Source organism: Opisthocomus hoazin, chromosome 15, assembly GCF_030867145.1.
Source record: "Opisthocomus hoazin isolate bOpiHoa1 chromosome 15, bOpiHoa1.hap1, whole genome shotgun sequence".
Taxonomy (NCBI): domain Eukaryota; kingdom Metazoa; phylum Chordata; class Aves; order Opisthocomiformes; family Opisthocomidae; genus Opisthocomus; species Opisthocomus hoazin.
This window is the reverse complement of record NC_134428.1, coordinates 575,929-646,726: the sequence shown is the minus strand read 5'-3', so window position 1 is coordinate 646,726 and position 70,798 is coordinate 575,929. Positions and strand designations below refer to the sequence as shown.

Sequence of the window (70,798 nt, the reverse complement as noted above, 5' to 3'; positions counted from 1 at the left end):
GTCTGGATTAGTCCATGGCAAATGGTGGGACTGTGTTTCCACCCCTGGGGCAGTCGATTCCAGGTGTACTGGATGCCCCTCCAGGTGAAAGCAAACTGTGGCCTGCACTCTGCTGCCAAAGGGATGGAGAAGAATGCATTAGCGATGTCAATTGTCGCATACCACTTGGCTGCCTTTGACTCCAGCTGATATTGAAGTTCTAGCATGTCTGGCACAGCAGCACTCAGCGGTGGTGTGACTTCATTCAGGCCACGGTAGTCTATTGTCAGTCTCCACTCTCCAGTAGATTTTCTCACTGGCCATATGGGACTATTAAAGGGTGAGCGAGTTTTACTGATCACTCCTTGACTCTCCAGCTGGCGGATCAGCTGATGAATGGGGAGAAGGGAGTCTCGGTTGGTACGATACTGTCGCCGGTGCACCGTTGTGGTTGCGATGGGTACCTGTTGTTCTTCAACCCTCAGCAACCCCACAACGGAAGGATCCTCCGAGAGACCAGGCAAAATGGACAGCTGTTTAATTTCTTCCGTCTCCACAGCAGCTATGCCAAAAGCCCACCGATACCCCTTTGGGTCCTTGAAATAGCCTCTCCTAAGATAGTCTATCCCAAGGATGCACGGAGCCTCGGGGCCAGTTACAATGGGGTGCTTCTGCCAGTCCTGCCCAGTGAGGCTCACTTCAGCCTCCAGTAGACTCAGCTCTTGGGACCCCCCTGTCACTCCCGAAATGCAAATGGACTCTGACCCTTTGAACTCTGATGGCATTAAAGTACACTGTGCACCAGTGTCCACTAGAGCTTTATACTCTTGTGGATCTGACGTGCCAGGCCACCGAATCCACACCGTCCAATAGACACGGTTGTCCCTTTCCTCCACCTGGCTGGAGGCAGGGCCCCTCTAATCCTCGTCAGAGAAATTGCTGCTCACCTGCTGTAAAAATGACTTGGAGGTCCCCTCCAGAGGATCGGAATCAAGGTCGAACTGTCTACCTGGTCTGGAGAGCTGGCTTTTGGAAACTGGAGCGGCATTTTTCCTAACAGAGTCCCCTTTTGTGATTGTTTTACCTCGCAACTCACGTACTCGGGCCTCTAGACTTGAGGTGGGTTTTCCATCCCACTTCCTCATGTCCTCTCCGTGGTCACGCAGGTAAAACCACAGGGTGCCTCGGGGTGTATAGCCTCTGTATTCCCTCTCCTGAGCAGGGAAACGCTTGCCCCTAATAGCTGAGACACTGGCCCGTACAGGTGGCGAGTAGGACATGTTCTCTTTGATTTGCCGCACCTCCCGGGCCAGTTTCTCCACAGCTGAGACAAGGGAGGAAGAGAGACTTTCCTCATATTGGCGGAGTCTGACAGCCACCTCGTCCACTGTTGGTGTGTCTTTACCTTTCCAGTTTACAACTGCCAGTGAGTTGGCATGCGAGGAGGGTGCACTCCGCACAAACTTCCTCCACATGGATTGTGAGCACTGGAGTTCATCTGGGTCTGTAGGTACCTGCTCATCGTCTGTGTCACAGTAAACCAGCTCCCGCACAGCCAATTCCCTCAAGTACTGAATACCCCTTTCCATATTGGTCCACTTGCCAGGATAGCATACAAAATCGTCACTGAAGGGATACCTCTCCCTCACGCCTGAGAGAAGTCTCCTCCAGAGGCTGAGGACTTGTTCCTTTTTCCCAATGGCCTTGTCAATGCCCCCATCCCTGGCCAGGGATCCCAGCTGCTTGGCTTCCTTGCCCTCTAATTCCAAGCTGCTAGCCCCATTATCCCAGCACCGCAGCAGCCAGGTGGCAATGTGCTCGCCTGGGTGGCGGCTGAAATCTTTCCGCATGTCTCGCAGCTCGCCCAGGGACAGGGACCGGGTGATGATCTCTGTCTCTATCTCCCGTGATGACCCTGGCTCATCATCATCCCTCCCGGAGCGATCTGCTCTCTTTGCGTCTTTCTTTAGTTTTACGGGGGCGACTGCTACCTGCACAGGTTGGTCATTGGGCTCGGTCACTGTGCCTGTGGCTGGAGCTGGAGCAGCTGCTGTGTCCGCTGGGGAAACCGAGGCAGACCCTGCAGCTGTGGCTGCAGCAGCCGTGGTGCCGGTCGGGGGGGCTGGGACTGCCTGCTGGGCTGGAGGGGCTGCAGGGCCGACTGGGGGGGCAGCGCCAGCTGCAGTGCCTGCTGCTTCGTTTCCCCCCCTTTCCCCCTTAAGGCACTGAACAGTGTTGAACAGGGCTCGGTAGGCATGGGCCAGACCCCAGCACGTTGCGGTGATCTGTGTCTCTCTGGAGTTCCCAGGGTGGCAGCACACTTTTTGCAGATACTTTACTAGTTTGTCCGGATCCTGTACTTCCTCAGGGGTGAGTTTAAAAAACACCGGAGGTGCCCACTGCCCTAGGTACTTGCCCATGCTGTCCCACACACCCAGCCACTCACAGCTATCCAGCCCCGGGGCAGGTCTCTGCACGATGTTCTTAACGACTTGCTTAACCCTAAACAAAAGCTGAAACCCATTCAGGAGGCAGAACAAAAGGAGAGTGCTGGCCTGAGCATCCCACGGGTACTCGAAATTCTCAAAAGCAGTTAGGACCAGCCTGAGGGAGAGAGGGGGGGCGAAAGAGTGGGGGAAGGTATCCCCTTCGGTTTTCCCCACAGACTGGGTTTGATTATTAACAAAATCTAAGACATAGGATCCGAGGTACGGAAATGACCGCAGTGCCGCATGCAAATACAAGACTAATTTCATGCACAGTGATGTTATCATATCATAAGTCGATATCGTACAGTACAGCAAAATCATCATCCTGATCTTTTTTCCCGAGGTAACAAACAGCACGGCCACAAACACATACAGGAAGTAAGGATTTACGTAGCAGAGATATTTGATCAAAGTCAGAAACATTTTTGCCGGAAACTTTAACTAACACAGTAAATGCGTATAACAAAATTTAAGCAAATCTAAGAAAACAGTTTTAACACCCGCTGCTCAGCCCTGCCGTTATCCCTGCCCCACGCTTGGGCGCCAATTTAATGTTTTGGTTTCGGCTGCCGCCGGCAACAAAAGCGCCACGCGGCCGCCCCTCCCCCCGCCGGCGTGCGGAGGAGAATGGAAAGAAAGAGGCAGAAACTGGTGGGTCGGGATAAGGGCAGTTTAACAGAACAGCAAACAGAGGGAAAACAGGAACAACAACGATACAAATAAGGAGAAAACACAACCACGAACCGTACAACAGCCGCTCTCCCGAAACCGGACCGGCGCTGCGCCCGCCCAAACCGCGAGCGCCTTCCCGCCGCGCCGCTCCCCCCCCACCGGAACCCAGCGTGACGTCACGTGGTATGGAATACCCGGCTCTGTTTGGCCAGGTGGGGTCAGCCCCCACCCCCCGGCTGTGCCCCTTCCTGGAATCCGGTGAAAATTAACCCTGTTCTGGCCAAACCCAGGACAACATGGCAGGGATGGGGTCGGTCTCCCACAGACCACCAAGCCAGAGCCAGCTGTCCAGCCTGCTCCTCACCCTGCTGTCCGGAACTCACCGGCAGCAAAAAGACCTCAGGATGCAGAACTTCTGTGTCTCCTAACAAAGTACAGTTTCAGCTTCTACATACTAAAAATGGTGGGTTTCTAACTTCTGTGCCAACAGTTAAACCTCATTCCTAAGGAATAAAGGTAATTTGCTTTTAGCTTAACAACGTGGTTGGTTGGAAGCAGTCTCACTCTGGCTGCATTTTTTTTCTGTACAGAGAAAACAATATCTTACACTTCTCTGCAAATTTTTTGTGTCTATGTATTTCTCTCTTTATATGTAATAAAAACATAGGTATACACACAAAAGTGTATGTATACATAGCGACCGAAAGAAGCAGTGTGCTAAAGCAAATACAATGTTATCTGGAATTAAAAAAAAGTAAACTGAGCAGTACGAACTAAATTACGTAATGTTTTTGCAGACCCAGAAACAGACTGTCCTGCAAATACAAGCTTTGAGATTACAGACGCGCTTAGATGCTATGCTAAGGAAGAACCAGCAACTTCTTTCAGCGGAAGGAACAGAACTACATACTCAAATTTTTAAATTCTCAAATGTGAATAAATTATATTCAAGAAAGTAAGTTTTCAATATTATCATAAAGAGACGGGCATGGTACTGTCAGAGATACTTCTATTGATTTAAAAATACTCATTTTGATCCGAGAGACCAGCAAGACAGCTGCTGAGCTATCTGTGCTGGGGCAGCATACGTAATTATAGGCTGCCGGCAAGCAATTACAGGCTGCTGAAGGACTGATATAAAGAATTGGAGTTAAGAACAGACACCAAATCTGTGCCAAATGACACTTTTTAATGGGAAACAGACTGTTGTGTTCATTCACTGTTGGCAATCTTGGTAAGAAACTATCTGGTTGATAAAGACTACTGCATTTAGAGAATCCTAAATTCATTACGTCAAACATTAATGGTAATGACAGTCACTTAAGAAAGCCAACACAAAATGAAAAGGAATAAGTTTATCTGCTACTGAGCAAATCAATGCAGCCAAAATAAAAAGCCAAAGAGGTAGAGAAGTATCAAAACATAAGCATAAATTAAAAATTGTTTAAAAATGGCTAGGTATTGGGGTTTAGACTAACTTATTTGTTGTCTTTAATAACAGTCCCTAGGAAAAGTTAGGAATGTTGCGTACTCTGTTTGCTCGCTTAAATTGTACAGACGTTGGCCGGTAACAGCAAGCACCGAGCCGATACTGCTCGCGTCTTTCAGGACTCTGCTGCAAGCCCTAAAGCACATACGCAGTGTGAGCCCGTGCAGTCCCCTCCGTTTGGCGAGGCATCGAACCCTTCCTGCACCAGAGGATGCTCTGAGAGCCGCCTTTTTTCAGGGCTGCAGTAACAGCAGCTGCCTTAAAGCACTCTTTGGATAATTGTTCTGCCCATTTCCCAAAGTCTATTACTCCATGAGTCACACAGCGTCAGAACCGCAGCTCTGGAAAGAGTTGCTGCAGAAAAAGAGAGGGGAAATCAGAGCGGCGAGGCAGGTGAAGGAGCGAGGCGGAACGTCCAGAGCCAGCCCTGGGCTGTCGCCCACGCAGAGGCTTCTCGGTGCCGCAGGAGACCCGGCAGCGGGAGATGGGTACTCACCAAATCAAGGAATGCTTTCCTTTCCAAGTCAAGTGCTTGGACCCGTTCTCGCAGCGCCAGGATTTCCTTGTCCAGTCTGCTGTTGTGCTCCATGGTCTTCTGTAGCTCAGTTTTGTCTGTACAGAACAGGAAAAACACCTGGTCACCAGCCCTGGTCTGGACTTTGACCTCCACCAAGCTCAGAGAGGAATAAGGGTTCACAGGAATAAGGGTTCCAAAATTGCACTGCCCTTATGCACAGGTGTACGCGTGCGACAGCAGAGAGAGGAGTTCCCCAGACGTATGGGAACATCTTCTCTTATTCGAATGGTAGAGGTTTATGTTTCTGGAGATCCAGGCTCAATAGCAGTGCTCTGTTTATTACAGCGGTCCCTCCATAGTTATTCCAGAGACTCAGTTTACCTCTAGAATATGGAAAATGCCTCACCTCGGATATTTAGGTACGGGTTTCACAAACAGCTAGGGTAAGTTTTGAAAAGCCCAAACAGCCATATTTCTGATTTTCATCACAAATTTCATAATTTGCTGCAAGCCAAAACACAGTCACAGTTCATGTATCAGTGCTGTGCTAGCACCTATGTTTACGAAATGGCCAGTACAGTAAAAATTGTGGTTGTATACCAACCCTCCAAGCCTGAATCAACAAACATCTGCAACCATCACACCAGTTAATGCAGACTATCCCTTATTTCGAGTGCAAGAAATAGGAAAAGATGTATTAGGAGCAGACTGACAGAAATTTGTCCGCATATACACTGGTATCCTAATCCTAAGCAGAACTAGCAAGAAGACAGTTTTCCTTATAGAAAAGATGAACAAAGATTTTTCCCTTTTCAGCTTCATGCTGGGCACAGGAAATTTCAGCTTAAATTTGACTTTTATTCAGACAAAAATAACAACATACCTTCTTTCTTAGTCCCAATCTGGCAAAAAAAAACCAAAAACACAACCCCAAACCTCTGTTTCAAACAAGGATTTTGATATTGGATTTTCAGTTTTGTTATTTAAAATAAAAGGCCCTTGCCGAAGCGTTCATTTTGCTGAAGAGCCTGTTTACCGCTGCAGAAAGCCTTGCTAAAATTCTGGATCTTCTCTGCATGTTGACACCGTGACTTAGCGCTCGCTCTCCGCTCGCTCACCCCTTCCTCCCGGTGCTCGGGCGCTGAGCACGGGGCCGGTTCTACAAGGATAACAGAGTTTTGCTGTGTTCAGGTTTGGAAGGGACCTCTGTGGATCATCTAGTCCAACCCCCTTGCCAAAGCTGGGTGACCTACAGCAGTCTGCACAGGACCTCCTCCAGGTGTGTTTTGAATATCTCCAGAGAAGGAGACTCCACAGCCTCCCTGGGCAGCCTGTTCCAGGACTCCGTCACCCTCAGAGGGAAGAAGTTCTTCCTCAGGTTCAGCTGGAGCTTCCTCTGCTTCAGTTTGTGCCCATTGTCCCTTGTCCTGTCGCTCGGCACCACTGGAAAGAGTCTGGCCACGTCCTCCTGACACCCACCCTGCAGATACTTAGAGGCATTTCTAAGGTCCCCTCGCAGCCTTCTCTTCTTCAGGCTGAACAAGCCCAGCTCTCTCAGCCTCTCCTCGTAGGAGAGAAGCTCCAGTCCCCTCATCATCCTCGTAGCCCTCCGCTGGACTCTCTCCAGTAGCTCTTCATCTCTCTTGAACTGGACACAGCACTGCAGATGGGGCCTCACTAGGGCAGTGTACATGGGAAGGAGAACCTCCCTGGACCTGCTGGCCACACTCCTCCTAATACACCCCAGGAGACCATTGGCCTTCTTGGCAGCCAGGGCACACTGCTGGCTCATGGTCAACCTGTCGTCCACCAGGCCACCTAGGTCCCTCTCCACAGAGATGCTCTCCAGCAGATCCACTCCAAGCCTGTACTGGTGCCTGGGGTTGTTCCTCCCCAGGTGCAGGACCCTGCATTTGCCCTTGTTGAACCTTATCAGGTTCCTCTCTGCCCAGCTTTCCAGCCTGTCCAGGTCACGCTTAATGGCAGCACAGCCTGACGGTGTATCCATCACTCCTCCCAGTTTGGTGTCATTAGCAAACTTGCTGAGCGTACACTCTAACTCTTCATCCAGGTCATTGATGAAGAAGTTAAACAAGACTGGGCCCAGTACTGACCCCTGGGGGACACCACTAGTGACCGGCCTCCAACTAGACTCAGCACCGCTGATGACAACCCTCTGAGTTCTGCCATTCAGCCAGTTCCTAATCCACCTCACCGAACACTCATCCAGCCCACACTTCCTGAGCTACCCTAGGAGGATGTTCTGGGAGACTGTGTCGAAAGTCTTGCTGAAGTCTAGGTAGACAACATCCACGGCTCTCTCCTCATCTACCCAGCCAGTCATGCCATCGTAAAAAGCTATCAGATTGGTCAGGCATGATTTCCCCTTGGTGAATCCATGCTGACTACTCCTGATAACCTTCTTTTCCTCCACTGAATCAGTGTCCCCGAGTGGAGGCTCTCTTCCCAGCCAAGGTCAGCCCAGCGCAGTGTCCCTGGGGGCAGGGACAGAGGACAGGCCATCCCCCGGCGTCATGACGGGGCGCTCAGTGCCCAGGGAGGGACTGCAGCTCCCAGCATGCCCCGGCGTGGGGGAGAGGCACTGCAGCTCCCAGCATGCCCCGGGGTGGGGGAGAGGGACTGCAGCTCCCAGCATGCCCCGGGGCCGGGGACTACAGCTCCCAGCATCCCCCGTGCCCTGCCCAGGCCACTGCCGCCCCGCCCACTCCCAGCCCAGGCCCCGGGCCCTCTTCCAGGCCGCTCTCCATGGAGCCCCCGCCCTGCCCGAGCCCCAGGCCCCCGGCCCCGCAGCATGGAGCAGCTCCGTGCAGGGCTCGGCTGCCCCGGCCCCAGGGAGAGCCCCCGGGGACGCCCGCCCTGCCCGGGACTGGCACCGGGCCTCCCCCAGACCCCCCTAGCCGGCCCCCGGCCTGACCCCCGGCCCCCACACCCACGCTGAGGAGAGTCCCGCAGGCCGAGCCGGCCTCCCCCGAGCCGGGATGGTGACCGTGGCCCCTCCAGCAGTGCGGAGACCCCCTCGCTGGGGAGGCAGGCAGGGGACAGCTGCCAGGGCTCTGCTGTCCCCAGCCGTAGAGCCTTGCTGAGCCCCATGCTGTGGGGGCTCACGCAGGGACGCCATGGGAAAGCACGGGAGGATCGGGGCAGACAAACCATTCTGACAAGCTTCCAGGAGTATTGAGTTCCCCTCTAATAGCTGCTGTTGCAAGCGCCACAGTCAGGCGGTGTTGGCCTGCAAGGGCACGTCCTGGGCTTTATTCTGCTTTTGCCAAGGAGCAGGAGATGTATGTGCAGGGAGGATCCCCAGCAGATGCAGTTTCATCTTCACGACCGCGCACAACAGATGAACCCACCCAAATGGCATCTGCTTACACTTCAGAGCCCTGAGGCCCCTTTGCCCTCAAGTGCCCCGTTTTCCCAGGAAGCTCAGCAGAGGGCTTTTCTGGAGCACAAGGTTTTGCACCAGCTTCTGCCTTCCTCCCCACCAAAGCACAGGATCGTCTGTCTTTGAGCAGACAAAGCTCCGCTATCGAAGCCAGGCCAAGAAATTCTCTCAGCACAGCACGGGTCCATCCTTCCCAGGTGGACATAGGTAGAATTTGTCCTGCCAGAACACCTTCTGTGCCCACCCACCTTATGCAGACAAAGCCTCAAAAGCAAATCAGCGCTTTGGGAGCTCAAGACTCCAGAGGAGCAAGGGTCCTGAAATCGGTTCAATTCTTCAAGCCCACCTGACCACTGAAGAGCCACATCTGGAGCTGCTTACCTGAGCCCGATGGGTTTCCGCTCTGTGCCCTGGTCTGGCCCAGACTCTCTGCATTGCCACTGAAGCATCCGCACCGCGGGTCCTGAGGGCTCTTAGCAACGGCTTCTGCTAACATCTCATTAGACCTGTGAAAAAGGCAGGAGCATGCAAGAACGGCTGTTACTCATCGTGGCACAAAGGTGTTCCCCAAGGGTGATGCTACGCTGTTGGACTCATGCACACAAACTTCCCAGCCACCCAAAGGTACTGCTTCTCGGGCTCTTCTGAGCAACCTGTCTTATATCTTCCCTTGTAGGACCTTTCCTAGAAGGTGGTAGGGACTGCAGGCTCCCTCCCTCCCCCTGCTGTAAACTCCCACCGATGATGCACCGCCATAACGGCAGCTGAACAAAGTCCTGTTGCCTCACAGGCTCCTCTTGTGTCCCCTCTGCCTTTCCAAGTGCGTCTATCCTAAGGTGGAGCAGAAGAGCAGCAGAAATGAAGCTCCTCTTTTCCACCACCCTGCAGCAAGGAGAGACGGCTACAGAAAACTGTTTGAAGAAAAAGAACCAAAATGTCCTGCAGACAGGCCTGATTCGTTGTGTTACTTCAGGGTCAGTAAAGAGAAAGGCAAAAGGGCCTCCATAATGGGAGAGCCCAAGGCGTGCTCTTCTGAGAAGTACGCCGTCTTGAGCGTACGCATCCTGCTGACCAGATCCAAGAAAGGGAAGTGGGGTGGAAAAGCCATGAAGAAGAGGGTCGTATTCCCATAACGTGGGGGAAAAACAGAAGACATTTGGACTTACATTTTTAATGTCTTCGTAAAGCATCTTCTAATTTCCTGGTCCACCAGATAACATTTCACCCAACTTTTTAGTTCAGCCTGCGCACGTGCCACTTGCAGTGCGCTCTTCTCCTGCAAGCTCTGTGCTCTCTCCAGCTCCGACTCCAGAGCGCTCACTCTCTGCTCCAGCAGTTTTCTCCAGGAGGCGTCAGTGGTGCAGATCTCCTCTCTTCTGGCTTGAGTGGCTGCCTGTGTCTAAAGCAGAAGGCGCAACTTCAAGAAACAGGAAGAAAAAGACAACCCCCCCGGCTCTCAAAAAGCCTGCTCTTCCTGCCATTTGTACACAAAAGCTAGTATTAAACAGCCTACAGCGCTGCATGGACAGGGAGAAGGAAAAGGCGGCATCTTTCTCATGCACACAGGTCCCACCACACGCACAGAGGCACTTTGACGCAGCCTTTTGCAGCTCCCCAGCTTCCCTACAGGAAAGGCAAACCCACAGCACCAACAAGGAGAGCCGGATGCCCAAGACCAAACACCTAAAACGCCATCGCCACCACCACGAATGAACGCAATGCAGACTACAGATGCAAATGGTACATAAACTGACCTGCAAAAGTGGGCTGAGATGCTGCTTCTGTCCCGTTTCTGCCTGTGCTCGCTGTTCATGCTGTTCTCCAGAAAGCGCTGCTGTCGTACGAGCCACGCCAGCAGTCGCCAAGCTGTGCAGCACAAGAGTAGCCACGAGCCCTCGCAGCTGCTGGTTTGCAGGTGCGAGCTGCAGAGATGTTTCACGCTCCAACTCCAGCTGTGCGGAGAGTTCACACATCTGGATGCAGGGAATAAACAATCTGTCTTAGGCAAAGGGCTCTCAAATCTCCGCCAAACTCATTCACATGGCCACAACCTCTGCACGGTGTCGGAACAGAAGCCCGTCTCCAAAGAGCACGGCCGCTTCGTTCTTCCCCACCCAGGTGCTGTCCCAAGCTCACTGCCTTCCCACAGCCTCGGAACGAGCTCCCTGAAGAGCCAGCTGACTTTTTCAAGGTGAGAGGGGAGAAGGCAGCGAGGAGAAAGGAGCTAAAAGCACCCTCGAGCCTGGACAACTGTTGTTAGTGATGCAGAAGCTCATAACGTCCTCAGAGAAGTCTCTCCTGTATTTGTTCCCAAATTATTTTCTTGTCTGGCACTCTTTGAAGCAACGGAACAGCTTCCTCCATACTGACAGGTTTACAGACTTTGCATACCTTGGCCTTAGCCTTGTCCAAGTCCTCTTGCAAGCGGGAGTTTTCCTCCTTCAGGTAATCGCTTTGGAGTGTGGAAGCTTTCAGTAACGTTTCTGCTATCCTCTGCTTTCTTGAAGCATCAGTGAGCTCTTCTTGCAGCCGTCCCACTGTTCTCTAGTGAAACAATGTCACGGGAGGACAGAGAAAAAGGTAAGAAGCCAAAATCTGTCTTTTGACTTGCAGTTACTAGATAATATACCGAGATCGGTTCTCTAAGTGCATCGCAAAGCAGAGCAGCCTCATCCCCTGGAAGAAGGTGACATCTGCACAGCTGACGGTCTCTAGCCATCCTTGGCAAGTGAAGACAACTACAGAAATGCCATCTCTGAAGGAAGATTTCTGTTTCCAGCACATTCTGCTGGGAAGATGCGGAGACTGTATCTACGTATGTGTCTATAAGCACGTCTCAAGGCTTGCCGGCACCTTCCGCAATTCCAACAAAACCAGAACCAGCTCGAGTGATGGACTCCCACGCAGGTAGCTTACACCTGCTGACTTTCCGGAGCACCAGACAGCCTTGGGAACTGCTCTGCTTTCAGTCATTCCTGCTCAGTGATCATCTCACCTCTTTTTCTACTTTGTCCGCCTCGCATATAAAGGCATCGCTCACCTTATGTTCTTGGGCGGCCTTGTTCCGCACCTCTCCCAGCTGCTGACGGAGGAAAACATTTTCACTCTGGAGCTGGGACAGTTGTTCCTGCAGCCCTTCTGCCTGCTTGATGGCATCTTTTCTCTCTTGAGCGTTCTTCGGGGGTAGAGCGTGCTGCTCCTTTGACTTCCTCCGGGCCTGATGTAATTCTCTTTCTGCTCTATCTAAAGCCAGTGTCTTCTCCCGAAGAGTTTCTTTCAGTTACTCCACTTCCTGCTCCAGCCTGCCAGCTTTTCTTTTGGCTTTGTTCAGCTGCTGACACAAGCTCTTGTTGGTTTCCAGCACCTCAGAGGTGTGCGCGGGCACAGTGAGCCGGACATCACATGCTCTCAGAATCTCTTGCACATCGGCACTTTCTGGTGTCCCAGGACTTCTGAGGCTCCGGTGGCAAAGGGACGAGTCCAACCCTGGGGTCGGTATTTGGGCTGTGATGTTTCCTGTCTGCTCAAAGGGAAAGAATAAAAATGGACGGAACTTAGGAAATCAGCTCAAAACAGGAGACAGCGGCAGCATGTCAGAGACCCAGAAGAGGACTGTCACTAACTTGACGTCGGATGAGAAAAGAGTTTCCAAGAACCCTGCCTTTGGCATTACTCATGGAAAAGTCTTCTTCTGCATTAGGGTGTGATAGAAGCCTAAAAGGAAGTCTCCAATGTAAAGCCTTGGGGTTTACATACCTCCCCCTCAGAGCTTTTGCCCTCCTCGATGGCTTCTTCATCAGCTGGCGACTCACGGCCGGCAGACTCCCAGTATACGGCAGGCTCATCTACATTAAAACCACACATTTTTGGAACCACAGTGATCTAATACAGCTCCTTGGTGCCTAGAGCGCTTCCCGAATCATCGTGCTTCCCGAGACAATCTTAGCACAAACACACACCCCAAACCCATGAAATCCTAGCGAGAGACCTGTCACAACGCGGATGCGAAATGCATCTCTTCTCCTGCTTGGGAGTTCGTTTCCTCGAGAGCACACGCCTGCGCCATGTGCCAGGGACATCACTCGAAGTGACGAGAAAGGAGCCAAAAAGGAAGCAGTGTCTCGAGAATTCTGCTTCCCAGGGACAACACCTGGCAGAGCATTTGTTCCCGGATGACAAGGAACCCCTCCACGCCGTTTCCAAACACCTTGTCTCCCTGGCAGCCCACCAAAAGGGCAGGCGACAGCCCTTTTCCCCATCGCCTCCTCCTCGCTGGAGAGTCCTACCTGCTCTCCCCAGAGCGGGTGCACACCGCCTATCTCCAGCAGCTCCTGCCCTGCGGCGAGCGCTGGGTGCTGACACCCGTTTTGCATGGCCTGGAGCAGCTCCTCCCTCGTTTTCCTGCTCCCTGGGGACCGCAGGGCACACGCTGGGTCTGGGCCTGGAAAGACAGACAGCACAACCTCTTGGACTCACCGCAAGAACAACGGCCCTTTTCATCTTTCCCTCCCTTGGGAACCAACATGCCCAGGCACGAAGTGAAGCCCCAGGGCAGGAGAACAGCCCAGGAGTTTCCCAAAGAGCTCCTGCCTGCCTGCGCCTGTTACCTCTCGTCCTTCTCCCGGCAGTTGTTGTCACCAACAGCCGCCTGCTTCTTCACTGGCAGCGGCGCTGGGGCCAAGCCCCCAGTGGTGGACATGCAGTGTGGCTTGTTCCAGACGTCCTGCAAGATCTTGTTGTCAGCGATGCTTCCGAAGGACACATGCTGCTTCTGTGCCCTCCTCCTGCACAGGAACCGCCAGATGCTCTTCATGGCCCAGCAGGAATAGGCACCGCACTGCCTTGCCTCTCACCGACGAGCGGTGGCAGGCAGGATTGGGTGGGCGCTGCCGGGTGCCAGCTGCCAGCAGAGGAGCCGAGCCCTGAGGAGCGGCAGGGCACGGGCAACTGCCTCTGGGCTGAGCACACCACCAGCAGCAACGGCAGCACCAGCACAACACCACTGGCACAGCACCAGAAGCACCAGTACAGCAGCACCAGCACCAGCACAGCACCACTACCACCAGCACGGCACCAGTACCACCAGCACAGCACCAGCACAGCACCAGCAGCACCAGCACAGCACCAGCAGCACCGCCAGGTACTGTGTGTGCAGGGTCTGTGCCAGTGCCCCAGGTCTAGCGAACGCGTGTGCTGACGTCATGAACGGCTCAGTGACATCATAAGGTGCTGGGAACTGGGCGGTGCTGGTGGCAGAGGCCTGCAGGGCGGACGTGCGCGTGTGCTCAGCACCTTTCTGCGCACACCCAGGCCACGTGCTCAAGCAAAACGGCCCCTGGCGCACGGTGTCCAGGTCCACCAGCTTGCCCAAGGCCACCTCTCCAAGGCTCCCAGCACCCTGCATGCTCAGGGCACCCACCGTCCTCCTCTCCTCTCCAACACATGGGGTCGGCAGGGCGGGCTCTGGCCGCCAAGGCTCCCTGCAAGCACGAGAGGCAGTGGCTGGACACCCCGTGTGCCATTTTGGGCTTCCTGGGCTCTGGCTGTGTGTTCTGGGGCACCCTGGACCCCTCGGGGCACCCCTCTCTGCAGCCCTGGGTGTGTCCCTTGGAGGGCACCCTGTGGGGGGATGGCAAGGCTCGACCGAATTGCTTGTTGTAGAAAATCCATTTTAAGCTTAGCACACGGTGTCCTTGACAGAACAAGGAATTTAACAAATCAACTCTGCGGTTAGCAAGAATGTGAAAAACAGGATGCAGCTGGAGAAGAATGAAGAAGTATGGGCGGAGTTGACATTTAGCTGGCTAGCCAATAATGAGCTCTAACTTTGCAATATGTAGTAGCTAATTAACCACTCTATAAATTGTGTAACCAAACTGTAATAAACGAAGCTTGCTTATCACTCACATTGAGTTGGCTGCATTCTTCCGCCGTCTCTCCAGGACAGCAACCCTCGGGGTAGAACTTCGCCCCGACATTTGGCGCCCGAACAGGGACCTGGAGCAGCGGCAAGGAGCAGGGCACTGGGAGCAGCGACCAGGGGGCAGGAGCGACCGAACACTGCGCTGTGGTGTGTCGACTCAGGAGCCTGACTACGCGATCTTGCGTACGCTCGCCACTGCAAGGGCTACAGGTCAAGGGCTGCAAGGATATCGCTTCGGCAGGTATATGTTATGAATTTTTAATTACAGGATAAAGGATTAACGATAGAGGTATGGATAAGGAAGTAGCCCTAGAGTTATTACAGCGCTTTTTAGAAAAGCGCGGAGTAGAGCTTGGTTGTATTAAACAGCTAGCGGGTCTAGTGGCAACCGGTAAGCTCAAAGGGTTTTTTAAGAGTCCAGATTCGGTGTTTGAGGAGAAGGAGTGGAGAGATTTTGGAGACGTATTATGGGACATGGTTATTGATGACGATAAGCTAGCCAAGAAATTAATGAAGCCGTGGCGGGAAGTTATCAATTGCATTAAGAGGTATAAGGTTGAGAAAAATCTTGCGGCCGTCGCTACTCAGAAGTTAGAAAAGATAGAGCCGTCTGCCCCCCCGCCGGAAACGGGATTTTCCTCATTCTCCAGTGGGGCCACGGCACCCGCTGGCGACAATGCCTTGCTGTTTAGTACAAGCAAGGTCCCCGAACCACCGTGCTGGGAGCCCGTGGCGGTGACGATAAAGGAAAATTCCGGTGACTCCAGATCGGAGAGTGTTCGAAAGCCTGAAGGAGAGGGTGTGTCAGTAGATGAGCAAAGATTAGCAGAGGAGGACAAAGGAACGGAAAGGGGTGTACCAGGCTGTAGACGTCCGATAGGGGTTAATTGGAAAAAGATAATGAGTGAGGCTGCTGAGGCAGGAGATTTTCTCCCACTAGCCTTTCCAGTAGCATTTGAGGAAGATGGATATGGAGATCTGCAAGGCAGGCATACTCCCATGAATTGGAAGTTGTTGTCCCAGTTGCGAAGTACTGTGACCGAGTCAGGGTTGCACGGCGAGCCATCTAAGCAGATGCTGAACTATATATGGGGAGGTGCTGTGCTTTGTCCTGAGGATATTAAGGTTATCATGCGAATGATTATGACCCAGTCGCAGTTATTGCTGTGGCAGGCTCATTGGCAACGATATTGTGAAGCGTCCGCTCAGGTGCCGCGGGAGCAGGGTGATCCGTTGCGAGGCGTAACAGTGGAACAACTGATGGGGGCAGGTCCTTTTGTCACTATCAGGGCACAACTGCAGATGGGGCCGCAGCGATGCTTGGAGGCTATGCGTACGGCTAGGGCTGCTCTTGAACACGTCAAAACTGCGCAGCCCTCGCCGTCCTATATGGGCATTAAGCAAGGAAGGGAGGAAACTTTTGCTCGCTTTATTGATCGCCTCACTAGTGCCATAGAACAGTCAGATGTACCGGAATGGATGAGGGCAGCTTTGCTGAGGCAGTGTGTTATTCAGAATTCGAATACTCAAACTAGAAACATCATAAGTTCTTTACCCGCTGATGCCACAGTAGAACTGATGTTGGATAGAATGAGTAGGGTACCGGTAGGACCACAAGCTATGTTGGTCGAGGCTATGAAACAGTTAGGAAGCGATATCCTTCAAGCCCAACAACAGGCCTTCACAGCCCAACAGCAAATCCAACAGCAAGTGTTCGCCGCTCTGCAACCCCTTCGAGTTAATGCTGCGGAGGCACGACCGAAGCCGCCACGAAACTTTAAGTGTTACCGATGTGGGCGAGAAGGACATATGAGACGTAATTGTCAAGCCACGAGGGTGTGGTGTGAGAACTGTCGTACGAATAATCACAATACCGAGATATGCCTCAAGTCGGGAAACGGTCGGATGAGCTCGTCGAGTCGCCGCGCCCCGACACAAGTAGCAGCTCCAGCAGTGCAACAAGAAGCTCCCAGCTTACCAACGCCCACCACGACATCAGCGACAAGTTACAACCAGCAACAGCCGGCAGCCTCGGGATGGATGTGGCAACGGCAATAACTGTCACCCTATTGGATCAGAAACCCCAGAGAGTACCAAGCAATGTGAAAGGACCACTGATCATCAATAAGCAAGCATGTGGAGCATTAATAATCGGCCGTTCATCGACAAGCTTAAAAGGCTTGACGGTCATTCCACGACTCATTGATGCCGATTTTACCGGGACTATTAGCATTATTGTCCAGACATCATTTCCGCCAATACACATTCCAACAGGCAGTAGAATTGCTCAATTGATACCGTTACCGCACCCGACCGCTGGTATTCCCCCGAAAATCACCGGGCCCCGAGAGGACCGAGGATTTGGCTCAACGGGAGCAGGAGTATTCTTGACCATGTCTATGAATCGCCGACCGACCACGATGGTTTCTCTAGAAGCCCGGGGCCAACAGATTCAGCTCTCGCTGTTGCTAGACACAGGTGCCGACTTAACCATCGTAGACGAAAAGGTCTGGCCTAGAACGTGGCCTACCCGACCAATGGAGCGAGGAGTGGAAGGAGTAGGAGGATATACTCCGGTACAGCGGAGCGTGGACCGTATCATGGTAACGATAGATAACAGGCATGCGACGGTGCCAATCACTATTATGCCTCTCCCGACTGGAGTTAATGGTTTGATTGGAAGGGACATTCTCGACCAATTGGGGGTGGTGCTAACCACCGAAAAGGTTTTTCAGTAACGGTCACTGCAACCTGGGCTTTCCCGATCCCATTGCGGTGGATAACGGACAAACCCGTGTGGGTCGAGCAGTGGCCGTTAAAGCAGGAGAGCCTTGCCGCCGCACATCAAATAGTGCAAGAACAATTAGACCAGAAACACCTGCGCTTATCTACAAGCCCTTGGAATACTCCAATTTTTGTAATTAAGAAAAAATCTGGGAAATTTAGGCTAGTACATGACTTAAGGGCAGTTAACACTCAAATGCAAGCAATGGGGGCACTACAGCCAGGACTACCTAACACAGAATCACAGAATCACAGAATCACAGAATAGTAGGGGTTGGAAGGGACCTCTGTGGGTCATCTAGTCCAACCCCCCCGCCGAAGCAGGGTCACCTACAGCAGGCTGCACAGGACCTTGTCCAGGCGGGTCTTGAATATCTCCAGAGAAGGAGACTCCACAACCTCCCTGGGCAGCCTGTTCCAGTGCTCCGTCACCCTCAGAGGGAAGAAGTTCCTCCTCATGTTCAGACGGAACTTCCTGTGCCTCAGTTTGTGCCCATTGCCCCTTGTCCTGTCACTGGGCACCACTGAAAAGAGCTTGGCCCCATCCTCCTGACACCCACCCTTCAGATATTTGTAGGCATTTATAAGGTCCCCTCGCAGCCTTCTCTTAACCCTGCTATGTTACCAGAACATTGGAGACTGTTGATAGTAGACTTAAAAGATTGCTTTTTTACTATTGCATTACACGAGCAAGATATGCAACGCTTCGCGTTTACTTTGCCCTCTGTTAACAAAGAGGCGCCAGCACAGCGTTTTGAATGGACAGTATTACCACAAGGAATGAAAAATAGTCCCACGCTGTGCCAGTTGTATGTGGACAATGCACTACAACCCTTAAGGAAATTATGGCCACACACGTTAGTTTACCATTATATGGATGACATCCTACTTGCGCAAGAATCGGAGTTCAGTCCAGAACAAGTTCGGATATTACATACAAAGCTGAGAGAGAATGGTTTAGTAATAGCCGCGGAAAAAAATCAAACGAAAGCGCCATGGCTATATCTAGGCTGGAAGATTTCTGACTCTCAGATCCACCCACAAAAACTGCAACTCAACACGTCAATCAAGACACTGTATGACGCCCAAAGGCTGATGCGAGACATCCAATGGATCCGTCCTGTCGTCGGAATATCCAACGCACAGCTGGACAGCCTTCGACCGTTACTACGTGGGACAGACCCAACCACACCGGTGCAACTTACGTCGGAACAGCAGCGTATCCTCTCTCAAATTGCTGACCAGATTGCCTCACGTTTCGTTCACCGTCGTGACCCCGACCTCCCTATTGACCTTTGTGTATTTTTAACAAATTCTCATCTATTAGGAGCCCTATCGCAATTTAAAAAGAAAAAGGGGGAAGTGTGGGGGGATGGCAAGGCTCGACCGAATTGCTTGTTGTAGAAAATCCATTTTAAGCTTAGCACACGGTGTCCTTGACAGAACAAGGAATTTAACAAATCAACTCTGCAGTTAGCAAGAATGTGAAAAACAGGATGCAGCTGGAGAAGAATGAAGAAGTATGGGCGGAGTTGACATTTAGCTGGCTAGCCAATAATGAGCTCTAACTTTGCAATATATAGTAGCTAATTAACCACTCTATAAATTGTGTAACCAAACTGTAATAAACGAAGCTTGCTTATCACTCACATTGAGTTGGCTGCATTCTTCCGCCGTCTCTCCAGGACAGCAACCCTCGGGGTAGAACTTCGCCCCGACAGCACCCCAAGCCCCCGCTGTCCACTGTGGGATGCCCCTGTGCCTCACTTTTGCTTGCTGGTCTGCCCGGTCCCCCTCAGCGTGCCGTTTGGGGTGCTCCGAGACCCTCGTTCAGCCCTCTGGGCTTCCCCTGCACGTGCCTCTCTGGCTTTGGATGCTGCCTCAGGCCGTGGCTCTGCCTTTCAGGGTGCCCCAGGCCCCTGTTGTGTGAATTGCAGTGCTCTCTTGGGCAACGGGTGTGCCATTCCCCCAGCCGAGCACCCCAAACGATGCCGTTCTGAGCACCCCAAGGCCCCTCGGAGTGCATTTTCGGCTCCCCCAGCTCCTTGGCGTGCCTTTGGGTGCCTCTGCAGGCCCCGCAGTGTGCTTTCTGCTGCACCCCATCTTCCCTGGTGTGCCTTTCACTACGCCCCAGGGCAATCAGTGTGCCTTTTGGGGCGTCCCTGGGCTCGGTGCGTCCCTGGACGCAGGACTCCCCGGGGGTCTCACCAGAGCGGGGCAGAGGGGCACAGTCACCTCCCTTGCCCTGCTGCCCACGCTGCTGGGGATGCAGCCCGGGATGCGGTTGCCTTCTGGGCTGCGAGCGCACATCACCGGCTCGTGTCCAGCTTTTCATCCCCCAGCACCCCCAAGTCCTTCTCGGCAGGGCTGCTCTCCACCCCTTCATGCCCAGCCTGGATTTATGCGTGTGATTGCACCCACACCTTGCACTTGGCCTTTTTCAACTTTTGGCAGCTTGTTGCTTTACTAAGCTTTCTGCTGCTTTACGAAGCTTGCATTTGTTGACTGGACAAGTAATTAGGGTTCCGGGGAAGATATGCTTCACCCCACCCCTCTTCCATTTGACTGAGTTTGTCTACAAATTCCAGCCTCCACGTGGCTCTGGGATCACACACACATACACACACACACTTGCCGTTGGGTAAGTTGAAAAAAAACTGTTGAATAATTTAGGTGAAATATATCACAGAAATCACCAGGTCAGTCCATTTGGCAATTCTTCCCCTGCAGTCCTTCTCAACCCATGGCAACAGGAACCCAAAACCTTGCAGTCCAGCTAATATTTTACAAACATTTCTCCCGGTTTAGAAGTTCTCAGAGCTGACACTCTGCCTCTCCTCCTGCAGCTGGGAGGCTGTGGTGTCTCCAGTTGAAGCAACATTTAAGTACCCAATCTCAGAAGGTTGAGAGGGGGATAAGGAAAAGGGTGAGTCTTGGCTTTCAGATTCTCCTTCAGGCTTCATGTCTGGCGTGGCCTTCAGGGTGCTGAGAAAGTCTGGCGGTTCTCTTGACGGGAAACTGAAAACAAATCTCCTCTCTTAAGTCATTCTGCAAACTTCATGTGACCCTCCATCACCTGCCACAGTCCCAACACTCCTCCCAACGTCTCTGCGAGGCAGTGCAGGGCGATGCTCAATGCCTTTCGCTTGGACTGAGTCTCCGCTACTCCTCCTCTCTAGCTGCTCACCGTAGACTGAGGGACTCATGCAGAGAAACCGTCCATCCTCTGCTATCAAATTTTGGCGTGGGTTACGGATACGTTGCAACGATGTGACCCCAATATGAGTATGATCGTTCACCCTTTATTAGTCAGCAAAACAAGGTTTATATAGCAAAACAATTACAGCATCTGAATGGTTAAACCCCCAACACATATATAGGCAAAATTACTGCAACTCGTTGTGATTGGTGCAGAGCTGCATCTCGAAGTGAAAACAGTACTGTGGCAGGAAACAACAACGTGGCAGGAAGGAAGTGAGAGTGTGGCAGGAAATGGTGACGTTTCCCCTGCTCCAGAGTCCTGAGCTTGTCGCTCTGCCTTCCCAGCAGGGTTCCGTGTCAGCCGCTCCCAAGGCTCACTTCCGGATCGGAACCTGGGTTGCTCAACACACCAAACTATGTTCCCTCTCTTCCAGCCAGGACTCCACACAGACCCAGTCTCTGTGCCTCTGTGCGAGCAGTGAAATGAGCAGATGAGGCTGAGCAACAGATTTACAGGTTAGCCCCTTCTGGCTGCGAGCTATCTGCAGCCGTTCGAATTTTCGGAGCAGGGCTGATGGAGGCGCAGAGCAAGCACCTCCTAAGCAGCGTTTGAGGTTTGAGGTGGCAACACAAGCAAGCAGTACCAGTCTCCGTGCCTCTGTGCGATCAGTGCCATGGGCAGATGAGGCTGAGCAACAGCTTTCCAGCCTAGCACCTTCTGGGTGCAAGCTACAGGAAGATGTTCGCATTTCTGGAGCAAGACTGTGAAATGAACCTGCAAGTGATCCCCAAAGACACGTTTGAGGTTTGCGGTGGCAAGACAAGCAAGCAGCCCCAGTCTCTGTGCCTCTGTGCGAGCAGAGCCATGGGCAGATGAGGCTGAGCAACAGCTTTACAGGCAAGCTCTTTCTGGATGCAAGCTATCTGCAGACGTCCGCATTTTCTGAACAGGGCTGCCAGAGGAACCCGGCATGGACCACAAAGATACCTTTGAAGTCTGAGGGGGCAAGACAAGCAAGCAGCCAAAGTCTCTGTGCCTCTGTGCGAGCAGTGCCATGGGCAGATGAGGCTGAGCAACAGCTTTCCAGGCTAGCTCTTTCCGGCTGCGAGCTATCTGCAGACGTTCGCATATTCAGAGCAGGCCTGCCGGAGGCCTCCTGCACGGAACACCTAATACACGTTTGAAGTTTGAGGTTGCAAGACAAGCAAGCAGCCCCAGTCTCTGTGCCTCTGTGCGAGCAGTGCCATGGGCAGATGAGGCTGAACAACAGCTTTCCAGGCTAGCTCTTTCTGGCTGCAAGCTATCTGCAGACGTTCACTTTTTTAGAGCAAGGCTGCCGGAGGCACCGTGCTTGGAACCCCAAAGCTACTTTTGAAGTTTGAGGGGGCAAGACAAGCAAGCAGCCCCAGTCTCTGTGCCTCTGTGCGAGCAGTGCCATGGGCAGATGAGGCTGAGCAACAGCTTTCCAGGCTAACGCTTTCTGCCTGCGAGCTATCTGCAGACGTTCACATTTTCTGAACAGGGCTGCCGGAGGCCCAAGGCACGGACACCAGAATTTACTTTTCAAGTTTGAGATGGCAAGACAAGCAAGCAGCCCCAGTCTCTGTGCCTCTGTGCAAGCAGTGCCATGGGCAGATGAGGCTGAGCAACAGCTTTCCAGGCTAGATCTTTCCGGCTGCGAGCTATCTGCAGACGTTCGCATATTCAGAGCAGGCCTGCCGGAGGCCCCCTGCACGGAACACCTAATACACGTTTGAAGTTTGAGGTTGCAAGACAAGCAAGCAGCCCCAGTCTCTGTGCCTCTGTGCGAGCAGTGCCATGGGCAGATGAGGCTGAGCAACAGCTTTCCAGGCTAGCTCTTTCTGGCTGCAAGCTATCTGCAGACGTTCGCATCTTGAAAGAAGGGTTGCCGGATGCAATGGGCAAGGACCACCTAAGATATGTTTGAAGTTTGAGGGGGCAAGACAAGCAAGCAGCCCCAGTCTCTGTGCTTCTGTCCGAGCAGTGCCATGGGCAGATGAGGCTGAGCAACAGCGTTCCAGGCTAGCTCTTTCTGGCTGCAAGCTATCTGCAGACGTTCGCATTTTTAGAGCAAGGCTGCCGAAGGCACCGTGCTTGTAACCCCAAAGATACGTTTGAAGTTTGAGGGGGCAAGACAAGCAAGCAGCCCCAGTCTCTGTGCCTCTGTGCGAGCAGTGCCATGGGCAGATGAGGCTGAGCAACAGCTTTCCAGGCTAACGCTTTCTGCCTGCGAGCTATCTGCAGACGTTCGCATTTTCTGAACAGGGCTGCCGGAGGCCCAAGGCACGGACACCAGAATTTACTTTTGAAGTTTGAGATGGCAAGACAAGCAAGCAGCCCCAGTCTCTGTGCCTCTGTGCGAGCAGTGCCATGGGCAGATGAGGCTGAGCAACATCTTTGCAGGCCAGCTATTTCTGCCTGTGAGCTATCTGCAGACGTTCGTATTTTCGAAACAGCACTGCCCTAAGCCCCCGGCACGGACCACCTAATTTACATTTGAAGTTTGAGGGGGGAAGACAAGCAAGCAGCCCCAGTCTCTGTGCCTCTGTGCGATCAGTGCCATGGGCAGATGAGTCTGAGCAACAGCTTTCCAGGCTAGCTATTTCTGCCTGCGAGCTATCTGCAGACGTTCGCACTTTCAGAGCAGGTCTGCCGGAGGCGATCGGCAAGGACCACCTAAGATACGTTTGAACTTTGAGGTATCAAAAAAAGCAAGCAGCCCCAGTCTCTGTGCCTCTGTGCGAGCAGTGCCTTGGGCAGATGAGGCTGAGCAACAGCTTTCCAGGCTAGCTCTTTCTGGCTGCAAGCTATCTGCAGACGTTCGCATCTTGAAAGAAGGGTTGCCGGATGCAATGGGCAAGGACCACCTAAGATATGTTTGAAGTTTGAGGGGGCAAGACAAGCAAGCAGCCCCAGTGTCTGTGCCTCTGTGCGAGCAGTGCCATGGGCAGATGAGGCTGAGCAACAGCGTTCCAGGCTAGCTCTTTCTGCCTGCGAGCTATCTGCAGACGTTTGCATTTTCAGAGTAGCGCTTCCGGAGGCCCCCTGCATGGACCACCTAGGCAACGTGTGAAGTTTCAGGGGGCAAGACAAGCAAGCAGTCCCAGTCTCTGTGCCTCTGTGCGAGCAGTGCCATAGGCAGACGAGGCTGATCAACAGCTTTCCACGCTAGCCTCTTCTGGCTGTGATCTACATGAAGATGTTCGTATTTTTGTAGCAGGTCTGCTGGAAGTGCCCAGCAGAGACCCCCTAACATACCTTTGAATTTTGAGGTGGCAAGACAAGCAAGCAGCCCCAGTCTCTGTGCCTCTGTGCGAGCAGTGCCATGGGCAGATGAGGCTGAGCAACAGCTTTCCGAGCTCGCGTCTTGTGGCTGTGATCTACATGAAGATGTTTGCATTTTTGGAGCAGGTCTGCGAAATGCTCCTGGCAGAGACCCCGTAATGTATGTTTGAAGTTTGAGGTGGCAAGACAGGCAAGCTGCCCCAGTCTCTGTGCTCCTATGTGAGCAGTGCCATAGCCAGATGAGGCTGAGCAACAGCTTTCCAGGCTAGCCTCTTCTGGCTGCGAGCTACATGCTCTAATACTAGAAGCATATGTGGTTAGCACAGAATACAGTTTGTTTAGAGATAACTACTGAAGAAGGAAACATCAGATATACAGTTTCTTTAATGACATGTAACACTATTTGAATTAATTATTTGTTTGAACATACTCATTTTTCGTGTTCTGTTGTTTTTTGTTGTGTTCTGTTGTGTTCTGCTGTGTTCTGATGTGTTCTTTTGTGTTCTGATGTATTGTGTTCTTTTTTGTTCTGTGTTCTGTTTTTTTCTGTTTTGTTCTGATGTGTTCTATTGTGTTCTGATGTGTAGTGTTCTATTGTGTTCTGATATGTTTTCTTGTGTTCTCATTTATAGTATTCTGCTGTGTTCTGATGTGTTCTGCTGTGTTATGTTGTGTTCTGTTGTGTTCTCTGATGTTCTGATGTATTCTCATGTGTACTGTTCTGTTGTGTTCTTTTGTGTTCTGTTGTGTTCTGTTGTGTTCTCATGTGTAGTGTTCTGTTCTGTTCTCTTCTGTTTTGTTCTGTTGTGTTCTATTGTGTTCAATTCTGTTCACATGTGTAGTGTTCTCATGTTCTGTTGTGTTCTTGTGTGTTCTGTTGTGTTCTGATGTGTTCTCATGTGTAGTATTGTGTTGTGTTCTATTGTGTTCTTTTGTGTTCTGTTGTGTCTTCATGTGTAGTGTTGTGTTGTGTTCTGTTTTGTTCAGATGTGTTCTCATGTGTAGTGTTCTTTTGTGTTCTGTTGTGTTCTGTTGTGTTCTATTGTGTTCTCATGTGTAGTGTTCTGCTGTGTTCTGTTGTGTTCTGATGTGTAGTGATCTTTTGTGTTCTGTTGTGATGTGTTCTCATCTTTACTGTTCTGTGGTGTTCTGTTGTGTTCGGTTGTGTTCTGTTGTGTTCTCATGTGTAGTGTTCTGTTCTGTTGTGTATTTTTGTGTTCTGTTGTGGTCTTTTGTGTTCTGTTGTGTTCTGATGTGTTCTCATGTGTAGTATTCTGCTGTGTTCTGTTGTGTTCTGTTCTGTTGTGACGTGTTCTGATATTTTCTCATGTGTTGTTTTTTGTTGTGTTCTATTGTGTTCTGATGTGTTCTCACGTGTTGTGTTCTGTTGTGTTGACTTGACTTCAGCAAGGCTTTCGACGCTGTCTCCCATAATATCCTCCTAGGGATGCTCAGGAAGTGTGGGCTGGATGAGTGGTCGGTGAAGTGGATTGAGAACTGACTGAATGGCAGAACTCAGAGGGTTGTCATCAGTGGTGCTGAGTCTAGTTGGAGACTGGTAACTAGTGGTGTCCCTCAGGGGTCAGTGCTGGGCCCAGTCTTGTTTAGCTTCTTCATCCACAACCTGGATGAAGAGTTAGAATGTACCCTCAGCAAGTTTGCTGATGACACCAAACTGGGAGGTGTGGTGGACACAGCGGAAGGCTGTGCTGCCATTCAGCGTGACCTGGATAGGCTGGAAATTTGGGCAGAGAGGAACCTGATGAGGTTTAACAAAGGCAAATGCAGGGTCCTGCACCTGGGGAGGAACATCAGTACAAGCTTGGGGTGCACCTGCTGGAGAGTAGCTCTGCAGAGAGGGACCTGGGTGTCCTGGTGGACGACAGGTTAACCATGAGGCAGCAGTGTGCCCTGGCTGCCAAGAAAGCCAATGGGATCCTAGGGTGCATCAAGAAGAGTGTGGGCAGCAGGACGAGGGAGGTTCTGCTTCCCCTTCACACTGCCCTGGTGAGGTCTCATCTGGAGTACGCTGTCCAGTTCTGGGCTCCCCAGTTCAAGAAAGATGAGAAGCTACTGGAAAGAGTCCAGCGGAGGGCTACGAGGATGGTGAGGGGACTGGAACATGTTCCTTACGAGGAGAGGCTGAGGGAGCTGGGCTTGTTCAGCCTGAAGAAGAGAAGGCTGGGAGGGGACCTAATAAATGCTGATAAATATCTGAAGGGTGGGTGTCAGGAGGATGGGGGCAAGCTCTTTTCAGTGGTGCCCAGTGACAGGACAAGGGGCAATGGGCACAAACTGAGGCACAGGAAGTTCCACCTGAACATGAGGAAGAAGTTCGTCCCTCTGAGGGTGACGGAACCCTGGAACAGGCTGCCCAGGGAGGTTGTGGAGTCTTCTTCTCTGGAGATGTTCAAGACCCACCTGGACAAGGTCCTGTGCAGCCTGCTCTAGGTTTCCCGGTGTCCTGGGTTTGGCCAGGACAGGGTTAATTTTCACCGGACTCCAGGAAGGGGCACAGCCGGGGGGTGGGGGCTGACCCCACCTGGCCGAACAGAGCCCGGTGTTCCATACCCTGTGACGTCACGCTGGGTTCCGGTGGGGAGGGCGGGGCGGCGGGAAGGCACTCGAGGCTTGGGGGGACGCAGCGCCGGTCCTGTTTCGGGAGAGCGGCTGTCTGGGTTATACGGTTCGTTGTTGTGTTTTCTCCTTATTTGTATCGTTGTTGTTCCTGTTTTCCCTCTTTTTGCTGTTCTGTTAAACTGCCCTTATCCCGACCCACCTGTTTCTACCTCTTTTCATTCTCCTCCGCACGCCGGCGGGGGGAGGGGCGAATGCGTGGCGCTTTTGTTGCCGGTGGCAGCCGAAACCGAAACAGTTTTTCAGCAATTTAAGTCACAGATACGATCTGTAATGGGACAGATGACACTAACTGCATCTGACCATCCTAATATACTCCAGATGTTTATCTTTGCAAATATTGTTAGCTTGCAGTAGACTTTGTGCAAAGGTAGCAAGAGGAAGAGAAGTCTGTCTTTGAATTTTAAAGCTTTCTTTGCATGTGTCATTTTGTGTCCTGTCTACGTGACTCGCAGCACTACACTGCACGTTCTGCGGAGCCCCTGATCTGCTAGTGACATTAAGGGCTAGCTGGGTGGTGGTGGAAGGGTGCCAGTTCTCGCAGTGCGATTTCAGTAAGGAATTTCAAACTAGTTAGACTTCCCTAAAATCCGGAAACTCATTTACCAGTTCAGGAAGAGGTGGTGGTGTTGCCTTGTCCTGCCAGTGCTGAGTGCTGTATGTCCTGGGTTCGGTCAGAACAGGGTTAATTTTCACCGGACTCCAGGAAGGGGCACAGCCGGGGGGTGAGGGCTGACCCCACCTGGCCGAACAGAGCCCGGTGTTCCATACCCTGTGACGTCACGCTGGGTTCCGGTGGGGGAGGCGGGGCGGCGGGAAGGCACTCGCGGCTTGAGGGGACGCAGCGCCGGTCCTGTTTCAGGAGAGCGGCTGTCTGGGTTGTACGGTTCGTTGTTGTGTTTTCTCCTTATTTGTATCGTTGTTGTTCCTGTTTTCCCTCTGTTTGCTGTTCTGTTAAACTGCCCTTATCCCGACCCACCTGTTTCTGCCTCTTTCTTTTCATTCTCCTCCGCACGCCGACATGGAGAGGGGAGGCCGCGTGGCGCTTTTGTTGCAGGCGGCAGCCGAAACCGAAACAGTTTTTCAGCAATTTAAGTCACAGATATGATCTGTAATGGGACAGATGACACTAACTGCATCTGACCATCCTAATATACTCCAGATGTTTATCTTTGCAAATATTGTTAGCTTGCAGTAGACTTTGTGCAAAGGTAGCAAGAGGAAGAGAAGTCTGTCTTTGAATTTTAAAGCTTTCTTTGCATGTGTCATTTTGTGTCCTTCTGTCTACGTGACTCGCAGCACTACACTGCACGTTCTGCGGAGCCCCTGATCTGCTAGTGACATTAACGGCTAGCTGGGTGGTGGTGGAAGGGTGCCAGTTCTCGCAGTGCGATTTCAGTAAGGAATTTCAAACTAGTTAGACTTCCCTAAAATCCAGAAACTCATTTACCGGTTCAGGAAGAGGTGGTGGTGTTGCCTTGTCCTGCCAGTGCTGAGTGCTGTATGTCCTGGGTTCGGCCAGGACAGGGTTAATTTTCACCGGACTCCAGGAAGGGGCACAGCCGGGGGGTGGGGGCTGACCCCACCTGGCCGAACAGAGCCCGGTGTTCCATACCCTGTGACGTCACGCTGGGTTCCGGTGGGGGGGGGGGGGGGTAGGCAAGAACCCTCTCGCGGCTTGGGAGCGTGCGGCGCCGGTGCGGTCCGAGAGAGCGGGTCTGTTTTTTGTCGTGTTTTCTCCTTATCTGTATCGTTGTTGTTCCTGTTCCATCTGCTTACTGTTCTGTTAAACTGCCCTTATCCCCACCCACCAGTTTTCTGTCTGTTTTCTTTCCATTCTCCTCCACACCGCGGCGGGGGGAGTGGGGGTCGCGTGGCGCTTTTGTTGCCGGCGGCAGCTGAAACCAAAACACTGTAGCTTGCACAAGAAGATGTGCAGATGTTGCAAACCTGCCTGACAATAAGAAAAGCAACTGTTTTGCTACCGTTTTCCTTTAGAACAACGTCTTTCCCAGGCAGCCGTTTGACCTGTTCGTGGAATAACAACTGCCATTAGAAGTGGGCCGCATGGGAAGAGCATGCTGTTCTCCTGGAAGTCAGAAGACTGGCTTCCGTTCCTGCGTGTTGCTGATTCGCTTTATGACTTGCGAGTCCTCTCCCGCTATGTTTGCTTTACTTGTTTTCTCGATCGCGATCTGTTCAGCAGAAGAAATGCCTTTTACTTCTGTGCAAGATCTGGGCTCAAGTTGCTTGGGGGGGAAATTGCAGCTGGTTGAGAAGTCAGTCACTAATTTTTGCTAACCAAATTGTAGCTGAGATAAATTTGCCTGAAAAGTACTTTCCTTTATTGGAAAGGACTCTATAGCTTTACACGCAATGAATTTAAAACCATGTAGAAACTTCAAAGTGCTTATGCCAGCTGAGCTTTTTGTATTTTAAATGTGTTTGAAGCTGCTTCAGAGCAGAAGCTTTTGCTGCTCTAGGGAAAAAGCTTTAATTCTAGATACTGCATCAATTTACCAGCGACTGTCAGACTTTCCTTGACCTGTCTCTGTAACGTAGTTTGTAATGGAGAGATCCTTCAGTTAATTGATGGAATAACCTTGTACCTCCAGCTTGAGGCTATTGCTAAGGACGGTTTGCTTGCTTGGATGCGCTGTTTGCCGTAGCCCCTGGCTGGAGTTGATACAGCATTTGAATTCGGGCTGGTAAGGTTTTGTTTCTACTGGTAGTGGAATTGAGACTGAAATAAAGCAGGTGAAATTACGACCTTACTGAAGTCATTAGCAAAGCTGCCATTGACTGAAGTAAGGCTAGGATCTCAGCCAAGGGTTTTGGTTGTTTAATTTATGGTAACATATTAATTGAGTTATATTAAAACAAGGTTTTGAAAAAGTTAATCTTTAGCTTCGTGATACAATCTCCATTCCATAAATATTGTACATAGTGTTACTAAAAGTTTACCTTTTTTGGGCAGGTTGATAGAGGTAGATTTTAATTTATTTTTATAATCTGTGTGTTTGCACTCCTAGGAAAGAACTAAAGTACGCAGATGTCATTATTTCTGTAAATGAAAAGGACTTAATCCTAAATCTTCTAATTCTTTTATAGTATATGGCAGCAGAGCTACCTAACACTCTGTCCTGCAGGAAATATTTGGCATACTTGTAAGCTCCAGGGAGAGGAGAACTAGGATGATAACATCCATTAGCGTTGCTTTTGAATGAGAACTTGCATAAAGACTTTCTCGAGGAAAAAAAAAAAATCACTATTAGATTTAAAGGCTTTTTAGCAAAAGGAATGTATTGCAAGCTTTCGACCTTCCTGTGCTGTATGAAGCTTTACTGGTGCGTATGCCAGAAAATCCTGTTGATTACTGGACTCTTCCAATGTGTGCTGCCTCTCTAGAAAGTCGACATCTGGACTGTATTTATTCTACTATTTTCTCGTCACTGGATGTGTCAGAGTAGATTTTCCTCCTTTAAATTTTGATAAACTTTGTTTCTATGATTTGGCAGAAAAGATTTTGTGCAATTTTAAAGGCACAACTAATAATGCGTTCCCAAGCTCTGATGACAGTTAGAACAAACGGTATTGTTTTAAAACGTAAATGTATATTTTTCTGTACTACTCTTCTTGCTTCTCTTATCTGCTAGAATAGTTTTAGCATTAAGCATATTTTAATACACATCTAGAAACAAGCAAGACTGCTTTTATTATATTATTATATTGCTTGAAGTCATGAATTATGTTAATGTAAACACTGTAGTAAAAGGGAGACTGTATTGGCACCAGAGGTCTTTTATTCCTGCTTGTCAGTCTTCACATTTGTCTTGTATGTGGAGACTCTGGCCTGGGTAGAAATGGGATTGTTCATTAAGAGTCAAAGTGTGTTCTTCCACTTGTAGCGGTCCCAAAGTACACCCAGTTTGTGTTGCACATCGATGGTATCTTGGCAAAAAGGAAACCGAGTTATCCATTAGCTAATTCTCAGAGTAATCTTCTTTGTAACCAGCTCTTCAAGTAATACCTTCCAAGTTTTCCCATGCAATGAGTAAAGCTAGCATAGTCAACAAGTTTCAAGGAACTACTCTCTCAATCACTGGAAAGTTTTGACTAATTGAGCACAGTGATTTTTAATCTCTGGTATTCTGTATTATTTTTCAGTGATGTTTGTCTTATGAGGAACAATGGAACAAAATGGTTTTGGACAGGTTGATGTAGTTGCTTCTGAGAATTCGGGAGCGTGCGGCGCCGGTGCGGTCCGAGAAAGCGGGTCTGTTTTATTGATGTATGCCATCAATAAAATCAGGTGCCTTGATTAACCCTCTAGTATTGCAGGCCACAACTTGGTAACTGAGGCTGTGATAAATATCCCATAGCTTGTCTGCAGAATCAACTTTTTTTTGTAGTGTTTTCAGTTAAAAGTTTTCTCCTGCAAAACCTAGGGACTGATACTGTTCTGTCAGGTCAAACAGATAAGCTGTTTCACCTGAAGTTTGTACCTAGCTCTTGTAGGCTACTTTTCCGTGATGGGTTTGCTAAGCTGCTGTGAGTGCACTTCCTCAGTCTCCATTGCTGCTTGCTCATGGGTGGAGGAGTGCACATATGGCCACCTCATAGCGAGAGGTCACCTCTGCTAGCGCAGCTGTCCCGTGGGCTTTCCGTCATTTGAGAGGGTTGGAAGGTAAGAAGAAATGAGATGGTTTTAGAGTCCATTCTCTTTGAACATCTGGGGTGATATCCTTTCTGGGGTGATATCCTTTCTGTATATGCAAAGTTAAAATTTCAAGTGCTATATTGTCTCATTTTTGCAGAGGTTAAGTGTAATGTGAGGATAGGGATGCTTCTAAGCTGCCTATCTGATGAAGAAGTGCAGGTCTGAAGGTACTAAATACCCAAGTGAATGCAGACTAGCTGCAAAACTGACGTATGCAGCATGGTAGAGGAAGGTGAAGACTGTAAGAATGTGCTTAAACTCCCCCTGCTAAATTAACATTGCTGTTCTGAGTATCTTAGCTGAGAAATACGCAAGCATGCAAAATGTACACTTGTCATTCTTGAAGTAGTTGGTTTCCAACCTTTAATTTCTGAAGGACTGTTGAATGACAGAACTACTTTGACTTTTTCCACACAAATCCCTCTAATGAAATGCGTTTCTGCTTCACACCCGTCAGAGTTGCTAGTGGCAGTCACTGTCTCGCTTGAAATGGGATCTTTCTCCAGTAATCTACTGCCAGTTAATCATGGCTAAGTGAGACCTGGTAATCCCATTGATGTGCCTGGACTTATCTGAAGACAAGACCTAATTTTTATTTTTTTAAAAAGAGCTGTAGTAACATCATTCGTAATTATAGTGATATGAACTTGGTCACGCTTCCTGCCTACCATATCATGTATGTAAACACTACAATAAATTCTGTCTAAACACGTTCTGCTTTAACTCTACCTCTGTCTTAAGAAGTAAATGTGCATTTGCTGTCTTTATTTATCTCTGTACTGTACCACTCTGCACTAATAAATTCATTTCTTAATGAATTCATGTAGCCGTATGGCCAGAAATATATTTTTTAACTAGTTAAGAGTCTGTGATAAGCAGTGCAAAGAATCTGTTACTTTAAAATATGCTTTACTGTACTTTGAAACTGGCTTCTAAAGATACTGAATGTTTCCATCAACTTGGTAATACTCATAACCAGCTCCTGGTATATACAATATATTAAAATGATGCTAAATATAAAAGTGTGTGTGTATAATGATTTTAAGAAAACTAATATATATGTCTCTGCACTCTGAATAAATCTGTCTCTGGACTTGTGATCAAGGCAGAGGACAGGGCTGTTTCTTGTTACTTAAGGTAACACAGGAATTCAGGCACATAGCAAAAAGCTTTTAATCACACTAATGTGATGCATTGTATCAACATCTTAATGCTAAGATGATCTTTAGGATGAAGAAAGTATTTTAAACAAACACCATGTAGTTCCGTGCAACATCAGTGCTTTTTGTTCTAGACAGTGAAGGTCTGTTGTGTAGTCAAAGCCGTAAATGGAATGAAATGAGGTTGCTTTAAACAAAGGTTTCATAAGTTGTTGAAAATCAGTTTTGAGGAAAATGTCTGAAATGTTTTGCAGAGGTGAATCGGGTGCTGGGAAGACTGAAAACACAAAGAAGGTTATTCAATACCTTGCTCCTGTTGTTTCCTCCCATAAAGGAAGAAAGGACCATAATATTCCCATAAGTTGGGATATTTTATCATTTGTTTATTGTTCTTTTTGAAAACCACCATCTTTGCATTTAAAAAAACCATAACTTTTTTATTAAAGATAAGCTGTAATGTAATCCACATAATTTTCTCAACCGTTATTTTCTCTTTAGTAGGGGCTGAAATGAGCAGTTACATTAAAATTTCCAGTTGATGTTAGCTGTTTAACTTCTCTTCTGAAATTAAAGGCTTTATGCAACCATTGTAACTAGGAACGGTATCAAAGCTTTCTGATGCAGTGTATGCCAGTTTTCCAAAAATTTAATTAACTTGGGCAAGTCTTAGTGAATTTAGTTCCCTCAGATGCATTTTTCAGTACTATATTCGTGAACAAGCTTTCTGTTCTTTCAAAAATTATCTTCTAGATAAGAAAAATCATCAAGCTTCAAAACTGCTGTAGACTTGATATGTCTACAAGCGAGCAGCTAATAAAAAGCTCTAGTTTTAGTACATTACAGACAAAATCATATGCACTTATGTCAGAATCTTGGGTTTTTTGGTAACTTGTCACTAACTGATTTATGTAGAACTTTCTTCAGATTTACTGCTAGACTTCAAAATTCACAATGAGTTTTTATCAATATTTTGCTTTACGAGATATGGATGGGTTTGAATATCTGTTGCTATGAGCACTTGGATCTCTTTGCAGTGGAATATTAATTCAACTTGCTAGAAGCAAGTGGCTTGCTATATTCGATACTGGCGTATGTGGTTGGAAGTTTTCAAACTATATCAGACTCAGAAGCATCAGCTTCTGTAATTTCTAGTGTATAACACTTAATATTAAGATATTCTGGAATGTGTCAAGACTCAAACTCCTAGAAAACCAGGAGAGGACTTTTGACCAGTCTGTGAAGGAAAAAAAGCAAGAATTTGAAGTTGGAGAGAGGGAAAGATTGCTCTGCAGATAGATTTGGAGGCCTTAGGAGGATGCTGTGACTGGAGTGTCGGCAGCATTAGCATTGTCATGTGCTAGGGGAATACATGGCTCTGCAGAATGTTATTTAGAAAGTCGTCCTTCAGAACTTGTTTTCTGTGTGGGTTTTGATTTATAAATATTCTTGGATTTATGGCTGTGCAGCCTTGAACAAAACTAGTGTTTTTAAAATTTCTACAGGAGTATAATTGCCTACAACTTTTTTGGGGGGAAGGGAATTATGCAGAGAATGGAACTGCACAGAGTTTGTATACCAAGTACTTCTAAACACACTATTGACAGCTTGGAATGCACCAGGTTGAAGAGACTTCTGTGAGCCTCTTGTCGAGCCTCCTTTCAAAATATGCTTCCCTTTAAAGCTGAGTTTTGAAAACCTTGTGTGATGAAGATTATACAACCTTTCTGCAAAACTTTTCCTGTGCTTAACCACTGCAACAGCCAAAAATAGGGGTTTAAAAAGTACTCCTTGTTTGTTTGGCTGTGTTTCCATAAGCACTTTGTGCCAGTACCTGTGCTAAAAGTAGTCCCCTTTTTGAGTTTTGTCATCGTAACAATTCCTGTGGCCACTCACTGGGCTTGGAGACTGCAGGCTCAAACTACTGTTCTGAAAGTCATAGAATCATAGAATGGTTTGGGTTGGAAAGGACCTTCAAGATCATCTGGTTCCAACCCCCCTGCCATCAGCAGGGACATCTTCCACCAGACCAGGTTGCTCACAGCTCCATCCAACCTGGCCTTGAACCCTGCCAGGGAGGGGGCAGCCACAGCTTCTCTGGGCAACCTGGACCAGTGTTTCATCACGCTCATGGGGAAGAAATGAAGTCCATCTGGCTTTAGATGAAACAAGTTTCCTCTGTTTGTTGCGTGGCTGCATAACTGATATGAAGTGAAGGCACAGAAAAAAGCTGGGGTGGAAGATGTTGGTGAAGGGAAGGATGAGTTGCTCAGTCTAATGCAGTGCTGGCTAATTCTGTTTAAGTTGCTGGTTGAACTGGAATCTAATTCTCTACTTAGCAGCGTGATCAAATGGGACAGGAGTTTAAGGTGGTGGGTGTAATCAGCTGCTTCGTGAGCCATCGAAGACTGTCACGATGAAGACTGGAAAAGTTTTTATTCTTTGTAAAACATAGTTCAGACACAGTAAAAAGAATAGGGTAGTGTCCTGAATAGAAGTTTGATACTTTGATTGTGCACTTCATTCAATGCACTGCTATAGTAAGCACTGAATTAAGTATATGTTTATGAAAAATGCAAAATGTTCACGTAACCTAAACCGTTTTGAAAATACAAATGAGTCTCGCTTCTGTAACAATTAATTTTTATTTATATACTGCAGATGAAGAATGTCTAATGTACACACCTAACACTCAAAAGTTAGGAAGTGTCAGAATTGGTTATATTTAAGCAGCCCTAACTTGTTCCTGTTCACATATACATTAGAAAACTGTAGAGGGCTGGTGGTGATCCGTAGTATCCATCTGTACAGCCTTTGCACTGACCTGTGCACAAAGATGATGCTAAACAGGCTTGTTAAATAGACAGCAAGTCATGGATTTACTTTTATCCATCCTGTAACGAATAATTATCAGTGCTATGCATATTACTGAGACTTCTGAAAGTTGCATGGATTTTTTTTTATGAACAATTTGTATGCTGATGAACGACACCATTCTGAAGTGTAGGGTTAACTTTGTCTCTTTTGCCTGACAGGCAAACCTTTACAGGGTGCTGTAGAAGTATTACAAACAAACGCAGCCCCCAGTTTGACACCTCAGGCCATGGCCAGAGTAACAGTAATGGTCTGCCATGCCACAAATGCTCACCATGTACGTTCTCCAGTGGCACTGGCTGTGAAATGTTTGGCTTACGCAAGGAGCATCACATAGGAGCTCTACTCATCCCTTCAACAGCCTTCTTGTGTCTGGCATTCAGCTGTTTGTCTGTGACACTTTTCTTTCCCAGCCGCCCTGTTTCATCACAGCTGGTGGCTGTGTGCCTGCAGAGGAGTCCTGCGTAGCCCTTGGCACGTCATCCCCAGGCAGGGGTCCTGTGGGGAACGGAGCCAGTAACACAGTGTAACCACGGAGGGTGGAATTACAGCGCCCAACAGCCTGAATACTAATGTTTCCTAGTTTTTGAGTGTTTGAATCTGTAGCCACACTGTCTCTTTTCTGTTTAATCACAAAGAATGTTAAAGGTATTGTCTTGGGCACAGTGCTAGGAAGCGTGGGTGGGTGGTGGTGGTAAAAAGGTAGAAGAGAAGCTTTAGTGCTTGTGGGACTTGGCAGAGCTAGGTGAGACTAGGGTAGTCCCTTCAATTAGGAATTGAGTCTGGGCTTTCTAGAGCCAGGTGATGGAGAGCAGGGAGAAGCGCATGGCAGTGAGTTATGAACAGGCTCATCTATAGATTGAAGGTGGAATGAAACTGAGCCTGAATCCTTGTTTGCAGTGTGCTTGGTTGAGCATCAGAACTAACACGTGTACAGTTCTAGTTGGTGCGTAGCAAGGGAGAAAAGATGGAAGATATCTGTTGTAAATAACTGGAAGCTTTAGCTTCACATCCAACACATCTGCGCTCTAATGAATTTGGGGGGAGTGAGGTGGTAGTGTTAAGAACTTTACCAGTAAATCTGAATATTTTATCTGCACCAGGCATATTGTGGTTTATTCGGTTGTTAACCAGGTCATAGATGGACCAGCTTTCTAAAGGCAACCATTGTGCTTTAGCCTGGGCATCTCAGACCAAAGGTGACCCACACTGGTGTCTGTTGGTCTGGTCAGCTATCCCATGCTCCTAGGCCAGCATAGGAGCCTCTCTTGCCTTTGCTCTCAATTATTCCTCTGTAGACTCAGGTGGTGTGGAGAAAAGGTTATTTAGAATGAAAGGGTGAGGAAGAGAACAAGGACAGGTAACTGGTGAGTGGAGGGGGGGGCTCATGTGTCCAGAGAGGGGTTTTGACAGATTAAGCAAGGAGGGTAGGGAGTAAACAGAGTCTTCTAAACTACTTGGCTTTGTGGCTCATCAATCCTGTGTGCACTAAGTGGCATGGGAAAGAGAGAAAAGAATGAAATCGTGTTAATGCATGTGTTAGAGCTGCTTTAATATGGTTAAGTAATGAGTCCTAATTCTGACTCTTGGGCTCTGCTTTAGTTTAGAAACTTTGTGTTTTTGAATGGGGAGGGAAGTCAGTGCAAAATGTAGAAATAACTAAAAAAAAGTTTGCATACACAGCTTTCCAAAAGAAGGAAAAGTGCTGGTTGTCACTCACTGCCTGGGGGCTGCCATGAACTTGCAGGTTCTCCAGGCTGCGTGAGGTTAAGGGGGTACTCTAAGCTGGACTGTGGACATACCTGGACCCTATTCATGGTCAGATACCTGAAATGGGCAGGTGTGTTCCATCGTGGTAGTGTGTGAAGTAAAGTTCTATAAATAACTGCATCCATCTACCACCGCTGTATCCACTTCTAGGCATTCTGGTACTGTGTACCTCTGGTTCAGGTGAATGGAATTAGACTTTTGTTCACTTCCCTGCTCCTCAAAGCCTTCACATCCCAAACCCACTCTTATTGTCACTAAAATTCAGGTTTCTAGGTGGTGCCGTTTTAAGCTTCAGAAATAGAAGCATAGAATCACTTAAGCTGGAAAAGACCTTTAAGGTCATCGAGTTCAACCGTAACATAATTACTGGTACTTGCAGGTTAATGATGGCTTTCAGTGACTGCATTTGCCTTTGTAGCTGAAATACTAAATTGTTTAATCTGTTTTATGAATTTCAGAAGAAATATAATTGGCTTTGAAGTACAGGATCATGGGTAGGCTCATTCAGACTGAAGCTCCCCTTGGTGAGGATTTCCCAGATGAGCTTTAACTGCCCTAATTGAAACACAGAAGTTAAGTGTGTGTCTGATTATGTTCCGTTCTGTTTCTAAGTGAGGACAGAAATGGACACCCTGAGGAAGCAGTCTATCCTGTCTGAAGATAAGCAAAAGAAATGCCTCTTAAGTTCCCAGGTGTACCTATCCTTCTCCAGTGATTTCGGAAGGAGCGGTAGCTTCATACTGAAACATCTAACCTTATTTTTAGATCCTGAGTTGTTTTCTGAGCAGGTATGATGCAGCTTTGCAAAATTCACATCACTTAGCTGAGTAAACTAAACCTTTGCTAGCTGCTTTACAGAACTCTGTCAAAACCTGTTATTCTTCACTAAAACAGTGCTAGTTGCTAGTTATTTAAATTAGTAGACATAAACGGAAGAAGTGTGCGTCTCTCTTGGTGTGAAAATTTCTTGTGGTCTGAGTTTCACCACCGCGTTTTCTCCCTAGGCTCTCCGGTGTGAAGCTCAAGATTGTTAAATTTGCTGACTGAGACGAGGGAATAGGGGAATTGAAAATTTCTGCGTTTCTGCAGAAACTGCAAATTTGGATTTGGGGGATTTTTTTGTTTGGCTTTATTACACTCATGTTCCATTTACCCTTTTTTCTGGCAAAAGTTAAAGGTATTCCAGTTTTTTAAGACTTTGCTTCTCATGTGGACGGTAATTCTTGAAAGAAAGCTTCTGTCTCGATTGTAGGATTGCCTTTCTTAAGTACTTGAAGTACAGGGCAAAAACAAAGCCACAGGCTCTGTAAGTATTGCTTTCCTCTTGGTTCTTTCATAACCTTTTTGATTTTTGAAAAATAGTGATGATCTTATCCGTAGAAAAACACCTTGCAGTGACTAAGGCTGTCGAGACAGTTACTTGGTGTTGTGGGTTTATTTTTGTTGTTGTTTGTCAAAACTGTGGAAAGCAGGGCTGCCGGAGGCCCGGCCAGTCTGACTAATTGAAGTCTTGCTTGTCTTGCAAGCCCCCCTTTCTGTTTGTTGGAGGACCAAAATTCCAAATTTCTGAAGGTGAGACCAGTATGCGTGGTGGAGATTCTGCTCTTAAGTGATGGTAGTACCAAGTGATAGCTCTCAAAGCATTTCAGGCTGCTGTTGCGTTATCTATAGAGTTTGCGCCTGAAGACTTGTGGGGTTTGACCAAGTGGAAGCTGAGACACTGAGAGCTTTAAAAGGGAGATATTTGCCATGCATTCTTTCCAATTCCATGGGTCTTCCAAACCTAAGAGCTGGAAACAGTGTTTATCATAGCTACTGTTGTTCATTGCAAACAGACTTCCAAAAGTGTAAAACAAAGGCTGTGCTAAAACCAGACCTTCTGTGTGTTCAATTCCAAGTCTCGCTTTCTTGGAAAACAAGTGTTCATGTATCTGTACGGTTCCAGTTGATCCGTAGTATTGACAGGTCAGTCACTTGAAATGAAATCTGTATTATATCTGGTGTATGAGAACCTCTGTATGGATTTTGTATATTCAGTTATTTGTGTTGCTTAGAGACTATTGTTGTGGAGTCTCCTTCTCTGGAGATATTCAAGACCTGCCTAGACTTGGTCCTGTGCAGCCTGGTCTGGGTGACCCTGCTTCGGCAGGGTTGTTGGACTGGGTGACCCACAGAGGACCCTTCTAACCCCTACAATTCTGTGATTCTGTGGTTCAAATTCTATTGTAGAAGTTATTCTTTCTCCCCTTTCTCATGGCTAGAAAAAGAAGCTGATGGAGGATCCAATTGCTGAATGTACTTCTCAGCTGGCTGAAGAAGAAGAAAAGGCCAAAAACTTGGCCAAATTCAAGAACAAACAGGAAATGATGATCACTGATTTGGAAGGTTTGTTCTTGCTACTTTTGCCTGTTAACAGGTTGTACATCATGCGAGAAAGGAGTGGATCACTTATTACAGTGTATGCAGTATCTGGTCCAGTCTGCTAAGTGTAACCTTATATGTAGATACCTTAATAGCTTTTATCTAAATCTTGAAAGAATAATTTATTGCTTGCAAGCCTTGTTGCATTTGGCTGCTCAGTCTTTCTCGTGTTTAATTTGTTAGCTTTTCATTTTTGAGAATCCATTTTATTTAATGATACACTCCAGAAATTCATGTTGTTGCATGCATCCCTTAGTAACAAGGTAAAACATCTGTCTCTTGGGAAGGCTCTACACTTTTCTATAGTAACACATTAGAACAACACATTTCTGGAAAAACGTTAGTAGGCATTCATTAGTCTTCTAATATTTTTTGAATAAGCAAATCTGAATTGTTCTGCCTTTCTTGATGCTTTGTTTATCTAAAATGGTTCAGTTTCTTTGGCCATTTATTTCTGATTGTTTTGCCTGTGTTGTCACGACTGGATTAGCCCTATATGTAACCTTTCATGATGTTATGGTGGCTTTTTTAATTACTTATGGTTGTAAATAGGTATTGTGCAACATTAATATACTGCCAAGCCAAAGTTGCAAAATATAAGGCAATGTTGCTATCTGCCCTAATTTGGAAATATTTTTTTCACTTACTGTTATGGGTTGTCTTACTACATATTTTAATACTGATGCGCTTATGGAAAAATACCAAAGTTTAGTCTTATCTGTGTAGGAAGGTATTGAAGTAATACGAATAATAGATGATTGATGTACCTTTTATTTAAAAAGCCTATTCAGGGACTTTAAGATGGGCATAAGTAAGCTGTACTCATTGGAAAATAATGCTTGAGTAGTTGTGTACTTAAATTGGGACTAGTGTTTCTGAAGATACTTGACAGATGTGGTTGGTTATGGTGCTGTTCCCAGAGTGATGACCTTAGAAATGGAAATTAAAGCTTTAATATAAGGCATGCAACTGCTTGGCTAGTAAAGCACAGTAAAATGATACTCTCTGAGACAATTCAAGAAGCCATGAAGGTCACTCTGCTAGGGTCTTGACACTGGTAAGTACTGAAATTTGGGGGGGGGGGGCAACAAAAACCCACAAAACACCAGAAAAACCCCACTAATTCAGTTTACTGTGAGTTTTCCCCATTGCGAAATTGTGTCTTATGCCACTCTTCTGTCACCTGCCAGAAATACAATGTAAAAACAGAGAAAAGTGCTATTTTTTTTTTTTGAATGAGGAGCTGTTTAGAGAAAAACAATGTTACTTTAGATTGTCTGGAAAATCCCAAATACCCCTCGGTAGCTCTAAGATATGATTCTTGAACATGGCTCCGTTTCCATGTAGAAGATGTCCTGATCTTGTAGCAGGCTTAGGAGGGGTGTGAGAAACCCCTGCACTGAGAACCCACAAAGTATTGAACAAGTCTAATAACTTACATTTATTCTAATAGATGTTGAATTGTGCTAATGCTATGCTAAGCAAAACCTTCCTGTGACTTCAATATATTACATACCTGGTCATTAGCTAACTGTAGACAATGCAGCCAATAACTATCTTAATCAGACCACAGGCAGATCATCTAAATGTATTTTATTGCTAGGGCACTGATAACTGGATGATTTTCACAAAGAAATACCTTAGGGCAGGAGTATCTTGGCTACACAAGGAAATTACTGGAGGCTATCAGGGTTGCAAAGTCTTGCTAAATATCAATGGGATGTGAGTTAGTGGTACAGATACTTGCAAAAATTGTTTATCCAAGTTTTCTTTAAGTTACACTATTTTCCAGTAGACCTTTTGGAGTCTAGCCTAGCCCTTCCACAACTATGCAAGCCATAATTTTTTCCAGTCTGTAGTTCTTCATTTTTGAATCCTGATGTCTGCGATCACCTGGCCGAGCAGCTCAAACTGCTCTTCTGTTAGATTCTATTCCTTATTTTTCTGTCAACATGTGATTATGTTTGTTACCTTACTTCAAACTTTTTTCTCCAGTCATTGACTTTTTCTTGACTTTCTATCTGAATCATGCAGTTCTACTTTGCTATTTCATCTTTCCCAGTCACCCTTCCAGCTGCAGTCTGGAGAAAGAATTGACACAGTGTATATTAAACTTCCCACCCTTCTTGCTGTCCCATTGCCCTGCCCCTGAACCTTCTGAGGATAACAACAGGAAAAAATTGCTTACAAATATAATCCTTTACTTCCATAGAGGGCTTAAAAAAGGAGGAGAAGACCCGTCAAGAATTAGAAAAAGCTAAAAGAAAACTTGATGGTGAAACAACAGACCTACAGGACCAAATAGCTGAGCTGCAAGCCCAGATTGAAGAACTGAAGATCCAGCTGGCCAAGAAAGAGGAAGAACTGCAGGCTGCTCTTGCTAGGTCGGATCATGATGGAGCTTTATGACTACAGAAGTGTGGTAGAAACCTACTTTCCCAGACAGAATGTCAGCTGACTGCAAACTGATGAGTTAAAACTGGGAGTGTTCAAGCAGAAGCCAGTTCATGTTTGTACTACAGCATCTCCAGACACCTGTGTGTTTTGCGTAGACAGGGCAAAAAAGGAACTCAATCTTTCATCACCATCCTTGCTCTATAAAGCTCCAAAACCAATGTTTCATCAGGGCTTAATAGCACTTTGGCTCTGGAAGCTTTTTAGTCTCCCAGAGTTCAGCCTCAGGAGGGGGAAAAAACATGTAATCGTCGAGAGTGTTCTTAGTTCGTCCAAATACTGGATAATGTCTGTCCAACTCAATCAAAGATCTGTGTGGTAGTCTCGCAGCCACATGTTATAAACTAAACACCACCTGAGTTTTCTGAGTAATGATCTCTAACTTTGCAGGAAGAGACAGTCCTACAGACAAGGGTGCATTTTTGGGAGTGTTGAGGTCTACAAAACTGGAATACCTGAATGCAAACTGGAAAGCTTGATCATTCCAGTAGTGCATCTGTAGTACCTGGGGCACTGCGCTCATTAGGATCTTGAGAATAACAGTGCAGTAGTGGCTTTGTCTGTGAAATTTTAGGAGGTGGATTTTGTTCAAGTGGGAAAGATGAGTTATTTTTTGAGTACATAACTTATACTAGACTTATGAGAAGAGATCTGAAGCTATGAAATATCATTAACTGTTGTGGTTCTGTTTAACAGAGGTGATGAAGAAGCAGTTCAGAAAAACAACGCACTGCAAGTGATAAGAGAGTTGCAGGCTCAAATTGCAGAACTGCAGGAGGATCTTGAATCTGAGAAGGCATCTCGCAACAAGGCGGAAAAGCAGAAAAGAGATTTAAGTGAAGAGCTGGAGGCTTTAAAAATTGAACTAGAAGATACCTTGGATACCTCTGCAGCACAGCAAGAGCTGAGGTAGGATCATGTGTCTGTATAAGCAGGCACCATTAAAATTCACCTTGAATTTACAAAAGACTAAAATGTTGATTTTTGATAACTATTGATGCTTCCTCTAGGACAAACCGAGAGCAGGAGGTGGCTGAATTGAGGAAAGCAATTGAAGAGGAAACCGAAAACCATGAAGCACAGATCCAGGAAATCAGGCAGAGGCATGCTACTGCCCTGGAAGAGCTCTCTAAACAACTGGAACAGGCCGAAAGGGTGAGCAGAAAATTAATTACAGAAATACATTTTTCAGCTTCAGGACTTTTATAAGTAACATCAGTGGCGTGGTCACTTCCAGTGATATCTGCAGATCTAAATTGTCCTCTGTACATACTTAACTACTGCAGTTGAATCAAATATATCCTGCTGTTTGAACATATAGCAACTTTTCAGATAGATGCCAAGACTATCTAAAAGTGTTTGTTAGACCTGGAAACAGTGCACCTAGAGATAAGTTGATGTAGTACTTTTGTGGGAATTCTCGAGCAGCCTATGTGTTTATTTGGTGAAAAGCAGTTCTCTGCCTAAGCGAACTGCGGAATGGTTCCAAATAAAGTAATTGTCATGTCGACACTCACAAATAACAAACTGTGAGTACGGGTAGCGTAAAAGTTCTTCCAGCCACTCTTCACTTTATGCTTGTACCGTGACCTCCAGTGCTAGATATCTGTGGAGTATCTTGCTGATTTGCAGAGTTCTATTGTGTCTCTGGTAACCCCTGCCAGAGCAGAGGAAGCGGCACACCTGGACAACGTGGTTCCTACTAGTGCAGCTTCAGTGTCTTTGTTCAGAAGTAGAATTAATCCAACACTGCCAAAGAAAAAAAAAGTATCTCTAGCTTGTAAAATTTTATTTCTAGTCATTCACAGATATATGGGTGGACAGTTCATATACTGTAGTAATATTTTTGTGTAGGAATATTTCAGAAGCCTCCTTAGTTTAAAATACTACGTGAGAAATATAGTAGTTAAATCTGATGGAAATTATAGTTTATTCACCTGAAAATCTTACGTGTTTCCTGTGCTCTTTATTCATTAAATATTCTCAATAAGAGCATAAAAAGACAGAAGAATACCCTACAATCTTAAACAAAGGTCCTGTGATAAGATTGTCAGTTCTGGCAATATAGTAAGAATGGCACTTAAACATCCCTTATGGCAATTACTACCTTTTTAAAAAGGTTTTTGACAAATGTCAGTGCAGTGGTGAAAAGTGCTTTATTATGCACTTCCAGGCTGCTATGCCTACTAAAATCAGGGCAGCTGTAGCTGATATCTTTCCTTTTATTTCTGTGAGATGAGGCATGCTGATCTGTTAATGGGCACATTCCTTCCTGCTCAGTGCTACTCACATGGTCCTTTTACAGCACTGACATCCCAGATCTTACTGAATTCATAGAAATATCTTCTGGTCCTCGCTGTTACCTGTGATATCTGAGAGTGGATTAACTTGCATTACCTTAATTTTTTTGGCTAACATATGCAAAATGTTACACAGCAGGATTTTAAATGCTCCCTACTTACAACTTGCTGAGCAGTTGTTTTATCTTTGAGCTTATAATCCTGATTTGCTGGACTGAATATTTTTAGCAGAAAACTTTATTGATATGTAAAAAAGTGTTGAAGTTCTTCCTTTTTGTTTTTCCTAGTTCAAAGCAAATCTTGAAAAAAACAAGCAAGACCTAGAGTCTGACAACAAGGAGTTGACCTGTGAAGTGTGGGTACTGCAGCAGGTCGAGGCAGAGTCTGAACATAAGAGGAAGAAGCTCGATGCTCAGGTGCAAGAGCTAACTGCTAGGGTCACAGAAGGAGAAAGAGTGAGGGTGGAGCTGGCGGAGAAAGCTAACAAGCTGCAGGTAAGGCTGTATGGAATTGCTAAACTGCTGAACTATACACAAGAAAGTAAAAGCTTTAACCATATACAGAAGTGGCTAGGAGGAATGACTATCAAAGATGCAGCTAGGTCTACAGGAATGGGGACTGTAGTTGATGTGGGAGGCGATCTCAGTCATGTACTCGTGTACTTGAGTGGCTTGAAAGCGGTGACACACCTCAGATAGCTGGAGAGCCATGACATGAATCCTGAACTTTTTGGACTATGTAAGAATCACAGTGGCTTTGAAGTACATGGCTTCCCATTTTGGAGACCAAATCCTGTAGGAGGCTCTGCTGACAGCTGGCCTACAGGTTTTTGGCTTGGATGTGGAGTTGAGTAGAGTGGGCTGAGCTCATTTGTAGGCTTGAGCAAAAATGTACTGATTGATGATGGCCACACGTTTCCTTTTGTGCTTCAAAAGGAACTTGACAGATAGGGATTGCAAGTAAAGGGCTGTTCCTCTGCGAAATGGAGAAAACAGACAAAATGCAGTCAGAGCTGACTTCTTAGCCACAGCAAAGAGTATTATGAGTAAATCAAGCTAAAGTGCTTGAAAAAGGGAATGGCCCCATTCTTTTTGGGGGAAGCATTTTGGCAGTCTCTCACTGTATATACAAGTAGCATAGCCTAAAATAGCAAGAATTGGCACCTGGCATTGACCTTTTCTCTTGCAGTGATGCTTTAAACCCAGCTGCCACCCTGATAATCCTTGAATTAATGGTACTGTAAAATACACGGTCCTATAAAATACATGATCCTATAATGAAAAATAGCTTTAAATTTGACTGCAGATGTTGGAATGACATGCTCTGGTAATATCATGGCTAACTCTTATTATGTTCTGTCTTAAGTTCAGGACTGACACATTTCTAACCAAACTTCAGTATTCTTAGCTTGTTGTACCTGGGATGTGTTGTTGTCTTGCCTTCCATGGAATTTGTTGAGGTTTTGTGTTCCGTGTCAGATGTAGGCTTTGCCATGGATCTGCTGCGCGTTATTACCTTTAGACTGCTTGCTTTGCAGAACGAGTTGGATAATGTCTCAAGTCTCCTGAAGGAAGCAGAGAAGAAAGGCATTAAGTTTGCCAAAGATGCGGCTAGTTTGGAATCTCAGCTTCAGGATACACAGGTGTGTGTGCAGTGAAGCTTGAACTTAGCGCTGAAGCTTTGTTCCTCATTGAAATGCTAACTGCATAACAGAAAATACATTTTCATTCATGGTTTGGAAAGCCCCATGGGTAGAAGCTGTATTTCCTATTGAAGTCTAGTGAAATGCGATGTATGATGATTGCTCAGCTACATGTGGAGCCAGATTTTCATTATCTAAGATTTACTGCTTGATAGACTGTAGCCTTTCAGTTTCTCTTTTTTATTTCTTAGTCTCTGTGGGAGATAAGTATTAAGTCAAAAAAACCTTTCCAAGTAGGATGTTAATGCAAATAAGGTCCTTGGGGTGTGTGAAAGGCACGAGGGACAATACCCTGTCTTTTACTGACTTAGGCTGAAGTTCTTTACTGACTTCAGCTTAAGTTGTTGAAACTGCCAGTGTTTGTTTTTTGGGTTAAATAATGCAGCTTGATACATGTATTCATCACTTAAATATACTCTTTTTTTTTCCCCTGTATAAAAATGCTAATGGTGACTATTTGAGTAATGTTCATTACAGTTGGAGAGTTCTGTGAGGAACAGGGTGGGGGAAGAGAGGGCTGGTGGTTACACTTTTCATTAGTCTCGGTTATGACAGAAGTTTCCACTGCCAAATTACAGCTGTCTTTAAACTGACCTTTACATTTAAGCAATGCAGTGAATCTTGAAAGCATGCTGTCATTGCAGGATTTGTTGCTATATATTCGTCTCAGGTGGTTTAAAATAGGGACTCTATATGCTTGTCGGAAAAGAAAGATATATTTTGAAGACAACTGCTGTGCTTGTCCCTTTGAAGATAGAAAAGTATCATCCATTGGCTTCTATGAACAGACAGTGGCATGGATTCTCTGAGAATAACGCTTCATAAAGGCTTAAGTGTGCCCCAAATGACTGAGCAGTACCTTTTTGAAAACCCAAATTACGGATGGCTTCATAAGCATGTCGTTGTACAAAACTGCTGAGAGAAAAATAATCAAACCTGAACCTCCAAGTAGAGTAATGGAGGGTGGTGGGCCAAGGCCACACTTAACACGCTATGAACCAAACGGAACTTTGAATATGCCTGTTTGTGTAACAGGAGCTGCTTCAGGAAGAAACCCGCCAGAAACTCAACCTGAGCAGTAGGATTAGGCAGCTGGAAGAGGAGAAGAACAACCTGCAAGAGCAGCAGGAAGAGGAAGAGGAGGCCAGAAAGAATTTGGAGAAACAGATGCTTGCCTTACAATCACAGGTAAGCTGTTGTACATGGCAAGACTTCTGTAAGGGCTGCATGTTCCAGGTGAGATGAATTGGTCTCCTAAACCTCTTGGAAAAATGTCATGTAACTTGCACGTATGCTCTACCACACTTTGGAATAAAATTTTCCATGGACTTTCTCAATTGCCATAGTGACCAGTACAACTAACTGCAGTGGACAGGACTTTCCCCTACTTGGACTCCTGTTAGCTCATAATTTTTGTGTTACTCTAGCTAGCAATAACACCTAGTTTTGTACTTTTGACTCTTTGCCTTTCTTTCCTTTTCATGATGTACCAAGGAACATTATATTCTTTTATTTAATTTCAGTTGGCTGATGCTAAGAAAAAGGTAGATGATGACTTGGGAACCATTGAAGACTTGGAGGAAAACAAAAAGATATTACTGAAGGACGCGGAGTCCTTAAGCCAACGCCTAGAGGAGAAGGCAATGGCTTATGACAAACTGGAAAAGACAAAGAATCGCCTGCAGCAAGAGCTGGATGACTTGATGGTAGACCTAGATCATCAGCGCCAGATTGTTTATAGCCTGGAGAAAAAGCAGAAGAAGTTTGATCAGGTAGTCTAGTTTCCTGTCATCTTGCTGATTTCTATGATTTTTAAATGGCATCTTGTTTGTGTTGATTGATAAATCTTTTGGGAGCAGCTTGGCCTTTGTTAGGAGTAACTTGTTGCTTCTAATTTCAGTGAGCTAAATGCCATCTTGGAGTCTTGTTAGATCAAGTAATAAGCTCTTTTTATATAAAAAAGAAATTCTATTGGAACAAAACCTTCAGACTATTATTGTAATCCCTCAGGATAGACTAAGAAAGGGTGTGAAGACTGAACGATGGAAATAATAGGAAAATTATTTCATCTTTATTAGTAGATTGCTTTCCTCACCTCATTCCAGAGTAGCTGTAGCTGCTTTCTTACTAGCCTTTGGATCAAGACTGAGAGACTAGACAGCTTCTGAATGCCAGTTAAACTTAGAGCATTAACCACTTCAGTGACTAAAACACCTCTGAGGCAGGAAGGACCTGATTATAGAACTGATGAGATGGATTAATTATTTCTTATATTCAGATGCTGGCAGAAGAAAAGAACATTTCTGCCAGATATGCAGAGGAAAGAGATCGTGCTGAAGCAGAGGCAAGGGAGAAGGAAACCAAAGCACTGTCTCTGGCTCGGGCTTTGGAAGAAGCCCTGGAAGCTAAGGAAGAGTTTGAAAGACAGAACAAACAGTTGCGGGCAGATATGGAAGACTCAATGAGCTCGAAAGATGATGTGGGCAAAAATGTAAGTAACTTTCCAGACCCTATTTTGTTATGAACTGCACAGGGAAAAACACAGGAAAATTCCCTGGTTGGAGAAGTGTTTTTGACACAAATATGGAACGTTTTGAGGCTGATTTGTAACCCAAAATTCTGGAGGAATTAATGCTCAGAACACGAGGGTGGTCTCTATTAAGATGAGGCCTGTTCAAAAGATGTGAAGACTTGGAGAGCAGCAGTTGCTGGCCAAATGCCTAATGGCACTTGTGCTGGATTTAAGAGCTTGTCTTACTACTACTACTTTTTCTCTGTGAATATTGCACAGCTCATCTCTCCATTCATCTGCACGGATGTTTGTTTGGTTCTCTAATCTGTATCTTAGAGATGCTGCTCTCCCTCTTCTGATTGTCCAGTTTGGAGCATCACAAAGTGTAGTGTACTGAGTTCATATAATGTCTACTTTTGCTGTTAACTGCTGATTTTGAGAGGGTCTGATTAATGTTTGTGGCTTAGGTCCATGAACTGGAGAAATCAAAAAGAACCTTAGAGCAACAGGTTGAAGAGATGAGGACTCAGCTTGAGGAACTGGAAGATGAACTGCAGGCCACAGAAGATGCTAAACTTCGTCTGGAGGTGAACATGCAAGCTATGAAAGCCCAGTTTGAGAGAGATCTGCAAGCCAGAGATGAACAGAATGAAGAGAAAAAGAGGGTGCTGGTTAAACAAGTATGTATCTTACTGTGCTTCATAGTGGGAAGGGCGTGATGATCTTTTGACAAAGCTCTATGGCTTTGAGAACTTGCTACCAGGAAAATAAAACTCTGTGCTTAAAGATCCCATCCTATAGAAGTCCCAAGCACAGATCTTTACCAACAATACAATAGGTCTTGTTGTGGATTAGCCACTGTTAATGTTAATGTGCCAGTGATGGTCCTCCAATTCAACTGTACCTTGCCTCAAAAGCACTCAATATGCAAGTAGATTTGGCTGTTGCTGCATGGGTGTCCTTCAAGCCCGTCCTGTTTGGTGTACAGCAACAAATCCATGGATGCCGACATAGACTGAAAGACTGTAATTAAGTGAACAGTTTCTTAAATGAAAAACATAGCAAAGATTCCAGATTTGCCAGACTTGAGTCTCTTCAGATCTGCTTTATGATACTAGAATTCTAAAGAAATGCCTTTAAAATTTCATGCTTGTAGGAGAAGATAGATCTAAATTAACATTTCTAAAGCTTTAAGGAAAAAGCACCTAATATTTGAAGATTTATCACAAGAAAACAAAAACTTACTGAGAATCACCTGTATAGAGATCTCCTAGAAATAAATAAAAGCATTGACCTGGAAGGCTTTTGAAGTTCCCTGCAACGCTGAATTGCTATTGTCTTGCACTGGACAAGAGCTCCTGACCTGGCCTGAGGAGGGAGGCTTGATTCAAAAGAAACATATTCCTTCATGTTGGTAACCTGTGGCACTTCTGGCTCACTTTTATTGTTGTATGAGTTCATCTTAGTTCTTGTTAGTTGCTTTCTTAGATACTTTGCTTCTCTGTTTTCTTTTGAAAAAAAGAAAAGTTGTTGGTGTATACATTCTAGTAGCACATCTGTTTCAAAGAGAATTATTTCTTTTTTTTTTTTCTTGAGAATGTGTGGTGATTCTATGTCGTATTTTCCTCTTAGTGGTTCGATCAGAATTAGCAACATCTGCCCGCAAGTCATACCTAAATGTAGACAGATGTACTGGGCCAGAAGCTGATCATGAAGTAGCTGAACAGATGAAATGGAAATGCTTCAGATGCTGAGCTCGTTTCTTTATTTTCCTTTTGTCAGTTCAGAGATCTCTGCTTCCAGTTTGTGGATTTTTTTGCCGTCTGCAGTGTCTTCCCATGTAGCTTGAGTTCTGTAGACTCTTCGAATCGAGTAATGCTAATTCTGATCTGCAAAGGCCTTTTGGATTCATCAGCCATTTTGTTAGGATTTTGTGTTTGCTCTGTTCCTGGAGCTTGAGCCTGTTAAATCCCTTGATTTCACAGGTGCGAGAGCTGGAGGCAGAACTGGAAGATGAGCGCAAACAGAGGGCTCTTGCTGTGGCAGCCAAGAAGAAAATGGAGATGGATATGAAAGACCTGGAAGGTCAGATAGAAGCTGCAAACAAGGCTCGAGATGAAGCAATCAAACAGCTACATAAGCTCCAGGTAGGCACAGCAAATCAGCTGAGCTGCTTTCCCTCCTGCTGACAGTCTGTCAAGGGTGCTGCTTTTCGTTACATGCATTTGTAGTGTGAAGGCAAGAAGGAGTATCAGACTCAGCTATGCTGGCATACGTCACAGTATCTGGCCTGAACTTATCAGCCACTCAAAACTCCTCTCATCCTTTTGTTGCTAAGGAGTTAAGATTGTCCCCCACATACTTCTATTCAAAAGTCATCATTTTCAAAGCTTTGCATAAGGATTTACTGAGGATTGCTTTTGAGGCTGAATCTTTAAAATTTATGGTTGTTTGTATCTTTGAATTGACTGATTTCAGCTCAGCTCTTGCTGATTGCTACTTCCTCTAGTTGAGGAAGCCAAAAATGCTCCAGAGAAATAGGAGGAGTAAATTTTAGTTGCTTTGAAAAAGCTCCAAGATGCCTATTCTTTTTAGATTGGCAAGAAGAATCCAGTACTTGTGTCAAGGATCTATTTCCCATTCCCAGAGAAATACTCCGTCTTTAGTAGAGGTCAGTTTTCCCAAGGCTTTCAGTGCCATGGCCCAAAGCTGCAGGAGTATGAGGCCATGGCAAGACCATGTAAAGCATAGAGCAAACTGCATTGCCTTTCTGCCCTGTCCACTCTATTCCTTGGCAATCCTACTTCAACTGAATGAGGGCTATTTTGGAACTTGGTCCAGGCGCTGGATGAGAAGGGAATGGAGATTAAAGCAAGAAATGCTGGTACCTAGCAGTAGCGGCTTCTCTATTCCCAGAGGCTGAGTCAGTTACAGAGTTCATACCTGATCTCTGTACACTTTCATGCAAGCACCTGAAATAAGTGGTCTCATGACTAGTGGTATTGCGAAGATGCAGGTACAACTTAAATGCAGTTTCTCTAGCTTTATTCTTTTAGCATCTGAAGTCAAACTTGTGTGAATTTGAATTAAGATATCAGTCTGTGTTAAGTGTCTTACGGGAAGGATAAGTATGTGCTTCTACGTTATATGTGTAAAATGGTGAATTGTGGTACTTCTACACTGAGAAGTTTCTTACCTTGAGTACTTGTAATAGGTTTTATCAGTCAATTTAAGTAAATAGGTTTGTTTTTTTCCAAGACAATTGCAAGAGCATTACCTATCTACTACAAAGGTATCTCTACTACCTCGACTAGAGGTTTTTTCCTACAAGAAATATACTAATAAATGAAGTGAAGTCTTCTAATGGGATATTTCTGATGAGGAGTGAGTGATGGAAAGATGAGAAAATGAAGGGTTTAGACTGAAAGAGGGTAGAATTAAATTGGATATAAGAAAGAAATTCTTCACTCTGAGGGTGATGAGGCACTGGTCCAGGTTGCCCAGAGAAGCTGTGGCTGCCCCCTCCCTGGCAGTGTTCAAGGCCAGGTTGGATGGGGCTTTGAGCAGCCTGGAAGGTGTCTCTGCCCATGGCAGAGGGATAGAACTCTGATCTTTAAAGGTCCTGTCCAACCCAAACCATTCTATAATTCTATGAAAATAAGAACTGAAAATAAATATATTTAAGTGGAATGAATCCACTTTAGGAGGAAGGTCTTGCCTCCTAAGGGCAAAAAAGCTTCAGAGCTACTAATAAATCTTGTGGTTGTCCTGCTGTATCATGGCTTATTCTTTCCTCTGCTCTCCAATTGCAGGCTGAAATGAAAGACTACCAGCGGGAGCTAGAAGAAGCCCGTGCATCCAGAGATGAGATCTTTGCACAGTCCAAAGAAAGTGAAAAGAAGCTCAAAGGTCTTGAAGCAGAAATACTCCAGCTCCAAGAGGTGAGATTGAAATCCAAGAAATCTGTTTTTCTTTCTAGAGAAAAGGGGAAGGCCAGAGTGTGTTTGTTTTTTTTTAAAAAAAAAAAAAGTAAAAAGCCATTCAGTGAGTTGAACAGAAAAGTGGGAGCCTGGAGATGTTTCTCTTCCTCTCTGCCCCAGGTCATTAGTGAGCTTCTTATAGCTTTGTAGGAATCCTTCTAGTAGTCTGGACTTCCTTTCCCTGCCTGGGTAGCAGGGAAGCCTTACTACTGCTTAAACAGATTTCAAGCCTCACTAAAATTTGCAAGGTGGTTTGAGAGTCTCTGGAAGCTGTGGTGCACAGTTGTCAGTACTAAAACTGGTCACTGGAAGTATATAAAAACCTAACAATCTGTCCAGTACCTCAGTGGACCATGTAAGTCTGTGGAGGTTTATCTCTCTGCTATCTGAGGTCCTCATGCCTTTCTTTTACGGGCATCTGTTCCCTCATTGTTGACAATTCATGTAAGAGCTCCAAGTCGTGCTACATATCGCTGTCACTTATCTCCGATTATCTCCGTTGTCTGCCACAAGGTTAAACGTTTGAGGTTTGAAGGCAACAGAATTGCCTTGTGTGAGAGACGGCCTCTTTTTGCCCTGTTAGCTGCAAAGGTTGAAGCAATCACTCAGCTTACACTGTACTTAATGTTTGAGACTTTTACCTACAACTTACTAGAGCTTCTCCATGTCATTCTTTCACAGACTTCAAACTTGTCAGTCTTGCACTTGCAGTGCATTAGATTGTGTCCTTCTTGGTGAATGTCTGGGTGTTTCTACCACTCAATACAATTTCACAATACAAGATTCAGCGCTGTTATACTTTTGTGCTAAAAATTCATTTTCTATACTTTGCTTTCAGTCATGCTACGTACTCTGTAGGAACCTAAAAAATTTGCTTAATTTAGTGCCCACGTTATACTTAATGAACTAGAGCATGTGACAGAACGGTTTTCTCCTCCTGCTTAGGGCTTGAATGTTACTGGCCTTTTCAGGGGACGGGGAGAAGTAAATTCATAGTAGTCATGTGGCAGTTACGGGAGGGAAAGATCAAGGTGATGCGTCCTGCTAGCTTTTACAGCTGTTGGTTCTGTTTATCCATTAAAAGACCTCGGCGATATCACACTTCACAGCATCTCCCAGAAGTTATTAGAAGGCATAATTGTTTGCAGAAGTTTTGAGATTCCTAATGCTGTAATGAATATTTCCTAAACCTTCACAGGAGTTTGCTGCGTCTGAAAGAGCTCGTCGTCATGCTGAGCAAGAAAGGGATGAGTTGGCTGATGAGATTGCAAACAGTGCTTCGGGAAAGTGAGTCATCAAATGTATTAATTGTGCATCTGAAGAACTTCAGGCACCAGCAGCTGCAGTTCTTGGTAGCCTGCTTGCAATTTCTGTATTGACCTGTTGTCCCGATAAAAATTCCTTCTTGTTACGAAGAGAATTGCTTACACAGTAGCTTCTCGTTACAGTTTGGAATGTCTAAAGTATCAAAAGCAAAATAGCCCGTTGCTTTGTATCAGATCTGAGCGTGTCTTGACCCAAATACTTCTTTTGTAGGTCAGCGCTGCTGGATGAGAAGCGCCGGCTGGAAGCTCGGATTGCGCAATTGGAGGAAGAGCTCGAGGAAGAGCAGAGCAACATGGAGCTTCTCAATGAGCGGTTCCGAAAGACCACGTTGCAGGTGAGTCCGTTGGTGGCAATGCTGTAGGGGCAATCTATGTTTCAGTGTGCAGATAAGTGGAGGATCTCAATAGCACCAAATGATCTTCTATCCTTCTCCTCTGAAAGGTTGACACGCTGAATTCTGAGCTAGCTGGGGAGCGGAGTGCTGCCCAGAAGAGTGAAAATGCACGGCAGCAGCTAGAAAGGCAGAACAAAGAGCTGAAAGCCAAGTTGCAGGAACTGGAGGGATCTGTGAGGTCGAAGTTCAAGGCAACAATTTCTACTCTAGAAGCCAAGATTGTGCAGCTAGAAGAACAGCTTGAGCAGGAAGCCAAGTAAGGAGAAAAAGAAAAAAAATCTGTTTGCTTGTGTTTGCCATGTCTGAAACCTCTGTGCCTTAGGTTTTTGTAGGGCTGAGATATGAGCTTCCGGCAAAGGCATTGGGGTTTCTGATCAGGAAACCTACTGTTTGGGGGACACATTTTGACAAGAGATCTGCAAAGTAACTGGGGTTGAAATTTTCAGAAACTATTTGCTCCATAACTAAAGCTGCTGAATTAACTCTGGACATTAACCAGGTGAATATGTTGACTGGTAGTCCCAGGATGCACAAGGTGATGCAGAAGTTTCTTGAGACAAGATGAAACATCGCCTTGAGACACCTGGTCTCTTTGGTTAGAGGAAGCCAGTTGAAGAGCTTAGGTGTGACAGCTTTAGTTGGTTGAGATGAATCCTGTACTCTGCAGAAGTCTTTCTGCAGTGAGCTCTTCCTGTCTATCCTTGTCATCTTGGTCCTCCAAATATATGTATTTGTTTTAAGCTAGTTCCTCCCAGAATCTGAAGGTCTTATAACAATCTTTGTTCTTTTTGTGCTTTTGGCTCTATGGGAGGAACATGTTACTGGTTAGCAATAACTCTGTAAGAAGCACCTTGATATCCCTCTTTTGAGTCTGCATACCATACCGGTATTGCTCCAGTGCTAAGGCTTCATGTTTTCAAAGCTGCATCCCAGCCAAGCACCAGCACGCTAAAACTGTTGCTGCTGTTGATGGTGGCAGGCGTGTTAGGAGAACTCAAGTATCAGTTACACCATGAGGCGAGAGCCTTTCAGAAGGAACAGATTTTGTCTTCCTGGCCTTCAAGTACTGGGACAAATGACGGCTTTTGATTATTCTAGGGAAAGAGCAGCTGCTAACAAACTGGTCCGTCGTACGGAGAAGAAATTGAAGGAAGTCTTCATGCAGGTGGAGGATGAGCGTCGACACGCAGACCAGTACAAGGAGCAGGTAGGTGGAAGGGCTTAGCTTTTGAGGCCTATTTCTCAGAAAAGGTAAATAAAACCATACTGTAAGTAAAAAGGGCTTGCTAAGAAGCATGTTAATGAAAAGATGTTGGGGAATCTATCTTGATGACTAAACCACTAGAGTAGTTCCCAGTGGTCAAAACCTCCCCATGATAGCTCTGATGTGATGGTCCGTTACGCATCCTGGTCTCCCAGACCCAGGAGCTCTGCAGTGTTTCCAGGAGCCCGGGCTGGAGTCTGCAGTGAGGCTGTGTTGGTTCATCTCCAGCTGGAGTGGTTGGGTGGACAGGACGTTGGCTAACTCCTGGTCGTGGCGTTGCAGCTGTCTAGTTTGATCCTGAGTCCCTGGGTTTATATTTCAGATGGAAAAGGCAAATGCCAGAATGAAGCAGCTCAAACGCCAGCTGGAGGAGGCTGAAGAGGAAGCCACAAGTGCAAATGCTTCCCGACGTAAACTTCAGCGTGAGCTGGACGATGCCACAGAGGCTAACGAGGGCCTGAGCCGGGAGGTCAGCACCCTGAAGAACGGGCTAAGGTAGCTGGTGCCAGTGGCGGTGGGCAGGGTTTGTCTGAGCCCTCGTGTGCCCACAGACTCTCCGCAGTGCATCCTTGGGGAGTATCCAGCTGTGGCGCTGCTGGTGTTAGGGATGTTCAGCTCAGGAAGTGTGGGCTGGATGAGTGCTCGGTGCGGTGGATTGAGAACTGGCTGAATGGCAGAGCTCAGAGGGCTGTCATCAGCGGCGCCGAGTCTGGTTGGAGGCTGGTAACTAGTGGTGTGCCTCAGGGGTCAGTACTGGGCCCAGTCTTTTTTAACTTCATCAGTGACCTGGATGAAGAGACGGAGTGTACCCTCAGCAAGTTTGCTGATGACACCAACCTGGGAGGAGTGGTAGATACACCAGCAGGCTGTGCTGCCATTCAGCGAGACCTGGACAGGCTGGAGAGCTGGGCAGAGAGGAACCTGATGAGGTTCAACAAGGGCAAGTGCAGGGTCCTGCACCTGGGGAGGAACAACCCCACGCACCAGTACAGGCTGGGGCGGACCTGCTGGAGAGCAGCTCTGTGGAGAGGGACCTGGGTGTTCTGGCAGACGACAGGTTGACCATGAGCCAGCAGCGTGCCCTGGGTGCCAAGAAGGCCAATGGGATCCTGGGGTGCATCAAGAGGAGTGTGGGCAGCAGGGCGAGGGAGGTTCTCCTTCCCCTCTACACTACCCTAGTGAGGCCCCATCTGGAGTGCTGTGTCCAGTGCTGGGCTCCCCAGTTCAAGAAAGATGAGGAGCTACTGGAGAGAGTCCAGCGGAGGGCTATGAGGATTGCGAGGGGACTGGAGCATCTCTCCTACGAGGAAAGGCTGAGGGAGCTGGGCTTGTTCAGCCTGAAGAAGAGAAGGCTGAGAGGGGACCTTAGAAATGCTGATAAATATCTGCAGGGTGGGTGTCACGAGGACGGGGCCAGACTCTTTCCAGTGGTGCCCAGTGACAGGACAAGGGGCAACGGGCACAAACTGAAGCAGAGAAAGTTCCAGCTGAACACGAGGAAGAACTTCTTCCCTCTGAGGGTGACGGAGCCCTGGCCCAGGCTGCCCAGGGAGGCTGTGGAGTCTCCTTCTCTGGAGATATTCCAGCCCCGCCTGGACGCGGTGCTGTGCAGCCTGCTCTGGGTGACCCTGCTTGGGCAGGGGGTTGGGCTGGGTGACCCACAGAGGTCTCTTCCAACCCCCACCATTCTGTGATTCTGTGATTTTTCCAGTGGCTGGTACCAATCCCTTTTTTTCCCATACCCACTCCAGTGGGAATGTCTCAGCATTTTCCTTGAGAGCAGCTCTTGGAGATCAAGGTCTCTACCGAATACAGATGGGAGACAGCAGTGGTGAGGTTGCTGCAGAACAAAACCATCTCGGGGGTAGAGAGAGGCTTATAGGAGCGGCAGGAGGGGTGCAGCGCAGCGCTGCACAAAGAGTAGTTGGTATTATTTTAGAGACCCTGCTCTGTTTAGGACTTGGTCTGTGCTCGGTGCTTGTACAGAGGCAATATTTTAGGTTGCTTGGGACTTGCAAAATTAAGATGATGGTACGCGCTAAGCAGGAATACCAGAATACCGGAATGTTTGCGCACAGCCTGTCTTCTCCTTGGTCAGAGAAGGGGTTTCAAGACCCTGTGTGTGAAATTTGCCCCATGGCTGGGGGCAAACTGTTCCCCCTTGGTTCAGTGCGGAGGTCTTCCCAGAGCAGCCACCAGCATGGGGCCGTGGGCTGTGGGTGAGCCACAACCCTTCATGGATTGTCTGGTTGCTGTTCGCAGGAGGGGGGGCACCATCACCTTCTCCTCGAGCCGATACGGGAGACGCCAGCTGCACTTCGAAGGGGCCTCGCTGGAGCTCTCGGACGAGGACGCGGAGAGCAAAGGCAGCGACGTGAACGAAGCGCAGCCGGCGCCCGCCGAGTAGAGCCCCGTCTGTACCCTGCTTCAGATATACTTACAACTGCTTTTTTCCTGTAGTAAATAAAATGGAATTGTCTCTGTTCAGTGCATCTATTTTCCAGATACTCATTGTATAGCCATTTTATAAAGCATCATGTGAAGGATGGAACTTTTTTTTTTATCAACACGGAAACTTCATTCCCAGAGGGTAGGTGGTTGGGGCAGACCCGTCGTCATGACTATGCATGCTTTGTTGTACAGACAGCATCCTTCCGTTTCTCCTGTGCTCAGGCGGCCCGTGGCTGTATCGAGTCTGGTGGATCATTGAAGACCAAACTGCACCTGTATTTTTTTTTTCTTTTCTCCTAATTGTTGTGATCAGCACACAATCAGCGAGTGAACTGTGAAAAGGCCTTGGGAAGTGTTAGAGGGAGATGTAGGGATGAACGAGTAGCGTCCATTTTTAACCTGCAATACCCTTTTGAAGTGTTCTCAGCACCTGCTTCATCAGTTAGCGTTCCTGCAGTACAGGCAAACTGAAACAGCGTCGCCGTTCCTCATCTGTACAGTACTTCTGCGTTTGTAGAGACCCGCTATCACCACGCCCGACAGATCTGTGTATATATTAAGGCTACTATAATGTGAACACCAGTGGAAAATAAACAGACAACGCAGGCAAAATTAATTTATTAATTTAGGGCCGAGTGAGTTAGCCTTCAAGCCACAGAGCAGAGCGGCTGCACGGTGCGTGGAGGCCGAGGCGGTGCGGCGGCTCCGGCGGGAGCGGCTCCGGGGCCGCGCGGGGCGGGTGCGGAGCCGGCGGTGACAGGGGTTCAGCGACGGATGTTGCCTGCCTAGGAGGTGACATGCCAGTGGATGTGAATCCTTTTTGTTGTTGTTGTGTTTTGGTTTTTTTTTTTATTTTGAACAGTATTACAGCGAGTAGTTAGCATTCTTTTTGTTTAAATAGCTGAAAAACTGACATTACAGAAAGTGCCTTAGACACTACAGTACTAAGACAAGGTTACATATATAATTTGCCTATATAACAATGATTTAATGTATTAATTTTGACTGTGCTTCATATCACGTACCTCTCTAGTCCAAGTGGTATTATTGATATTAGTGACAATGAATCAGTGTTAACCAGGAACCTTCCTCTGCCACATACTCAAAAACCGTGGATATTTCCTTTTTTGGTTAAAAGCTTTAACATCTGTCACAAAGGTTTTGTTGTGTTTGTTTGGATACTTTTAATCAAACTGGCTGTTGACCACCAGGCATCTGACTGCAAATATCTTGTTTTCTTGTATACCCATATTTCTAGACAATGATTTTTGTAAGACAATAAATTTATTCATTATAGATGTGGCCGCCTGCTCTGTTTACTTACAGGAAGAGCTATCTCCTGAGGCTGGCGTAGACCTTAATAAACAAGAATATGACTGGAAGCTGCATTTACCCTTCTTCCTCTTTTGTTTGCTCAGGGTTTTTTTTCTCTTTTGACCTAAACACAGTGTAAATGGCCTGGTCAGGGCTGAGCCTTTGTGTTGCCATTAGAGTCCAAAGTCTCCTCCTGCTGACCTGCAGGGCTGGGACCCAGGCAGAGGCCCCACGGCTGCCTTCAGCGGGGTCTGGGCTTTCTGCTGGGCGGTGGAATCTCCTGTTTTGGAGGTCCCAGTGTGCAATACCTGCTCCCCTGGCCCAAGGTAGTGATGGCGTTGGGTAAGGCCAAGGCTGTCACTGGTGCCCTGGGGCTGGTCCCTGCACAGAGAAGGTGGACCAGCGTGGGGAGCTGATAGGAGCAGGGAGATGGTGGGCTTAAAACTGGAGTGAGAGGAGAGGGGTGGGGGAGAGCAGGAAGCCCCTGCCTGGGCTCTACAGTCCAGGGCTGCTGTCAGTGGTCCCTCTGGTCCCAGCAAGCCCGGGCTGAGGGAGCCTCCAGCACCGAAGGGCTGCTGGGGACCAGAGCTGATCCCAGGCACCCGCTCCTGGAACCCAGTTCAGTCAGGGGTACCGTTACCTCAGGTGTCTCCTTCAAGGCAGTGGCTGCTGCTCCTCCTGCTGTGAGGACCATACTGGGGAGGGGGCAGGGGCTGCTGAAGGGCTTTTCCCTGCCTCTCTCATGGCTTCCATACCTCAGGGCAGGGTTTGGGCCACTACCAGGCACAAACACAGGCTGGGCAGAGAATGGGAGTGAGAGCGGCCCTGAGGAGAAAGGCTTGGGGTGCTGCTGGGTGAGAAGCTGGACACGACCCAGCCGTGTGTGCTCACAGGGCAAGGGGGGGATTCTGCCTCTCTGCCCCACGCTGGTGAGACCCCCCGGGGTACGGGGCTTGGGAATGTGAGGGCCCGGCTGATGAGGATGCGGGTGAAGCTCCAACCAGGAGGTTGCCCAGTGTGAGTCGGTCAGCCCCATGCATTACGGCTGCCTCAGCTAAGAAAAAAAAGGAGGGTAACTGTCACAGGCGATTCCCTGCGGAGGGGAACAGAGGGCCCGATCTGCTGACAGGACCCATCCCAAGGGAAGTCTGCTGCCTCCCTGGGGCCCGGGTCAGGGATGTTGCTTGGAAACTCCCTGGTCTGGTGTGGTCCTCTGACTCTTACCCCCTCTTGGTAATGCAGGTTGGCGGGGACAAGATCGCGGAGAGAAGTCCCAAGGCCATCAAAGGGGACTTCAGGGCACTGGTCAAGGGATCGGGGGCACAGGTGGTGTTTTCCTCCATCCCATCAGTGGCAGGGAACAGCACTGAAAGGGGAGGAAAGCTCACCTGGTTAACAGGTGGCTCAGGGACTGGTGCCATTGGTTGAATTTTGGCTTCTTTGATCATGGGGAGGTGCACACAGCACAGGGCCTGCTGGGGACAGACGGAGTACAGCTGTCTCAAAGGGGAAAAAGGATTCACTGAGAGGGCTTTAAACAAGGTTCCAAGGGGGATCACATCACTAGGGATGAGCCCAGGTGTGTCATGGCAGGGTCAGGGGGAGATCGACAGCCCAGCTCAAGTGCATCTACACTAATGCACGTAGCATGGGCAATAAACAGGAGGAGCTGGAAGCCATTGTACAGCAGGAGAGCTAGGCTGTCATCACAGAAATGTGGTGGGACAGCTCGCATGACTGGCATGCTGTCATGGATGGATTCAGACCCTGCTTCGGCGGGGGGGGGGGGGGGTGGGGGGGTGGACGTGGACCAGATGACCCACAGAGATCCCTTCCAACCCCCACCACTCTGTGATTCCGTGGGAGCCCTGCATCCAGCTCTGGAGCCCTCGGCACAGGACAGACCTGGAGCTGGTGGAGCGGGGCCAGAGGAGGCCCCAGCAATGATCTGAGGGCTGGAACCCCTCTGCTGGGAGGAAAGGCTGGGAGAGCTGGGGCTGTTTAGCCTGGGGAAGGGAAGGCTCCGGGGACACCTTAGAGCAGCCTGAAGGGACCTGCGAGAGAGCTGGAGAGGGTCTTGTGACAAGGGCATGGAGTGATAGGCCAAGGAGTGATGGCTTCAAGCTGCAAGAAGGGAGGGTTTGATTGAACCTGAGAAAGAAATTCTCCACTCTGTGGGTTGTGAGGCCCTGGCCCAGGCTGCCCAGAGAAGCTGTGGCTGCCTCCTCCCTGGCAGGGTTCAAGGCCAGGTTGGAGGGGGCTTGGAGCACCCCAGGCTGGTGGAAGGGATCCCTGCCCATGACATGGGGGGCTGGACCTGGATGACCTGTAAGGCCCCTTCCAACCCAGACCATCCTATGGTTCCATGAACATGCAGAAGGCCCAGGCTCTGTGCAAGAGCAGCATCCTCTTACTGGGGATTTTTTAAGGGGAGGGTGTTCCTGCTCCCCCGAGGAGGGAGCTGGTCCCAGGGTGGGGGGAGCTGTGTGACCTCCCCCTGCATGGGACTGGGGCTCTGGCGGGAGCTGGAGGCCTCCGTCGCTTTGCAGGCTCTTCCCAAAAATCAGATCTTGAGGTCCAAGACAGTCGGTGCCATGGAGGGAAGGCGCTTGCTCAGCCGCCGCTCCCCTCTCTGCGCAGAGGGAAGGAGGAGGCAACACTGCAAGGGAAAGGCAGCAAGCGCTTCGCATCAGCGCACAGCAGCATCGCTACGTGACAAAAACACGGCCACTGCCACCGGTTCTGCAAAATCCACTGATTTCACATTAAAAGACCTTTATTTTTGGAAGATGACGGTAATTTGGGTTTGGGTTTTTTTTTGAAAACCCCTTCACGATCTGTGTCACCACGGTGGTATCGTACACTGTCCTACTGCAACATGCCATATAGATTTCAAATAAATAAAGCTACAAAGCCCAAGTTATGTACAAAGATCTTCGGCAAAGATAATTATGTTTACAAACCTATGTACAATAAAACAAATGTAAACAGTCAAATGCAGCAGAGGATGCACAGGAAAGGATGACCATACAAACCCTGACGGTGAGGGGGGGGCTTCCCGCCTCCCCTCTGCTGGGGCCGATGGTTTTTTTCTCAGCACTTGTAAATAAACCAGCTTGGAGCTGCAGAGCCAAGTGAACGCGACGGCCCCAAGCGGGAATGAAGATTTCTAAACCCACAGATCAAACCCCGGCTGGGTTTGCTGGTTCTTTGTATAAAATCCACCGACTCCGAGGCACACGGACAGAGAACTCGCACAAACACGTTGCTCGAAAGACCCACGAGGTACACGCAGTCGCCCAACACTGTCGCAGAAGCGCGCAGGTGACACTGTGAGATCCAGTCCTATATTACACGGATCGGAACAGGGGTGGGGTGGTGGCGGGGTCCCAGGAGGGGGCTTTGTGGATTTGTGGCTTCCTAACGCTCTGGTGGAGTTCCCGGTGTGGCGGTGTGTGGATATTTGCCTGACGAAGGCACCGGGCGCACGCTCCAGCCGCTCGCTGCGTTGCTGCACGGGTGGGGGAGCGCCGAGGGGCCGCTTCAGCACGGCTCAGCCACGCCAGCACCCAGCAAGGCAGGCGATGTTCTCACTGACGAGTGCTGGGCACGGGACCGTCACCCCCGCGCCCCCAGCCCCTCCATCCCTCCCCCCCATAGGGCCACGCAGCTCAGCCTCCCATGCCCACTCCAACCCACGGCCACGCACTGGCCCCGCAGTGATTTATTAAGCTGTGGTAACTGAGTCATGGACCTGATTCCTGTTCAAAGAGCCGTGTCGCAGCCTCAGCCAGGGGTCTGAGGTCTGAGCCTTACCGGGAGGGCAGCAGCTGCCCGTCCTGAGCAGCAGGATGCTGGAGCAGGCAGGGAGAAACGCTGCCAAAACTAAGTTAGAGAAGAGATACGGTGAGGGGCTGAGGACCGCCAGGCCGAGCAAGACTCCTGCAGCCCGTGAAACAGAGCACTGCGGGTGGCAGCTTGAGCAGCGCGGGGTGTGGGGCCAAGGCAGAGAACATCCGCTACAGCGACAGGAGAAAACAAACTGTATTAATGTGACATGGAGGGCCATGAGCTCAGGGTCTCCTCGGGCAGCAGGGCGCAGGTCGTGTTCCAGCGGGGCAGGAATGGGCAGCAATCGGGAGCAGTTCCTCTCGTGGTGGGCTGATAAAAGCATCCGCAAGTCCGAACACGACCTCCTGCGGGCTCATACGCTCAGGGGGAGCATGCCAGGCGCCGAGGACGGTCGAGAGGCTCCCAGTCTGGGGGGACCTTGATCAAAGCCGTTTACTGCCCTGAGGAGCAAGAAGAGACAGGCCGGTAAGTGATGAGCCCCAGGAGATGGCACCGCTCAGCCCTCCCGGCCCCAGCAGCTGGAGAACAGACCCCTCTCCTCCCCTCTCACCTCACCCTGGCTGTACGATAGCTGCAAGGCCACTGTGACCACAACAGGGCTCCCATGGCTGCGCCCACCCGCAGCCAGGGACAGGCGCAGGTGGGTGCTCACCCCGCTGCCTGGAGGTGGTGGGTGCTGCCTGATGACCACCCCAGGAGGACAAGCAGCTCCTGCGCAGACCCCAGGCCCCCACGCCGGGCTCTGGGCAGCTGAGGGGCCGGGCACAGCAGCGCTGCAGGCTCGCTCCCCACGGCCAGCTCCCCTCCCCTCTTCACGGGTGCTGGTGGGCTGCGAGAGGAGAACATGGGTCTGACAGCTTTTCCATCTCTACTCCATTCTGGCTTTGGCAGATCTTCTGTGATCAGGCTCAACACACAGCATCTGCCCAGGCTCACCATCTGCTGATCATCACCACCACCACAGCCTTGACAACCAGAAGCGATGGCATCCCCATATCAGGACAGCACGTCCACCCCCACTGTTGTCCCGGAACCAGCACCCTGCCCTCACAGTCGGGTTTGTAATAACAAAGGCGAGGGAGAACTCCCCCGGCCCTGCAAGGTCCCTACCTCGACGTCTGCTGGCTCTCAAGTGCTGCCTCTGCAGCCCTTCACCAGTTTTGTCCGAACCACCGGCACCCCAGAAGATGCCATTGAGATACCTCCTGGCAGAGCTACATCTGGGAGAGGGGACACCTGAGGAGACAGCCTCTGCTGCCCAGAGCTGCGAGCTGCAGTGAGTAGAAGCAAGAAGGAAGAGAAGCCGAGGGCTCTCCTGACGAGCTCGAAGCCAAGCCAGGAGCCGGCAGCTCCGGGGTCTCAGGCTGCGCCTACTCCGCGGAGCACATCCCACTCGCTACCGTCACTGCCCACGGGACCGAGATGCCACCAGCCCACGCGCGGTGGCTCACGACTGCATCCCCGGGCAGAGCAGCGCGGTTTCCGCACTCCTGTTCCTGTGCTGCGCACATTCACCGGTGACCTTGCAGCTCCTGCGTCAGGGATGAAAAAACCCCGCCAGCAACCCCAGAGGCTGCTGTCGTTGCACTGGGCAGTCGCAAGCTCCTTCCATGAAGAGCTAAAATCCCGACAGTCGCTAGCAAGAACAGATTCCCATGGTAATGCAGCTCGCTGCCGCAGGGAGTCAGGCTGTTTCCTTTCCCCATAGAATCTCAGAATGGTGGGGGTTGGAAGGGACCTCTGTGGGTCACCCAGCCCAACCCCCTTCCCAAGCAGGGTCACCCAGAGCAGGCTGCACAGCACCGCGTCCAGGCGGGGCTGGAATATCTCCAGAGAAGGAGACTCCACAGCCTCCCTGGGCAGCCTGGGCCAGGCCTCCGTCACCCTCAGAGGGAAGAAGTTCTTCCTCGTGTTCAGCTGGAACTTCCTCAGCTTCGGTTTGTGCCCATTGCCCCTTGTCCTGTCGCTGGGCACCACTGGAAAGAGTCTGGCCCCGTCCTCGTGACACCCACCCTGCAGATATTTATCAGCATTTCTAAGGTCCCCTCTCAGCCTTCTCTTCTTCAGGCTGAACAAGCCCAGCTCCCTCAGCCTTTCCTCGTAGGAGAGATGCTCCAGTCCCCTCACCATCCTCGTAGCCCTGCGCTGGACTCTCTCCAGTAGCTCTTCATCTTTCTTGAACTGGGGAGCCCAGCACTGGACACAGCACTCCAGATGGGGCCTCACCAGGGCAGAGTAGAGGGGAAGGAGAACTTCCCTCGTCCTGCTGCCCACACTCCTCTTGATGCACCCCAGGATCCCATTGGCCTTCTTGGCAGCCAGGGCACACTGCTGGCTCATGGTCAACCTGTCATCCACCAGGACACCCAGGTCCCTCTCCACAGAGCTGCTCTCCAGCAGGTCCGCCCCAGCCTGTACTGGTGTGTGGGGTTGTTCCTCCCCAGGTGCAGGACCCTGCACTTGCCCTTGTTGAACCTCATCAGGTTCCTCTCTGCCCAGCTCTCCAGCCTGTCCAGGTCACGCTGAATGGCAGCACAGCCTTCCGGTGTGTCTATCACACCTCCCAGTTTGGTGTCATCAGCAAACTTGCTGAGGGTACACTCAGTCTCTTCATACAGGTCTTTGATGAAGAAGTTGAACAAGGCTGGGCCCAGTACTGACCCCTGGGGGACACCACTAGTTACTGGCCTCCAACTAGACTCAGCACCACTGATGACAACCCGCTGAGCTCTGCCATTCAGCCACTTCTCAATCCACCGCACCGAGCACTTCTCCAGTCCACACTTCCTGAGCTTCCCTAGAAGGATGTTATGGGAAACCGTGTCGAAAGCCTCGCTGTTAAACACCCACACTAGCACAGCCTGGCTCAGAGCAGGGAGAAACCACCTTTCCCACCTCCTCCCCATTGAGGTGGAAACTTCAGCTCCCATTCGAGCATTGCCTTGATACAGGGAGGTGCCTCCCTGGCTGCACGCAGTAAAAAGCTGCTGGAAGAAGCTCAGGGGCAGACGTATCTCACTGTCTACATTTGGATGACGGGCCATGAAGCCAACCTGATCCTGACACGACTCTGCAAATTAGTTAACAGCTCAGAAGCACCTCTGACAAGTAGGACGGGGGGGGGAAAAAAAAAACAAACAACAACAAAAAAAAAACCGACCCAAACTGGATTAAAACGTGGTACTTTGCTCCCTTCTGAAAGGATCAGAGAAAAGTGGCATTCCACGTCAGCAGCCTGGGTGTGCTCAGGTCTGATGAGCTGCGTTCAAGCCCAGCTCTACAGCTCTGTCACGTTTCCTGCACTAAACTCCGGGCTGCTCTTTCACAGAATGGTTTGGGTTGGAAGGGACCTTCAGAGGCCATCTAGCCCAACCCCCTGCAGTAAGTAGGTGCCCAGCGACAGGACAAGGGGCAACGGGCACAAACTGAAGCAGAGGAAGCTCCAGCTGAACACGAGGAAGAACTTCTTCACTCTGAGGGTGACGGAGCCCTGGCCCAGGCTGCCCAGGGAGGCTGTGGAGTCTCCTTCTCTGGAGATATTCCAGACCCGCCTGGATGCGGTGCTGTGCAGCCTGCTCTGGGTGACCCTGCTTGGGCAGGGGGTTGGGCTGGAGACCCACAGAGGTCCCTTGCAACCCCTACCATTCTGTGATTCTCTGAAATTAAAATACATTAAACAGAGGAACTGTGAAAAATAACAAATAAAGTATGCTGGATGACTCCTGGCTAACCTCCCAGAGGAGAGCGGGGAAGAGAAGTCCTTGCGCCCGGTCTCCAAGGTCTCCGACAGTGCCGGGAGGAGCACACGCATCGCTCCAGCCTTCAGCCGCTCTGCCCAGGCCTGACACAGGCGCGGGGCTCCTGCATGCAGCTGACGCTGCCCGACAGCCTGGAGACCTGCCCACAGCCATTAATCCCAGCCAGATCACTTGCCTGCTGCTTCTGCCTCATTTCGCCATCCCTCAGACCCGACCCACTCTGTGGGGCCCGCGCTGCGCCCTTGCTCTGGGCTTCCTAAGAAACTGGGCTCAGGGGTGCTTCACAGGGAGCCGAAGCCCCAGTCCCTGCTGGGAACAGCCCCAGCAGTGGTTTCTGATGGATGTTCCTGACTGCCTGCCCCTGCAGTGGCGTGGACCTTGTGCCCGTTTCCAACTGCTCCCTCTGCCCTGTGATTGCTAAAGACAGATTTTTACATATGAATCTTTATTCCAAGCTGTATTTTGTGCTTGGCACCTTATCTCCAAGACTCTCTCAACTCTAAGTATCCAATAAAGCCTCAGCAGAAAATTCTCCTGTTGCTGAATAGCCCAGGCTGAGGAGTAAATGGATGGGCTCAAAGCATGCTTGGAGACCAGCCCCCCAATAAAACAAGAGGAAAAGGGAGTTTTCAGGCAGGGCAGTGCTTTGAAACACACCCAAGCAGCAGTAACAGCACAAGGAGGCAGAGGAACGCCCAGCACGGAGATGCAAGGAGGAAGATGGGGACAAGGCTGTGGCAGATGAAGCTGGCAGGGACCTGCACCTTTCGACAGCACAGGGAACCCTCCGCGCTCCCTCGAGAGGCAGATGAGGGAGACGAGCCAGACCCTTGGATGCTGGAGGTGGTGCCTGCACCGAGCCCCTGTGCCCAGGATCCCCCCACAGAGCCCGGGACCCCGGGGTCTGCGCAGGCTGCTTCCAGCTGGCACGGCTGTGGCGGGCAGGGACGGTGGCACCGAGCCGGAGCACTGCTGTCTCGACGCGCACGCTGCTGATCACACCGTCCTCCGCCCCTGCTCTGCAACCCTGGCCGGCTCCCAGCACATCTGTGCCTTTGTTGGCTTTCCCATCGGCCAGAACCACGGCAACCGAGCATCGACAAGACGACAGCAACGAAACGTCGAAGGAAAAACACGACCAAAGGGCAAACTAACTTTCAAAATTCACTAAATTAACAGCAGGGATACTTCATCCTCTATCTCTGATGTGACTGATTCAATCAGAACCATGCATGTATTTGAAGAACTATTGATTAGATCAAGAAAGCAAGCAGCACTCAATCTTATGTTTGCAACAGGTCACAGCAGCAGAGGAGTTTATCTAAAGTAAGGAGAAAGAGAGGGATTGCGGCCTCAGGCTTTGATCATGGACCATTAGTTTGTAACGCTGAGAGAACTACCCCATGCACTTAGCACAACCACCGACTCTGCACCTCCAAGCACCGAGTTAAAAGGCATGCAGCTTATCATTGCAAATGAATTCATTTACCCATGACCAAGGTGGGGAATACGACCTTTTCACGCCTAGTGGAGAAAAATTGAAACAGTTTATGCACACGATAAAGACATTCTTGGCCATAACCCTGGACACAAGGAATGGGGCAAAGCAAAGGTGTTCAGCTGAACCTCACCAGACCTCTCCCCTTCCACCTCTGCCCGGGCAGACGAGGGGTCCTATTTCAGCGACAACCAGCACTCTTACCATGCTCCAAGGCCGCAAGCGCGTGACCCAGATAAAAGCCTGGAGCATTGCAAAGCACGTTACAGGACATGGGATTACTCACCTGCATCCGAGGTACCCACACGTCCCTCTTTTCCAGGAAAACTTTTTCATAAGGCGGACTAGGGAACGGGAAGACCGCCCTGCTTTCACTGCCTGATGTGTTACGATCAGGGCTGGGGTAACTGTGTGCACTGTGTAAATATCCCTACGTGCTTCACGGGACTGCTACAAGTGTGCAAGCAGAGGTGCTTCTCACATTCAAACCTGAGCTTGTTTGAATAAAACAAAGCCCAGCAGATTGACCAAAATAACCTAAGCATAAACACCATCTACAAGGACTTTGATAAGAGTGCAGGCAGGGGAGTGGGGGAGCAGTGAACACGGAGTTCATGCCTCAAGCAACAAACACTACATGCTGGCTCACATGCTGCCTCAGCTCTGCTGTTCAAGTGCCAAGGCTCTGCAGAGCCCATCAAAGTCAGAGCCATTTTGTTCCCCAACTGGATCGAAGTTAATAACCAATTAAGAAATATTACAACACCAAAAAAAACAAGTATCTATTCGAGAACATCCTCAGGTGCTGTTCGGCCATGCCCGGGCATCCGAACAGTAACAGCACATTCCTGAAGGAACAAGTCTGCAGGAATCTAATCTCACAGCAGACATTGAGTTTTGAAAAAGTAGGCAAGTCCTGACTCTTCCAATTCCCCAGCAAAGCCTCGCTGCGGGCCCAGCTGTCCTCCAGGCCTCTGCTAAAGTGACGCTCCCCTATGTCAGCTCCTGCCCATCGCTGTCTTCGGCTGCCTGCTCAGCTCCGCTCAGCAAGCAAAGAGCAGATGTTTGACAGGAGATGGAGACTGGCAAAACACTTTAACCAACAAAATGGCAGAGGAAGGAAAGTAAGGGGAAATGTAATGCTGCAGCTGAGTTACCTCTGTCCCATTCCCACCACTCAACAACGGGCTGCTCTTTAGGCAGCGGCTGCAGATGGGATGGCATCTACAATCACATGTGGCTGTTTCAGGCTCCAGCAACAATGAGGGGCAGGGAGGAGAGTACAGGGGCTGGGGAGAGAGGAGGAGAGGGGATAAGCAAGGCATGCCTTGCCTCAGCCCCTCGTGCCCAGCCACTGCCGCATGCTCCAGGTCCGACTCCTGCCAGCGCGGCTGGAGCTGGGCGGCTGCTGCAGCGTGCGGGCGTGATGGGGCTGACCACGTTGCGGTTCAGAGCTCGGTTCAGCTTACACGTGCAAAGTTGTACAGGTTTTACATGGCAGCCACGGAGACGCGTGCCCAGCACAGACACTGCGATCAGCCCCAGCACTCAGAGACCTCCACAGGGGCAGCAAGATTGAGCAGGAGCCGATGCGGGGAAGAGGCACGGGCCATCCGCTGTCAACAGCATGTGGGCGCGCAGAGGAGGAGGACAGGACAGCAGGGATCTCTAACAACCTTCTGATAAGGACGTCAGTCATTTCCACCCCCTTTTCTAGCCCACTAACATCCTCCAGCTCTGCTGTAGAAGTTAGTTTTCAGGAGGGTGGGTTTCTAAACCTTTTTCAGCTACAACCTGCTGGTAACTCCAGGCAGCCAGCCCAGATAGCAAGTGTGATGACAATCCAGATCATTAAAAGTGACCCCACCCCACACAGCAATCAGCTTATTTGTCACACCACAACTCGATATAGCCATGCTGCCTCCTAAGAACAGCTATAATCTCTCCCTAGCAACTACCCTGACAGCTTGTACCTGAAATATCGCCCGTGCCCTGCAAGTGTGAGCTGCCATGGTGATGCACAGACCCCAGCCAGCCTTGCAGTGCACAGATGACCCAAAAGTCTGTCCGATTTGCACAGGACACTGACTTTGTTATGTCTCCAAACTCTTCTTTTCCAAAACCAGCAAACAACAGTGACTCTAAAAAAACTCTGAATACCAGTTTCTAAGATGCAACTTGCCCCGCTACCCACGTAGCAACACAATTCAGCTCAAACGAGGATGATTGTAGGAAGCTCAGCTTGTCTGCTCTGTATACGGCACTCTTCAGGTCGGCAACTGCTCATTTACTTCTCCAAAATGAATTCTGTATTGAGGATGTGCAGAAAGCCCTGACCACGGGCGAGTCACGGGAGACACACGGGGTCGTTTCTCCTGTGAAAGCAGTTTCTGGCTTCACGGCTGACGCACAGCACAGACAGCATGGAAGCAGTTGCTCCCTCGATCAGCCAGAACTATGCCCTTAATGACGTTTTCTTTTTCCCCTCATAGAGGGGGAAGTAGAGCAAACAGGGCACCACCCTCCAAGCGAGCATTTGCTGCCTGCACTCAGCTGTTCTCACCAAGGGAACCTCCAGATTTGCCATCACGTACTTCCCCCGTGTGAGCACACCATTAGCTATGGCAACTCCACCGCTACTTACTTGAGA

General features: G+C 48.6%; 1 protein-coding gene across 1 annotated transcript; it reads left to right on the top strand.

Annotated features, from left to right (window-relative positions):
• The first annotated feature begins 14,763 nt into the window (after nucleotides 1-14,763).
• Nucleotides 14,764-57,682, top strand: LOC142363299 (uncharacterized). Its single transcript, XM_075436811.1, has 24 exons — nucleotides 14,764-14,775; nucleotides 14,887-14,990; nucleotides 15,123-15,354; nucleotides 16,551-16,791; nucleotides 16,906-17,092; nucleotides 38,449-38,494; nucleotides 39,184-39,307; nucleotides 41,556-41,727; nucleotides 42,494-42,706; nucleotides 42,808-42,952; nucleotides 44,385-44,591; nucleotides 45,635-45,739; nucleotides 46,835-46,987; nucleotides 47,323-47,571; nucleotides 48,078-48,290; nucleotides 48,779-48,991; nucleotides 50,297-50,458; nucleotides 52,124-52,252; nucleotides 53,490-53,578; nucleotides 53,828-53,951; nucleotides 54,059-54,267; nucleotides 55,110-55,218; nucleotides 55,598-55,770; nucleotides 57,538-57,682. The coding sequence occupies exons 1-24, from the start codon at nucleotides 14,764-14,766 to the stop codon at nucleotides 57,680-57,682; spliced, it is 3,756 nt and encodes a 1,251-aa protein (XP_075292926.1).
• The last annotated feature ends 13,116 nt before the right edge of the window (nucleotides 57,683-70,798 follow it).

What these genes read in the sequence shown, in the direction of transcription:
- LOC142363299 (XM_075436811.1), top strand. An exon ending in CTCAGCTTCAGGATACACAG is followed by an intron (nt 45,740 to 46,834) that starts GTGTGTGTGCAG and finishes TTTGTGTAACAG; the next exon opens with GAGCTGCTTCAGGAAGAAAC. An exon ending in ACCCTGAAGAACGGGCTAAG is followed by an intron (nt 55,771 to 57,537) that starts GTAGCTGGTGCC and finishes TGCTGTTCGCAG; the next exon opens with GAGGGGGGGCACCATCACCT.